Below are 72,089 nucleotides of genomic sequence, written 5' to 3'. Positions count from 1 at the left end.
GGCGTCGGGTCTCATCTAACTTCTCAAGTTGTACCAATCTGGCCTCTACATGTTCATCTTCTGTCATCCTCTGTTCCTGTGCCAATCTCAAGGCCGGAATCTCTATCTCTAGTGGTAAAACTGCCTCAATACCATACACCAACTCAAAAGGGGTGTGACCTGTAGATGTTTTATGAGTGATGTTGTAAGCCCACACGGCTTCTCAGTGACCTTTTGATCCCATTGGCTCCTGTTCCCTGCGGCCATTTTTCCTATGGTTTTATAGAGGAGGCCATTGGTCCGCTCTGTTTGACCCATGGATGCTGGATAATAGATGCTAGAAGTGTGATGATCAATGCCCATGCGATCCATGAGTAATTCTACTGCTTCATTTAAGAATGGACTCCCATGGTCAGAGACTATTTCCATGGGTGTCCCAAACCTTGTGCAGATACGCTCAAATATGAAACTTGAAACTGCCTTGCCATTTGCAGCAGAGAGAGCGATAGCTTCAGCCCACTTAGTGACATACTGAGTGGCTACCAAAAGATACTTCTTTTTGTGGGCAGTCATGGGCAAGGGCCCGACAAAATCTATTCCCCACTTCTGAAACGGATGGATGGACATCACTGGGTGATGTTGCCCGGGACGCAAATCCTTCCTACCGAAGAACTGACATGGTTCACAAGTTTTGCAATACAAAGTGACATCCTTGAACAAGGTCGGCCAATAGTATCCAGCATGTAAAATCTTCTAGTCACTGGCATAATGGCCTCCACAAAATCCATCATGATAATGCTTCAATACCTTAGGCACTTCATCTGCATCAATGGCCCGTCTGAGTACCCCATCCATGCCTTGACGGTACAACACCCCATCTAGGAGGGTATAGCGCCTACTATCTCTGCGGATCTTCTTTCTCTCATAGCTAGTACTTTCTGAAGGAAAGGAGAAAGCGGTCAAAAACTTGTAGATACCACCATACCACGGATCCCCAACTTCTATGGCTGCTACAAGGGTTACATCAAGGCACTCCTCTAAATCAATCAAAGCATTCTTCAAGTTGGAACAACCCCCTTTTACAATTTTGAAAGAAAAATCATATTCTTGTAGAACTGCCAACCATTTGGCCAACCGGCCCATGGGATTTGGTGATTGAAGAACCTGCTTTGCAAGACCAGTGCTAGTAAGTATAAAGAAGGACTTTCCAGCCACATAATGCTTAAATTTCTCAATGCAAAACACCAAAGACAAGGCATGCTTGTCAGCCTCTGAATAGCGTCGCTCAGTGTCGAGCAATTGTCGAGAAGCAAATCGAACGGGATACATGAACCGATCCTCCCCTTGCTGGAGAAGAATACCTGCCAGAGTGTGCTCACCAAACCCAGGATTGATATAGAAGGTCTTTGACCAGTCTGGATTGCGTAGAATGGGTTCTGAAGCTAGAGCATTCTTGATTTGTGCAAAACCAAGATCACAATCCTCATCCCAAGAAAAATCAACCCCATCTTTTAATAGCATAGTCATGGGCCGTGTCAAAGCAGCATACTGATCAATGAAGCGGCGATAGTATCCTGCTAGATTGACAAATGAGCGTACCTGACGTTTGGTTGTAGGTGGGGAGAGTTTGAGGATGGCTTCTACCTTCTCGGGGTCAGGCTTGATGCCCTCGGATGAGACAACATGTCCCAATAACCTCCCTTGAGTGGCTCCAATGGTGCATTTTTCAGGGTTGAGACTGCCATTTGCATCATTGACCCTTTGGAAGGCCAATCTAACCTTCATGATGTGCTCTTTACGTGAGGAGAATATACAGAAATCATCTAAAAACACCTCCAAGAAATCCCCCAAATAAGGAGCAAACACCATCTGCATGAATCTCTGAAAGGTGGCAGGAGCATTGGTGAGGCCAAATGGCATTACTTTGAATGCAAATGTCCCCCAGGGTGTGGCAAATGTGGTTTTAAGCACATCTTCCTCGGCAATTCTGATTTGATAAAACCCTGAGTAACCATCACAGAAAGTATACATCTCATGACCACTTACCTTCTCAAGAATGAGGTCTTGAAAGGGTAGAGGATGATGATCCCTCTTGGTGGCAGCATTGAGTTTCTTATAGTCGATGCAGACCCGCCACTTGTTGTTTTTCTTTGGGATGACTACCACTGGTGAAACCCATTCAGTATTGTGAACCGGAACAATAAACTCAGCCTCTACAAGCTTCTGCAACTCTGAGCGCAAAGCATCAGTCTGCAGGGGCCCTAATCTCCGATACTTCTGAGCCACAGGCTTGGCATCAGGCTTCAGCTCTATCTTGTGCTCTATGGCAGTCACATGGCAAAGGTGGTGGTAGCTAGTTGCAAAGAGGTCAGGGAAATCTTTGAACATTTCAAGAAACTCATCTTTCTCACCTGGAGTGAGGTCTGGAGAAAGCATTGATTCGAGCTGTTGAGGACTAGCTGTTATCTTTTCTGCAGGTGGCAGGGTCGGAGACACCCCCATCATGTAAACTTCCTCCTCTGAGAATTCCTCCCCCCCGTCTGATTCTTCCATGGACTCAGACACTGAGGATGAGAGAGTATCACTGTCATGCTCCTCTTTTTCTTCCGGTTCCATGGCACCAGGTTGCACTGGGATCTTCTCCTTCGAAGCACCAAAAGACATGTGTCCTGTCTTCCAATAGCTGACTGCATCGCTCTTTCTCAACCATGGTCTCCCGAGTATGGCTGGGTAACTTCTGCCTGTATCTTCAATGTCCACTACATAGAAATTGACAGTAGTGGTCAACCCATTGACAGTGATGGGCAAATCCTCAATGACTCCCATGGTGGCGAGTCGTCGACCATCTGCTACCTTGATTCAAGTGGAGGAATGCCTTGTACATTTCAAATTCAATTTCTTCATGATGCGGGGCACCATGATATTACATGCAGCTCCCCCATCAACACACACATTTTTGACACGGCAATTATCGATGATGACATCTACTGTGTGTGGGTGCCGATCAATTTCTTCAGAGATAGAAGATACCTCTCGTACCTTTCCCTTTATCTTGCTCTTCCTTGTTGAGAGACCTTGCTGCAGCTCACGTCTCACCTTAGGGCTTAATGCTATTAGTTGAGGGAGTGTGATGCTCAAAGACCGATGAGCAAGGTCTTGAACGACCGAATAGTCCTCTTGCCCTGAGCCGATGGGAAAATCCGAGGGTGACCACTTACTCGTGCGAGATCTTTTAGTCTTCTCTGTTGGTGGGTCTGCCATCTCAGCATCTGAGGGCTCTGAGAAGGACACCTTCTTTCTGGGGCGGCCCGGTCCACGGTTTGGGGAGGGGTCCGAGGTAGCACGAGTTCTTTTCCCGAGATCAAGGATCTCCACATCAGAATCCTCAGTGCCTGACTCACTTAGAAGATTCACCCTTGGAATATCGGGGCATTCTGTGCGATAATGACCCTTCTGGTGGCACTCGTAGCATACAACATTAGCACGATCTCTTGGAGGGCGGTTGGCTTGATTTCTGATGCCCACCATCTCAAGCCGAAGATCATTTAGGGCCTTGGCTAGGTCATTGACTCCAGGTTCTGATGCAGGGGGGACCTCTTTAGTTGGAGGGGCCACAGGAGTAGAGAGGAGGGGGGCTCGTGGGCGAGGCTGGGGAAATCTTCGAGGCAGAGGATGAGGATATCCACCTTGTTGAGGGTAAGCATCTAAGGGAGGACCATACATCTAAGGTGGAGGCGGTGGATACATCCCTGATGAGGGGTGGGGGTATGCCCCTGAGTTAGACCCCCCAGGTTGTTGTTGCAGGAATGGAGGGGGATGCGGAGGGACAATCATCTTCTTTGAAGCGGGGTCAGACTGAACTTTGTCAAACTTTTGAGCAATCTCATGTGCTAGCACCATAGTTTCTGGATTCTCCCATTTAAGCTTGAGGCGGAATTCATCACTCGCTCCTGCTACAAGGTAGCCCAGCACATGCTGAGTCATTCCAGCTCGAAACCCGGCATTGTCCTCCTGTGTGGCAATCAAACGGTCCAGGAGCACGGCCGCTCGATCCACATATCGACGCGCCGTCTCACCTTCTGACTGCTTCAAATTTGCCACCTGCAGGTACACATTCTCCGGCTCCTCTTCTTTGCCGAAATACTCAATCATTGCTGCTGTCAACCTTGGCCAACTTTGGCGAACATCTTCGGCTTGCTTCTCATACCACACTTGAGCCAAACCTTCTAGAAATGTGGGGAGAACCAATAGCCATCTGTCTTCAGTAAGAAAGTTGAGAGAAACACAACGGCGCTTGAAAGCCACAAGATACTCATTTGGATTTTCTTCTACCCGTCCACAAAACACGGGAATGTCAGCCATGCTTGGAAGATAGAAAAGAGGGGCTTATCTATGGACGAACAATAGTAAGAGGAAGCTTGAACTGAAAATCGGGTGAAGATACATCCAAAAAGCACACATAGGCAGGGTAGGGTGTGACTGGTGTAGTGTGAAATATTACACGAGAAGAATCTTCAGCATATAATAGCACATAGACAATCTTAAAAGGACCAATCCTCATGATATCACATTGATCATTACACCCGAGGATTAGAGGTGCGGCGTTGCATGAGGTTGTTCATCAAGGCAAACAAGAATGCCATGACAAAGGTCAGCAATTGGAGAGCTTGCACATCACCTTCAGCTTCTTCCAGTTCTTGTAGTCGCCATTCTATTTCTTCAAGGGGTGTGCGGTCTGGCATCCTTCTTTTGAGCAATGTCCTTGAGAACCCTCCTGATGATCTTCCGAAGTCGGTGAACTCATATCAAGTATGCCCAACACTTAGTTTCATGATGACCACAACCTTTGCATTCCTTACAAACGATCACCCTCCTTCGTGGCTTGCGGCTTTGTTGGGGTGGCGCTTCCACTCGCGTCATGCGTGATTGAAATACAAGCTTCACGTGCCAAGAAATCAGCAACAAGATTTCGAGCTCGAGGGATATGCTGAATTTTTACCTCTTCAAATTGGTTACAAAGTTCCAAGGCTTGTTGATGTCGTGGAACCAAGCCTTTGCTCCGCACCTTCCACCTTCCACTAACTTGTTCACACACTAGTTGAGAATCTCCTTGCACCTCCAATTGCTTGGCATGATGTTCTTGTGCCTTTTGTAGCCCAAAAATGAGCGCCGAGTACTCAGCTTGATTGCAAGTACTTGCGGGCGAAGACTTGCTGTAACAAAACTCCTCACCACCCGGCGAAGTGAGCTTCACACCCACACCTGCCGCCTTGGTCGAAGGTTTGTAAGCTCCATCAAATTGAAGAATCCAAGATGTCATCACACCAAGACGAGAATTCGGACATCCCAAGTTTCTCGGTAGTCCAAAATAGGTAGGAGGAGAGGGTGGGGAGAATTCAACACTTGAGCCAAACGTTCAGCACCAAATAAACTTGCAATTCTTTGTTGATAGTTTATCTTAAGCCCAAAAAGAATTACAATTTGAAGCTCGAAATGAGGCACAAAATGCTGATTAGGTACAAATGGATTCCTTGGTCGAAACATTACCAACCATAGCCAAGGCCTAGAAACCTTTGTAATGAGATTGTGAATAAACCATTTAGGACGAGCTTTTCCACAGGAATCAACAAGCAGATGCGCCAAATCTCCCCCCAAGCTTGGGGAGCATCCCACCCTTCGAGGAAGGAAACCGTTTTGATTACCTCTGAAGCAGCAAGTAGTTCGATCACCGCACAATGAGTAGAAGTAAAGTCAAAATCCTCCCAGCGTATCAGTAGTTCGTCACCCTGAATCATCCACGGTGTGTCATTCCACCTGTCATCACCATCAATAATGCACTGGACAATCAGCCGTTGAAGGTCGACATGAAGATCAAGGAAGACATCTCGTGCATTGGTAGCCGTAAGGTGCGGAGGAACAGGCACCAATTCCTTAAACGCGTCGAGAAGTGACATAAATGTCCACCCTTCTCGTGAGGCGTGCGTCTATGAAGTGGGCTTGGAGAAGTTCTGAATTGGCGATCTAGCAAGAGAAGTGGATAGAGAACATAAAATGAAATATTTTTGCTTTTTACAACAAGAGCAAACTCCTTATGGTTAGAGAGTTACAGCTCCCGCGATTTCAATATATGAACAAAATCCATTACATTTTTACCACTTCCAACTTGTTGGCCCAATGGTAAGACTTTCTTTTGTGAAGGGGGAGGTCTTGGGTTCCAATCCTACTCTTTAATAAAAAGAGAGGAGAGGAGAGGAGAAGGAGAAGAGAAAGAGAAAGGGAAGGAGAAGAGAAGAGATAGGGGGGGCGCGGGATCTGCTGTTAGGACACAGAGTCCGCGACCAGAGCAGTCCAGAGAACTGTCGCGCAGAAAACTGTATGCAAACCAGAAGTCGCAGCAGTCCAGAGAACTGAAGCGCAGAAAACTGTCCGCAACCAGAAGTCGCAGCAGTCCAGAGAACTGTCGCGCAGGAGACGCACGAACCGAATGCACGCGCAGTAGCTTAGAAAGAGCACAGATGGTATAGTTTTGTTGATGTAACCCGTACGAATAGAAGATTTGCCACCAGCCGTGGAGATTCGTATCCCAGCAACCACACCAAAACTTTTAGCCGGAAAAGTTATCGAGATCAGAGGCTTAGAGACTAAGTATGGCTACGCTCAAAGGCCATAGAGAAAAGGAGATCACGTGGGCGAAGGAATGTCATAGGGGTGAACAAGGAATTAGAAGTGGAGGGAAGGAAAAGGGAGGCTATGACACAAGGGGAAAGGGAGAGGGGGAAGAGAAGCATGTACATGATAGGAAGAGGAATGTTGAGATGTAGACATCAAGGGAAGTGATCCATACTTTATTGGAAAGAAGGGATGAGAGGGAAATATCAAAATACTAGCTAGGTGGCTTTACAAGAATGAGCGTGTCCCATCAAGGAATAGCCCCTTCCTTTTATAGCCAAAAGAGGGGGTCTCTCCACATTAATGTATCCTTCCACATGCATGGTGTGTGTGGAAAAGTCTTCCATGTGGGCTAGGTGGGTACGCTCTCTCAATTGTGTGCGACAACCCTTTGCCTCCATTTTCCACATAAATCAAGCCCCATATCTCAAGTCTATGATACTCCCTTGGTCTCTTTCCAATTTTATAATAGGTTCAAACCTCTAGGAGGACAAGTGGAGGGTTGGCACAAGGAATCTTGCCACCTCATCCTACTTTCCCCATCATTTAACTAGCTCTCTTTGTCCTTCTATACCTCCCCCACATGGGCCTATCCCATATGGAGGGAATAACTCAATATAATAGCCATCTCCACCCATTTTATATTGCTTCTCCCATGGACTTTGAGCCATATCTCAATTATTGCATCCTAGGTGGAGGGGTGGCACATGGAGGAGCCATGCCATCTTGCATTTTATAATATTACTATTATGGATTATGTACAACACACCTTATGGGTCCTCTTACATGGAAGGGTGGCACATGGTCATGCCCTGCCACCTCAACCTTGGGCCCTATGCACACCATATTTTATTATACTATTGCCACATATACAAACACACATACGTATTAATGCCTTTTTCCTTAGACAATTTTATCCATAACAATACACATACACTTTTGTTTTTGTGCAATCCATTTGTCACTATATTATGTAGAATAGTCCCAAGAAAAGGGAAAGCTAGTTACAAATCATTAGAAGATGTCACTATGTGATAATAAGCTATGATAATCTAAATCCCACACATATAGGAAGTCATAAGAAGATTGAATTAAGGATTCTCAAAAGAACTGATATTTAACCGAAAAGGGATCACCAAAGGCTCAATGGTTACGAGACCATAATGCCCAATAGTAAACCCAATAAAAGAGAAGATCATAGCCCTACCTTAAACATCTAGAAATGCTTGTCAAAACAAGTACTGGGAAAATGGGCCTAAAGGCTTTGCATTAGTAAGAACAAGAAATCATAACATTCATGGCAATGCCGGAAGATATGGGGCATAGACTCCCGAGATGACCGACATCATTGATAAGCGGTAGGGGCAAGGGCAATATGACAGCGAGCTCGAAGTTGTCCTAACGGAAGGACACCAAGTAAAAATTGCCACAAGAAGAACTTTTGCTGAAGAGGAAGCTTGGAAGACCAAATATAATACAATCTTTGGTGCCACGACCTAACCAAATGCAATAGAAACCAAAGGGGGAGGTAGCAAGACCTTATATACAAATGCAACCCTAATATCTACCAATGGTAGAGGATGGCAAACTATCGTAAAACCCAGTCTTTAAGGTGGTCCAATACCTCAAGATAGCGTATGGGCAGACAATCATGCAACATCTGTGACTATAGAGATCAAAGAGGCCCATAATGTACTATCTCACCGCAATAGGAAAGGTGATAACCATGCCAACTACATCAATAATGTCATCCACAGAACACAATTTGGTCCATAGAAAATAAGAGTGGCGAGGTTCCTTCAAAGCCAAATGAGGTGAAGACACCTTCGACCAATCAAGGCTCTGGGCATGCAAGGAGTTAGCTGCAAGAGTATCCTTACCATTCCATTCTAAACGCCTAAGAAAGAGAAAAATTCAATGCTTTCCATATTGGAAGCTCGTATGTTTAGATTTACTTGAAGAAACAAACTTCAAGCAGCTATCCATTCAAATCTATTATCACTCCTAGCCTTGCTTTTCCAATCACCTCTTTTGACATTATCTCCAAGGGTGACATCACATCTTATCCTTTTCCTTATGAGCTTTCTTTATGATTCTAATTGGAAGATTAACTCGACAATTCCTTCGTTGTTTGCAATGGCTCCTTGAATTCATACATTCACGTACATCTTTTCCTTTACCTTCTAAGCTTGCATCCACATTTGTTAATGGCACTTGCATGCTAATGTTCAAATTAAGCACTGAACAAATCATTGAATCAAGTATGTCACATATGCAAGCAATGCTTCTAGTGATGTCAAAAACTGTTGACAAAGAGGTAAATGAACTTCATGTGTAGAAACAAATTCCCAAGAGATTGAGAAGGAAAAATAAATTTATATTGCATTATTAGTACAATTCGATTGTGTGTGAAACATTCATGATCATTTTTTACTATATCACACTCACTCATGACTCTACCCTCCCAACTTGCTAGATCTATACCCTCTCAAGTTATTCCAATCCGCAACACTAGGTATCCTTACAATGTCAAGAACCTTTTTGCAAGAGACAAGATGGAGTCCAAACATCATAGCCATGGGAAAGTTTCGAGATGTGGAAAATTTTTCTTGGATATTGCCAAGAAGTTCTAAATAGGATAAACATGGAATGAATAGGTCATGTGACCAAACAATCATTAAGCAGTGCCACCCATGAAGTCATAAAGATCATAGCCATGGAAAACACTCACACTTTGCAAAAACATTCTTTCGCATTGCCCAAGGGTTCTCACAAAAGAAAGATTCGACCAAGTGGCCAAAACAGATTTGAGTATTCCCATGAGTGAATATGGATACAAACTCCAATTCTACACTAAGTCATTCATCACGGTCAAGACCTGACACACTTATTTAAATTTTTAAACTCACAAATAAACTTTGATGTCCATTATACTGCATACAGTTACGTGTAAACACGCCTTTTCATAAAATGTAGAAAATTAAACATAGAAAAGGATACATATAGATTCTTGAATTATAGAAATCAAATAGAATAAGTGTACAATTAATATTAAAGATATTTGAAATGAAACTAATACATTGAATTGACAACATAGCAAGCTAACATTGCGCAATTTCAAGGACATTTTTCCTCTTCTATTTCCCAAAACTTTGAAGCATGTCTTTGCAAATGCTCATGATGCACATCATTAAAGGGTTGAAGCTTTGTTGGTTTTGATATGACCTCATTCACCCAAGGAAAAATCTTTTGGCGAGCTTTTGTTTTTGCGAGATTTTTTTAAAAATCCATACGTGTTTTTTTAATTAAAAAGATGGGAGGTTAGAAAGGGGGGGTAGATAAAGGATACGTCCATTTTCATAGCATGTGGGAGAGGTGGAAGAGTGAATTAATGCAAAAAGGGAGGCGGGCGAGGCCCGAGGGGGCATATGAGTGGGAGCAAGAGAGAAAAAATGTGTGGAAGGTATGTTCATATTCAAAGTAAAAGGGAGGAACTATGGGAGATATGTTCTTTTCAAAGTGCATAATTTGAAAGTTTTGACCTCATATTTGGATTCCATATTGAATTTTGAACATTCTGAGTACCTACATGACCATATTCCCATGAAAGCTGAAAAAATGGTGTTTTTTTCATGAATGCAACTTTAGCCTTTAGCCAAAACTGCATTAAAGGCCAAAACTGCATTCATGAAAAAAACACCACTTTTTCAAACTTCATGTTGGTACTCAAAATGACCAGAATGCGACGAGGATTCCAAATATGAGACCAAAACCTCCAAATTGGCTGCACCACTTGAGCCAAGACTTTGCAAGGCAATTCTATGATCATCTTTAACATGGCAATGTCATCATGTGATTCACTTATCCAACCCCTTATATGCATGTTTTCATCCACGTTAGACTATGAAATTGTGGATTTTTTCGATTAGTAACATCATTCCCTCTGAGGTGGCCTACTGATAAGAGTCTTTGATCTTCTAGAAGCTGTCTAAAAGCCTTTCAGGCACCTACAGTGGAAGTTTCTTGTGATATGGGCATCACCCTCATATGCTGCCATCTAGATGCTCCATGCTAGTAAGAAGATATGCTGCCATCTAGATGCTCCATGCTAGTAAGAAGATTAGAACCAAGATCACAAGTCTTACATGTTCAACCATCATGGCCCTCCATTCCAGTGGAACCTCTTGACCATTATCACTAATATCATCAATTCCTATCATTGCATTTCTTATGCCATCGATCCCTTCATTTTTTTTTTGTGGTCCCATCTTATCATTCTCAATACAAGACAAGTCTTCTACACCAGTGAGCATGTTGAGAATACAAGCAGACAATTGCGGACGAGAGAATATGAATGTACTCTTTTTTGCATTTTGCTCAATGCTAATCGCTCATCAAATCTTCAATGAGATTGAAGTTGGGTTTTTGTTGGTTGGACACTTGTAAACCTATATCTAGTCTCTTATCCAATATGGCCCATGTGGATTTGGAGACATATAAAGCAAGTCTTCTGAATAGTCATAGCACTTGCAAAATGAAAATCTACTTAATAAGCATTCAATAAAAATAGGAACTAAAATGCAAGGCATATATGAACATCCATTCAAAGTCATAGTACGATATATATCCTTGATGTATTTTAGTACATTTTGGTAACTCACTATTGTGTGAGATCATAACCTACTTGTTTTGTCAATTGCATACATCTAGCATGATTCGTCTTCGTTGACAAGAAAAAATGGTATTTAGTATCTAGTGACGTATGCTCCTTTGGATCAATGTTAAGGAAATTGTTGGAAATATTTATTCTCAATTGATTATGATCTAGAGAAACTTGAAAGATTTATATGTATGTATGGATGCATCTATGTATCTCAATGTGTGCACGCGTATTTTCACAACAAAAAAAGCATGTGCTCGTGCATGTATGTTATGCACGTAGATTGTGTACATATTATAATATTATGCCTCTCAATCCCACTATAATTTGTCAAATCTTTCTTTAAATTTCCTCTATCTAGAACAGTCTTATAAATGCATCTCAATGGAATGTCTCATGAGAAAAGCTCATGTTGACTTCAATCTGTAGAAATGTGCAAGGTCTTGAAGAATGGTTCTAAAAAATATTTTTTTGACAATATCAAATTATAAAGATGTGTCTATAAAGCCAAAATCGTTGAACCATTACACATTTCTTAACAAATATTTTATTGAAAGATATCAATGTCTAAATAGTACTTTACCCATGTCTACAAGACTTGGCATTTTGTCTAAAGCAACATATACAACTTTGAGCATGTCTCTCTTATAAGATGTAAAAGCATTGCCATGAATTTCTATAATTTGATGTAATTTTGTGGGTTTCTTTCATTTGATGCTTAAATTGAAAACCCTTTAAAAGTGTTCAAGACACGAATATGTCCTACTAAGTGGCTGTGTTTAAAGAATTTTCACAAGCTACACGAGGTAAAATTTCATATCCTATATAGCTTTTCATCATGTCCTTTCTTAGGGTCCAAATTTTATCATGCCCTTTCTTATGATCCTGATTTTATTAAATGCTCGAAACAACACCCAAAAATAGCAACTTCAAGTTTGGTATTACAAGGTCAAAATACATAATTTTTTATACTCATAAATCATAATCATTTGTATATGGTCAAAACACTCTTATTCGAATAAAAAATTTCAAACTTTAGAGTAGTATCTAGGCTTTGATATATTTTTCCTTATTTTTGTTGTCAAACAGGCAAAAAGTGACTTGCAATCAATGTTTTTTTTCTCAAAATAGGTATTCTTATTTTTAAGTTTCTATATATCAATGGAACACTCTTTGTATATCAAAGATAATGTCACTTTTTTTCAAGTCATTATTATTTTTTTCTGGGTCTATCGTAGTAGTGTAGTGTAAAGGTAACATATTATCTTTTCTTGGGTCTATTTGAATGATTAGTTATGAGAGTAGTGTCGTGCGCCTAGAGAGTAATGTAAAGGTAATATATTTCTCAACTATGGAGGGAACACCAAAATCATCACATCTGGTACTCCCAAAAGGGTTCCTCCTTGACAAGTATAGAGGCTAGAGCGAGGGTGAAAGGATGATGGTCTTCATTAATTCAGGACATCCTAGAAATAGTCATGAGCATCTAGCTCCCTCTCGAGCTCATCGTGAGCTTCATTGTTTTCACAGGCTGTTGTAATGCTTCATAGTTAAGCCACTGGCTACTTTCCTCTTCATGAGGAGAAGGTTTTTTTATCATGATATCAACACAAAGCTACTATATTTCTTTGCTCCAAATAATAATAATATATTCTCAAGAATATGAATGGTTATACATCATAATATGGCACCCTACTCGTATGCCACAACTATGGGAGGTAGTAGGGTGTGGCCAACTATCAAGCTCATCTATATAGAACTTTCTATGTTCCTATGACAAGAGAGCTGTTTTTCTATGCTATCGCAATAAGGCCTGTAGGCATCAGCGACAGTCTTGAGCAGTGAGCTCCATAGAACTTCTAAGTCTTTGAATTTACATGCCTATGTACTATATCTCATGATTTCAATTATTTAGTGATTAACTAAGCAATTGTCACAATGCTTGTATACAATACAGAGCATCATGGGAAGCCCAACAAATGAGATTACATCCACAGAAACTATAGAATTTTCAACTTAAGCTGGCCTTCATTATACAAACAAAGTTTAGGATAGTCTCATGCATGCTAATGCATACCATTAAGTCTGGCTGCAATATATTGAGCAAAATACACTTAAAAACAAATTTTGAGATGAGTATGACGATGTTATGACGATCATCTCATAATCAGGGAACTTAATTTCAGAACACAGGACTGTCCCTCAAAAGCTTCAAAAAAAAATGAACCTTCAGCCTAGACACCCTCAAAATGAATCATGACAGTAAATTAACGAGTGGGAACATCCCTTAGGATTCCCAGGGTTTTAAACTCCCCCTCAGAGATCTCATATGTAGACCCACAGGACATCGACCATTAGAGCTATCAAAAGGCCATCACAAATAGTATATCCAATATTTACGAGGATGTACGAAGAAATGCTACAGTACAAACCTTTGATCCCTCAACACCTCCAAAACGGAACGTCGGGTAGGTTCTAATGTGATCAATGTAGTGAAATACAGGCTGCACATCTGAAGATGAAGACGATGTTGACGATGTCGATACTGAGTCCTCACCTCGGCCATAAAAAGTACCAAAGCTTGGACTTTGCATGTATGAGCACGCTTCATCTACTAGTTCATCTTTGGTACTATTGCATGACGTGATTACCTATGCAATTGTGAAGAATTCATCTGCAATTAGAAAAAAAATGTAGCGAGATAGTCCAATGACCTAGACACTACAATAGGCACAATGGTGTATAAACAGAGACAAAGAGAGCACCAGAACGCCGCCTGGAGCAGTAAGTTTTGATACAGCTTTCCAATACATGACCCTGCCAGAGAACAAATAGCAGCACCACCTTAGAACACCACAAAACTCCATTTTAAAGCAGAAACTGCACATTTCAAGCTCCTGACAATATTACAAAACAAAAATCATCATAACACTCTTGGCCCCAGCCAACGGGGTCCTAGCCTGGTGGTTAAGGCGGGTGGGTGTGTGTGAGTGCGCGTGAGTTCAACCTCTGGCTAGGCCCTGGCGGCACCACAATACAAAAAAACACTCTTGGCCCCAACTTTCCACCTGGGTGGTTGGACCCACGTCTCCTCTAAAAATTAGGAATGCGAAGATTCTTCGAAGTGGCCATATGAAAAAATAAAAAAAGAATTCACTCTGTCCAAGAGTACCCCATACAACGCAAACTCCTTTGTTGGGTGCAAATCTGTCCACCCCAGAACAGTAAATTGCAGCAGCTCTTCTGTCAGCTTGATTATGGTATGCCTTCTTCCATCCAAAACAGTACACTTCGCGGTAAAGTGGTGTGGGATTGCTGCTCACCTTGCAGATCTGCAAATCGCCTTTCTCCAACAGAGAGCATAGAAAGCTTGTGTGGAGAATCGAGACAAGGGCTACATGACATGGGAGCACTCACATGATCTCCAGGAATGCTTGAGAGAACTGAGAGTCAGGCTTGACTCCACCCGTCTAAAATGTCACCTCCACCAAGTCTTTACTAGTGAACAAGCCTGGCTCCAATACCATGAACAAGATTCACCATGCGATTATGCGGACAGCGGAAGCAAGTGATTACAAGACTAGACAATGAACAAAGAGAGGTCGTCCCTGACACATCCCAGCACTCCTGAAACCCCTGATCTGCAAAACAACCACACACAACATCAGATCTGAGCTGGCTGCTCACCACCCAACCATGACATCTACGGGATGTGATCCTGAATCAGAAGATGTCCCCTCCGAGCCACGAGCTGAGCTACTGGCACGAAATGCTCTTTGGAGGTTTTGTAATGTCTCCCATGTTGCATCCTCCTCAACACGATCCTTCCACTTAATCTTGTATTCCGTGATAGTACGATTACGAATCTGTCTTTCACGAAATTCAAGAATACACTCAGGTTCGTGAGGAATAAAAGTCAAATCTGTAACTTCTATAATCTCATGAGGAGAAACAAGTTGATCATCTGCACCCAAGACTTCTTTCAGTCTACTGACATGAAAGACTGGATGTATTTAACAGGCAATTCTGGTCGATATGCAACTGGTCCAATTCTTTTAATGACCTTGAAAGGATCACAGTATCTGGGGGATAATTTTCGAACCAAACCAGTACTTAGGCTCTTGGATTCCTTAGGAATTCTCAAATATACCATCGTTCCTTCAGAGAACTCTCTGGGTGAACGATGTCTATTAGCATAAAATGTGTCCCGATCTTGGGCACTTCTAATAGACTCCTTGGCAAACTGCAACATTTCCTGCATATCTAGCAAGAAATTCTTAGCAGCATCATTTTGAATCCCTTTTAATGCAACCATAACTGGTGACTTAGATTGAAACCCGTACATAAGCATAAAAGGACTATAACCCGTACTAGAATGCTTTGCACTGTTGTAAGCAAATTCAATCATAGGTAGATAATCTTCCCATGAAGACTGTCTCTTAGATACATATGCCCAAAGCATGTCTTCAACCAACTGGTTGACCTTTTCTGTACTGCCATCGGATTGTGCATGATCCGAGGAACTCATACTTAGAGTAGTTTCCAACTTCTCAAATACAAGTGTCTAAAAGGTACTTGTAAACTTTGAGTCCCTGTCACTGACTATGTCAAATGGCAAACCATACAGCTTGAACAAGTGGTCCACAAACTCGTGAGCCAGCTGAACAGCTGAAATAGTTATTCGAGTAGGTAAGAATCTAGCCATTTTTGTCAAACGGTCGACTATAACCCAAATGGAGTCATGACCCTTGCGCGTTCGAGGCAAACCAGTAATGAAATCCATGGAAATACTTTCCCATTTATTACCTGGAATCTGTAATGGCTGTAATAAGCCCGCGCTCCTAAGGCGTTCTGCCTTAGTAACCTGACAAACCCGGCAACCTACTACATAGTTCTCAATGAATGCACGCATCTTAGGCCAATAAAAGGTATGCTTCACAAGAGACAGAGTCCTATGTATACCTGGATGTCCCACACTAGGAGCATCATGACACTCCCAGAGAATCTTGGATTTAAGGTCCAGAACATCAGGCACACAAATCTTTTCATTCCGGAACAGCAAGCCGTTCCTAATCATCCACTGACTATTGGGGTAAAGACACATTGCCACCCCTTTATTAAAGATATGACACCTATAGTCGACTGTCTTAAGACAGTCATAGGGGAAAAAACCTAATCCTAATAAAACCTATGAGTTTGTGGTGTGGCTCATCACTTCACACCCGCATCTTTTGTGTCACCACACTCTCTCTCACTCTCTCCCCCTTGTACTTCTCCCTCATTTTCTTCCCTCTCAACTGGTATCAGAGCTAGCCTCTCTTCCCCCTCTACCCCTGCCTACCCACTCCCTCTACCTCTACCTATCCCCTCGGGCCTCGAGCCCTCAGCAGCTCGGGCAGCAGTGCGAGGCAGATCGGGGCAGCAGATCGGGGCAGCGCACCGGCAGCCCACGCGGGTGAGCAGGGCTACAGCAGGGCAGCGCCGAGCAGCGCCAGCAGCTGCACAGCAACAGCTAGCTGCTACACCCTCCGGGCTTCGTACAGGGCGGCGCGCAGGCGTGCGCGTGTACGGCCGTACGATCGTCCGTACCGCCGTACGGACTCCGTACAGGCGTCCGTACTGTACAGACGCCGCTGTACAAACAGGGAGCTGCGTCGGGAAACTGCGACAGGGATCTGCAACAGAAAAGTACATTTTTCGAAACTTTTTTTTATCTGTACCCTACAGAGGTACATCAAGTACACAGGTACTCTGCACAAGTACACCAGTACAGAAAGTACAGCAGGTACAGCAGTTTTTTTGTTTTTGGGAGAAGAAAGAAAAGGATAGAGAGCACTCTGCTCTTCATTCAGGATCATTTTCAGTTCTCAAAACTGTGTTTTGAAAGTACAGCAAGTACCTTCGTGTCCCTCGTGCTTGAGGTGACTAGTACCACAGTGTGTGGTTGATTGCACAGTTATCTTGTTTCGGGAAGGTAATGCCTTGATTTTGCAGAGGACTTTTATGCTTTTGCTGAGTGCAAATCTCAGCTTTTGGGTGACATTTTCAAAGGGCTTTTGCCTGGAAGTCTATGCAGTGTATGCCTTGAGGCAGTGTGGAGCCAGGGAGCCCACATTGGTCTTGTTTCCGCAGTGTATTCAGTGACATTTCTTGCAGGTCACATTTTGTATACGACACCTTGGAAAATCTCAGTTGAGCCACGCTTGGCCAAGTCGCATCGAGTTTACTCGGTCCCTAACTGTCCATCGTTGACAGTGCTCAAAAGATTCTCTTCAGTGTCTGTACGTTGGGATCTGTGTTGTTATTATGTACACAGGGCTGTTTATGCATTGCATTGTCAGGTGAAAGTGCCAGGAGAGCGCTACTTTTTTGTATGCTACCTCAGTTTTGAGGTGTTTTTCACTTGGTACAGGTGTCAAATCAAGGGGCTTTTGCCCAGATTTTGCTTGAGAGCACCTTCAGATGCCTTTTATCCCTTTGGCAGAAGGGTGATTGCTTGGGATTTGTCCCATTTTCTGTTGCAGGTTTGTGACACGCTGAAGTGTCTGGAGCCTCTTTTACAGTGAACAAAACAGTGTATGACAAGTGGTTTATGGATATAAAATCAGTGCAATACCTCATCTGAGGTGGGAGAAGTGATCAGGACAGCAGTGTTTTATGCTTCATCAGATGATGATGCACTGTTAAAGCACCTGTGGAACAGCTGCAGCATTCTGAAATTACTGTTTTATGCCTATTTGAGCACGGTACAGTGTGTCAGAAGGTACAGTAACTGGAGGGAAATTTACTGTTTTGCTGCAGATTCTTTTGACAGTTAAAAACGGCACTTTTGTGAGTGCTTCTGGCTCTTGATAGAGCAGGTTTTTTTTTCCTGAGAAATCAGAACTTTATTCAGTCATTTTTGACTTACAGGGAGTCAGGAACTTTCCTTATCTGATATGGCATCAGGGGGAAGTGAATCTTCAATTCTGAACATAAAGAAATTGGAAGGAGCACACAATTATGCATTATGGGCAGAACAGTGTTTGAATGTACTTCTGCTAAAGAAGATTTCTAAGCCCATAAGGGTGAAGGGTGTCAAGCCATCTGACATGGCAGATGATGAATGGGAAGAGCTTGATTTGTCCGCAAGGGCAGCTATCATGCTTACTATTTCTGATACTCTTGTGTTCAATGTTCAGGCTGAAAAGACCTCTTATGGCCTATGGCAGAGGCTAGCAGAGTTGTATGCCCAAAAGAGTTCAGCCAGTAAGGTTTATTGGTTGAAGAAGCTGGTTGATCTTCGCATGAAGGAAGGTACAACTATGACCTCACACTTGAGTGAGTTCAATGCCATCTTTACACAGCTGATTGCACAGGGGTTGAACCTTGATGAGGAGTTCAAGGCTACTTTCTTGTTGTGTACCCTCCCTGAGAGTTGGGACACTTTCAAGACCACCCTGTCAAATTCAAATGTCATTCTTATGTATGCTGATGTGGAGAGCTCTCTCCTTATGGAGGAGATGAGCAGGAAAAATAATATGGGCAGCAAGTCTTCAAATGCTTTGCAGGTACAGGATAGAGGCAGGACTCAGCAGAAGGGGAGATCTGCTAGTAAGTCCAAATCCCACAGTCAGTCCCGTGGCAAAAAGGATATTGAATGCTTTTATTGTGGCAAGAAGGGACATGTTGTCATGTGCACGGATTGGTATCTGACGTGTACTAGGTACACAGAACTAGCTCAGGTTAGCCTGGGGAGGCTTAGAGCTAGGCACGCTTGATTCTCGGGTTGAGTGGCAAGGGTACGAACTATTTATAGGTCTTCGCTATTTTTGGCGCCGGGGCCCGAGTCTATAAAAGAGGCCCAGGGGGTTCAGTTCTCAGTGTGCAGTTGGGAGCAAGTCTCGTTCCCAGGTGCAAGGTCTGATCTTGGATTGTGTCGCGGACGCGCGCCTGCATCTTAGCGTAGCCCAAGGCCCAGTGGCAGATCCAGGGCTTCACAGCGCCACCTGGTGGTATGGGACACCAGGCTGGTTTGGATCTGATTGGGAGTTCATGCCAGTAGCTCAGCTCGTGGCTCGGAGGGGACATCTTCTGATTCGGGATCACATCCCGTAGATGTCACGGTTGGGTGGTGAGCAGCCTGCTCAGTTCTGATGTTGTGTGTGGTTGTTTTGCAGATCAGGGGTTTCAGGAGTGCTGGGACGTGTCAGTTGGTATCAGAGCCAACTCCTGAGGTAGGAACTTCTGATGCGAGAAATTTGACGAATTTCTCTTCCAGGTATGCCCTAAAATTCGAGATTTCCTGCTGCGTTTTTGCTGGCTACCTGGGGTAGAAGGGGTGAAGAAATATCTGGAAAAGGAAGAAGAAGAGGAGTGAAATAGAATCGAAATTTCTGAAGGCTATGGAGAGAAGTTTAGAGGGAGGAGAAGGAGAGCAGAAAAGAAGGAGAGAAGTGCAGGAAATAGACAGCAAGGGCGCAGTAGATGAGGCTGTAGTGGCGGGACAGCCTGTGCAATAGGCTGTCCACAGCCAGCGCAGTAGGCTGTCCACAGCCTACGCAACAGGCTGCGAACAGCCTGCGCCTAGGGCTGCGTGCAGCCTGCGCTGAAACAAGGTGCTTTTTTCGAAAAAAAAGCACCCCTCCAAAGTTGGAGGGGCTCAGGTGCTTTTTTCGAAAAAGCACCCGCTTTGGAGGGGCTTAGCCTTTTTTGGAAGCCTAGCTTCCAAATCAGGCAGCCCTGCACCCTATATAGGTGGGGGCTGGGTGCTAGGCTACCCACAAGCAGCCCCAAGATTCGAGAAGTTATCTCGAGTTTCGTGCCAGCCAGCCTCACCCTTCAGCCTGCGCCCTGTTTCGATCAGCTCCCCTGCATCTGCCCTTGCCTGCGTCAGCCCTGCACAGCTCCCGCAGCTTCTGTACCAGTCGGTACAGCTCCAGCGACAGTCGTACAGCCTGTACGGACTGATCCGCCTGCTCCTGTACCTGCTGCTGCACCGAACTGCGACTGCGACAGTACCTGCAGCCACCGTACGGCCTGCGTCAGCAGCCGTACAGGCCACGTCAGCAGATCGTACAGCTTCTACTGCAGCCTGCGCATCCGGTTTGCGGGTTCGGGGAGGCTCCGTGACTCTGGGTCTTCTGTTTCGCCAGATTTCAGCATCTACTTCCGTCAGCTTCATACGGGACGGTTTTCTTCTACTCCATCTTCCTCTGTGCTTCGTTTCAGTCAGTTATTTCTCTCCGTTTGTAATCAAATCAGATTTCAGCCATGTCTGATGCTCCAAATCCCGAGTTCACTATGGGAGAGCAGGACTTAGATTACACTCCAGTGGGAGAGGATGATCACGGTCAGTGAGTTTACAACCTGATAACTAAGAAAGCCTTCAGTGAGTTTACGACTGCTCTTGATGGTAAATTTGAGCAGGTTAATGCTAATCAATCGGGGTTGACACAGCAACTCCAAGGGATACAAGCAACTTTGACTCTTCTGGCTAGCACGGTTCAGGCACTCACGCATGTGGATGCCATGGCTTCTGTGCTAGGCCCGAATATCACTCCGGATCCCTTTCCAGGTGACCAAAAATCAAGAACAAAGGAGGTGGTTGACACTTGGTTACACAAGTGGCAAGTACACTTCCAATTTCACCCCTATCCAGACGAGAAAAAAATTCAGCTTGCAGCAGGGTTTATGTCAGGTAAAGCCTTGCTTTGGTGGAAAGAACTCCAGCCTAAGCCTGATACTTGGACAGAATTTGAGGGTATCTTCAGGAAGGAGTTCCTGAAGAAGGAAGATGACTACGATATCGTCGGCAAACTCAAGGCCCTCGATATGTCAAAATTGAATTTAACTTTTGAAGTTTATCTTCAAAGATTTAGGGATCTGCAAACCAGGGCCACTAAAATGGATCCTGTAACCTTGTTAGGTTTTTTCGTGGATGGTTTGCCAGACTCCTATAAGTTACAGATTAAGAATAACAAGTGCACAACATTGCAGGAGGCCATGACATATGCGCGCATATATGATGATACCATGGCCGGTACCAAGGCAACCACAGTTACCGAGACGAGCGGAAAGAACAAACGTAAGTTCTTTCAGCATGCAACTGGTATTAGGGAGACGAAGTCTACGGACAACGCCTCCAGGAAAAGCTTAACTCCTGCGAAGAATGGTAAGGCCCGTTTCCTTCGCACTCTCAGGCTCAAGAAAGAAGGCCGGTGTTTTTATTGCGAGGAGCGGGGCCACACAAAGAATGAGTGTCCTAAGCGAAAGAACCAAAAGTTGGTGCTAGGACCGAAGCTCCAGGCGGGTCCACGTACCGCAGCCAAGGGAGCCAACCAAGTCACGATGACAGGTATTTCAGTAAATGTCATTACCTACCCCCTTTCTTGTAATTGTACCTTTAATACTTCGTTGTTTGGTTCCCATGATCTTTTCCGAGTTTATGGAGAAGTTAGGGATCAACAGGTTCACATTCTCTTTGATCCGGGCAGCTCTCACAATTTTGTTAATTACAAATTTGTGCAGAAGATGGGGCTGTCCACAGTACCTAGCGACCACACCTACGAGGTGCAGCTTCCAGCTGGGAAGCAGTTTTGGGATCGCAAGGTTGAAGCGCTTCCCATCCGGGTTGAAGCGCTTCCCATCCGGATTCAAGCCTACACAGGAGCTCTCACATGTTCTGTTATGCATCTAGAGCATGTAGACTTGGTGATCGGGATAGAGTGGTTTAAAACCCACAATATTCAGATCGGATGGACGGAGCATACGCTTTCTTTTGTAGACAAGGACACCCAATTTTGTATTCAGTGTGATAAGATTCCCCCTTCTCAGGGGCCTATTGTATCTGCGATGCAGCTTCGGAATATATTGAACTCAATGTGTTTTGATTCCACTTTCTTCATTTGTTGTTTCGGTAATTAACAAGAATGAATTAAGTGTGTTTGAACACCGAGAATTGAGAATGTTGTTAGATAATTTTAAAGACGTATTCCCAGCTCAACTGCCGGAAGGTTTACCTCCAGAACGGGCAGTAGATCATCGCATAGACTTAGTCCCAGGGGCTCAACCTATCAGTGTACCACCTTATAGGATGAGCCAGGTAGAGGAGGATGAGTTAGCTATCCAGCTTCAGGATTACCTGAATATGGGCTATATCCCCCAAGTAAATCACCTTGGGGTGCACCTGTCCTCTTAAGAAAGAAGAAAGATTCTTCCTGGAGAATGTGTATTGATTATAAACGATTAAATAAAGTTACAATTAAGAACCGCTATCCTTTACCTCGTTCTGATGATTTGATAGACCGTTTGGCCGGAGCGAAGTATTTCACTAAGATTGATTTGCGTACGGGTTATCACCAAATCCGTATCTATGCTAAACACATAGATAGGACCGCATTCCGGACTAGGTATGGTCATTACGAGTTCCTCGTATTACCTTTTGGTTTGACCAATGCTCCTGCTACTTTTCAGCAGATGATGAACGATTTGTTCAGGGATTTTCTGGGCAAATTTGTTGTAGTGTTCTTAGATGATATCTTGGTATATAGTAAAACGCTTGAGGATCATATAGGACACCTTCGGGTTGTCTTACTTGTTCTAAGACAGCATAAGCTTTATGCCAAGATGAGTAAATGTGACTTCTTTATGAAGGAGATCATTTACTTAGGACACAAGATTTCTTCTGAAGGTATTAGCATTGATCTGGATCGTATCCAGAAGGTTTTAGAATGGCCTATCCCTCAGACTGTGAAACAACTCCGTTCTTTCCTAGGATTTACGGTATTTCTTCGGAAGTCAGTGCGTGATTATTCACATATCACGGCACCCTTGACCAACATATTGAAAGGTCGTGGACGCAGGTCTACCCAGCCGATCTCTTGGAATGATGCAATGAACAAGGCTTTTGAAACCTTGAAGTTATCTATCAAGGAAGCACTCGTTCTTGCATTACCCGATCCTACCCGGCCTTATGTTTAGAGGCCGATGCGAGTGATTATGCGATTGGGGCAGCTCTATTCCAAGAGGGCAGACCTGTAGCTTTTGAGAGTAAGAAGCTAGACGACACTCAGTATCGTTGGCCCACACTTGAGAAGGAACTTTATGCAGTAGTGTATGCTCTCAAGGTTTGGAGACACTACTTGTATGGTTCAAAGTTCCTTGTATTGACTGATCACCAGTCAATTAAGTATGTGTGTGATGGCTCAGAATTGAGAGGAAGGAAAGCTAGATGGGCAGAGCTAATGCAGGATTTTGATTTCGAAATACGTTATCGTAAGGGTTCGTTGAATAGTGTGGCGGATGCCTTAAGTCGAGTTAAGTTTGTAAATGCTTTGTCATTTACGGAAATATCCTCAGACCTATTTCAATCCTTGAGAGGGCTATACGCAACTGATAGTCATTTCAGTTCTTATTGGCAGAGAGTCCAGGATGGGAGCTCCATGGTTGACTAAGACTCAGGGATTGTGCCACCTAGGATACAAGCGGCGGGAGGTCAGTGGATGATTAGGAACAGCTTGCTGTTCCGGAATGAAAAGATTTGTGTGCCTAATGTTCTGGACCTTAAATCCAAGATTCTCTGGGAGTGTCATGATGCTCCTAGTGCGGGACATCCAGGTATACATAGGACTCTGTCTCTTGTGAAGCATACCTTTTATTGGCCTAAGATGCGTGCATTTATAAAGAACTATGTAGTAGGTTGCCGGGTTTGTCAGGTTACTAAGGCTGAACGCCTTAGAAGCGCGGGCTTATTACAGCCTTTACAGATTCCAGGTAATAAATGGGAGAGTATTTCCATGGATTTTATTACTGGTTTGCCTCGAACGCGCAAGGGTCATGACTCTATTTGGGTCATAGTGGACCGTTTGACAAAAATGGCTAGATTCTTACCTACAAGAACAACTATTTCAGCTGTTCACTTGGCTCATGAGTTTGTGGACCACTTGTTCAAGCTGTATGGTTTGCCATTTGACATAGTCAGTGACAGGGACTCAAAGTTTACAAGTAACTTCTGGACACTTGTATTTGAGAAGTTGGAAACTACTCTAAGTATGAGTTCCTCGGATCATGCACAATCCGATGGCAGTACAGAAAAGGTCAACCAGTTGGTTGAAGACATGCTTCGGGCATATGTATTTAAGAGACAGTCTTCATGGGAAGATTATCTACCCATGATTGAATTTGCTTACAACAGTGCAAAGCATTCTAGTACAGGTTATAGTCCTTTTATGCTTATGTACGGGTTTCAACCTAAGTCACCAGTTATGGTAGGATTAAAAGGGATTCAAAATGATGCTGCTAAGAACTTCTTGCAAGACATGCAGGAAATGTTGCAGTTTGCCAAGGAGTCTATTAGAAGTGCCCAAGATCGGGACAGATTTTATGCTAATAGACATCGTTCACCCAGAGAGTTCTCTGAAGGAACGATGGTATATTTGAGAATTCCTAAGGAATCCAAGAGCCTAAGTACTGGTTTGGTTCCGAAATTATCCCCCAGATACTGTGGCCCATTCAAGGTCATTAAAAGAATTGGACCAGTTGCATATCGACTAGAATTGCCTCCTGATGTTAAAGTACATCCAGTCTTTCATGTCAGTAGACTGAAAGAAGTATTGGGTGCAGATGATCAACTTGTTTCTCCTCATGAGATTATAGAAGTTACAGATTCGACTTTTATTCCTCACGAACCTGAATCTATTCTTGAATTTCGTGAAAGACAAATTCGAAATCGTACTATCACGGAATACAAGATTAAGTGGAAGGATCGTGTTGAGGAGGATGCAACATGGGAGACATTACAAAACCTCCAAAGAACATTTCCAGATTTCTTAGCGAACTCAGGAGTGAGTTCTTAGAGGAGGGGGAGTATGTCATGTGCACGGATTGGTATCTGACGTGTACTAGGTACACAGAACTAGCTCAGGTTAGCCTGGGGAGGCTTAGAGCTAGGCAGGCTTGATTCTCGGGTTGAGTGGCAAGGGTACGAACTATTTATAGGTCTTCGCTATTTTTGGCGCCGGGGCCCGAGTCTATAAAAGAGGCCCAGGGGGTTCAATTCTCAGTGTGCAGTTGGGAGCAAGTCTCGTTCCCAGGTGCAAGGTCTGATCTTGGATTGTGTCGCGGACGCGCGCCTGCATCTTAGCGTAGCCCAAGGCCCAGTGGCAGATCCAGGGCTTCACAGCGCCACCTGGTGGTATGGGACACCAGGCTGGTTTGGATCTGATTGGGAGTTCATGCCAGTAGCTCAGCTCGTGGCTCGGAGGGGACATCTTCTGATTCGGGATCACATCCCGTAGATATCACGGTTGGGTGGTGAGCAGCCTGCTCAGTTCTGATGTTGTGTGTGGTTGTTTTGCAGATCAGGGGTTTCAGGAGTGCTGGGACGTGTCACATGTGAAGTCTAAGTGCTTCAAGTTCATACGGGATCAGAAAGCCAAGAAGGCTGAAACAAAGGATGCATGCAGTGGAAGCAAAGGCAAAGGCAAAGGCAAGGCCAAGGCAGATGACTTGGATGCAGTGAATGTTGCAGCAGAGGATAGTGACAGTGACAGACGTGATGTTTTATGCTCTTCTGCTGTAATTGCACATACTTTGGTTATGACTACTTTGAGAGCAGTGTTAGCTCTTGTTGCTCATGAGGACATGGATTTATGTCAGATGGATGTGAAGACTGCTTTTCTTCACGGAGATCTCCATGATGAGATCTATATGAGTCAGCCAGAGGGATATGCTGTTAAAGGGAAAGAGCAGCTTGTGTGTAAGCTCAAGAGGAGCTTGTATGGACTCAAGCAGGCGCCAAGAGAATGGTACAAGAAGTTTGATGCCTTCATGCAGTCGCAAGGGTATCATAGGTGTGAGACCGATCATTGCTTGTACACCACACGGGCAAAGGATGGCAGTTTGATGCTACTCATTCTATATGTGGATGACATGCTGATTGCCAGTAAATCTCAGCAGGAGATTAGTGCTTTGAAGAAACAACTGCATAAGTCTTTTGATATGAAAGACTTGGGTGATGCAAACCATATTCTTGGTATGCGTATTATTCGTGACAGGTCCAAGGGACTTTTGTTTCTGTCACAGGAGTAGTACATTGGCAAGGTACTGCAGAGGTTTAAAATGGAGGGGGGGAAGTCTATTAGTACCCCGTTGCCTCCACATTTAAAACTCAGCAGTAAGGACAGCCCCAGATCAGATGATGATAAGGCTGAAATGGCCAAAGTTCCGTATGCATCTGCAGTTGGTTCTTTGATGTATGCCATGGTTGCCACTCGTCCGGATATTGCTTTTGCGGTGGGAGTCATCAGCAGGTATATGACAAATCCAGGGAAGCGGCACTGGGAAGCAGTGAAAGGTGTCTTGAGGTATCTCAAGGGTACCAAAGACTTGTGCATTTGCTATGGTAGGCAGGATGCATTGGTGCATGGTTTTACAGATTCAGACTATGCAGGGAATGCAGATAACCGGAAATCTACTACCGGTTATATTTTCACATTTGCAGGAGGTGCTATATCATGGGTGTCTCGGTTGCAGAAATGCGTTGCACTGTCAACTACTGAAGCTGAATATGTTGCAGCCACTGAGGCTTGCAAGGAAGCAATATGGCTTACTCGGCTGGTGGGAGATTTGGGCATTACAGGAGATATGCCAGTCTTGCATTGTGATAGTCAGAGTGCTATCATGTTAGCAAAGAATCCGGTCTTTCATCAAAAGACCAAGCACATAGATGTGAAATATCATTTCATCAGGGAGGTACTGGAAGACAAGCGACTTGAGCTTGTGAAAGTGCATACTGATGATAATCCTGCAGATTTGCTCACTAAGAGCTTGCCTACAGAGCGGTTTGCACATTGCCGCCACATCATGGGATTAGGATGAGACCACTCTTATTTTATGGTCTTGTATACAGTAACTGTATATTGCTGTAATTTTTATTCTTTTCTCCCCTTTAGGCATATTGGCCTTTAGGTGGGAGGTTGTTGGGGTAAAGGCACATTGCCACCCCTTTATTAAAGATATGACACCTATGACTGTCTTAAGATAGTCATAGGGGAAAAAACCTAATCCTAATAAAACCTATGAGTTTGTGGTGTGGCTCATCACTTCACACCCGCATCTTTTGTGTCACCACACTCTCTCTCACTCTCTCCCCCTTGTACTTCTCCCTCATTTTCTTCCCTCTCACTGACCTCCCGCCGCCTGTATCCTAGGTGGCACAATCCCTGAGTCCTGGTCAACCATGGAGCTCCCATCCTAGACTCTCTGCCAATAAGAACTGAAATGACTATCAGTTGCGTATAGCCCTCTCAAGGATTGAAATAGGTCTGAGGATATTTTCGTAAATGACAATGCATTTACAAACTTAACTCGACTTAAGGCATCCGCCACACTAGTCAACGAACCCTTACGATAACGTATTTCGAAATCAAAATCCTGCATTAGTTCTGCCCATCTAGCTTTCCTTCCCCTCAATTGTGATCCATCACACACATACTTTATTGACTGATGATCAGTCAATACAAGGAACTTCGAACCATACAAGTAGTGTCTCCAAACCTTAAGAGCATACACTACAGCATAAAGTTCCTTCTCGAGTGTGGGCCAACGATATTGAGTGTCGTCTAGCTTCTTACTCTCGAAAGCTACAGGTCTGCCCTCTTGGAATAGAGCTGTCCCAATCGCATAATCACTCGCATCGGCCTCTAAAACATAAGGCCGGGTAGGATCGGGTAATGCAAGAACGGGTGCTTCCTTGATAGAAAACTTCAAGGTTTCAAAAGCCTTGTTCATTGCATCATTCCAAGAGATCGGCTGGGTAGACCTGCGTCCACGACCTTTCAATATGTTGGTCAAGGGTGCCATGATACGTGAATAATCACGCACTAACTTCCGAAGAAATACCGTAAATCCTAGAAAAGAACGAAGTTGTTTCACAGTCTGAGGGATAGGCCATTCTAAAACCTTCTGGATACGATCCAGATCAATGCTAATACCTTCAGAAGAAATCTTGTGTCCTAAGTAAATGATCTCCTTCATAAAGAAGTCACATTTACTCATCTTGGCATAAAGCTTATGCTGTCTTAGAACAACTAAGACAACCCGGAGGTGTCCTATGTGATCCTCAAGCGTTTTACTATATACCAAGATGTCATCTAAGAACACTACAACAAATTTGCCCAGAAAATCCCTGAACAAATCGTTCATCATCTGCTGAAAAGTAGCCGGAGCATTGGTCAAACCAAAAGGTAATACGAGGAACTCGTAATGACCATACCTAGTCCGGAATGCGGTCCTATCTATGTGTTTAGCATAGATACGGATTTGGTGATAACCCGTACGCAAATCAATCTTAGTGAAATACTTCGCTCCGGCCAAACGGTCTATCAAATCATCGGAACGAGGTAAAGGATAGCAGTTCTTAATTGTGACTTTATTTAATCGTTTATAATCTATACACATTCTCCAGGAAGAATCTTTCTTCTTTCTTAAGAGGACAGGTGCACCCCAAGGTGATTTACTTGGGCGTATATAGCCCATATTCACGTAATCCTGAAGCTGGATAGCTAACTCATCCTTCTACCTGGCTCATCCTATAAGGTAGTACACTGATAGGTTGAGCCCCTGGGACTAAGTCTATGCGATGTTCTACTGCCCGTTCTGGAGGTAACCTTCCGGCAGTTGAGCTGGGAATACGTCCTTAAAATTATCTAACAAAATTCTCAACTCACGGTGTTCAAACACACTTAATTCATTTTTGTTAATTACAGAAACAACAATAAAGAAAGTGGAATCAAAACACACTGATAGACATCATAATGAGAATTGTTTAATTTATTCCGAACCTGCATCGCAGATACAATAGGCCCCTGAGAAGAGGGAATTTTATCACACTGAATACAAAATTGGGTGTCCTTATCTACAAAAGAAAGCGTATGCTCCGTCCATCCGATCTGAATATTGTGGGTTTTAAACCACTCTATCCCGATCAACAAGTCTCCATGCTCCAGATGCATAACACAACATGTAAGAGCTCCCGTGTAGGCCTGAATCCGGATAGGAAGCGCTTCAACCTTGCGATCCCAAAACTGCTTCCCAACTGGAAGCTGCACCTCATAGGTGTGGTCGCTAGGTACTGTGGACAGCCCCATCTTCTGCACAAATTTGTAATTAACAAAATTGTGAGAGCTGCCCGGATCAAAGAGAATGTGAACCTGTTGGTCCATAACTTCTTCATAAACTCGGAAAAGATCATGGGAACCAAACAACGAAGTATTGAAAGTACAATTACAAGAGAGTGGGCAGGTAATGACATTTACTGAAATACCTGTCATCGTGACTTGGTTCGCTCCCTTGGCCGCGGTACGTGGACCCTTTGGTCCTAGCACCAACTTTTGGTTCTTCCGCTTAGGACACTCATTCTTTGTGTGGCCCCGCTCCTCGCAATAGAAGCATCGCCCCTCTTTCTTGAGCCTCAGAGTGCGAAGGAAACGGGCTTTACCATTTTTTGCTGGAGTTAAGCTTTTCTTGGAGGCGTTGTCCGTAGACTTCGTCTCCGCAATACCAGTCGTATGCTGAAAGAACTTGCGTTTGTTCTTTCCACTCGTGTCGGTAACTGTGGTTGCTTTGGTACCGGCCATGGTATCATCATATATGCGCACACGAGTCATGGCCTCCTGCAACGTTGTGCATTTGTTGTTCTTTATCTGCAATTTGTAGGAGTCTGGCAAACCATCCACAAAGAAACCTAACAAGGTCACTGGATCCATCTTAGTGGCCCTGGTTTGCAGATTCCTAAATCTTTGAAGATAAACTTCAAAGGTCAAGTTTAATTTTGACATATCGAGGGCTTTGAGCTTGCCAACGATATCGTAATCATCCTCCTTCTTCAGGAACTCCTTCCTGAAGATCCCCTCAAAATCTGTCCATGTATCAGGCTTAGGCTGGAGTTCCTTCCACCATAGCAAGGCTTTACCTGACATAAACCCTGCTGCAAGCTGGATCTTTTTCTCATCTGGATAGGGGTGGAATTGGAAGTGTACCTGCCACTTGTGTAACCAAGTGTCAACTACCTCCTTTGTTCTCGACTTTTGGTCGCCCGGAAAAGGGTCTGGAGTTATATTCGGGCCTAGCACTGAAGCCATGGCATCCACATGCGTGAGTGCCTGCACAGTGCTAGCCAGAAGGGTGAGAGTTGCTTGTATCCCCTGGAGTTGCTGTGTCAACCCCGATTGATTAGCATGCTCGAATTTGCCATCAAGAGCAGTCGTAAATTCACTGAAGGCCTTTTGGGTTATCAGGTCATCATAGAGACCCTGATCCTCCTCTCCCAGAGGAGTGTAATCCAAGTCCTGCTCTCCCATGGTGAACTCGGGAGTTGGAGCATCAGACATGACTGAAATCTGATTTGAATACGAACTGAGAGAAATAACTGACTGAAACGAAGCACAGAGGAGAATGGAGCAGAGGAAAACCGTCCCGAAAGATGCCGACGGAAGGAGATGCTGGAACCTGGCGAATCAGAAGCCCACGAATCTCGAGACCTCTCCGAACCCGCAACCGGATGCACGTGCTGCTGAAGTGGGCCGTACGGTCTGCTGACGCAGGCCGTACAGTCTGCTGACGTGGCTGTACGGCCGCTGACGCAGGCCGTACAGATGCTGACGTGGACTGTACAGCGTCCGTACAGTCTGCGGGTACCATCTCGGAGCAGGGGTGCTGACGCAGGGCTCGCTGCAGCGGGTTCCGTACAGATGGCGCTGGCTGTGGCGTAGGCTGGCGCAGGGTGTTCCGTACAGATCCGTATGGTGCTGATGCAGAGCCGTACGATGGCTGACGCAGGCTGGCGCTGACAGTGTACGGCCGCTGCAGGCTGTACGGTGCAGAGGTAGAGCTGACGCAGGCCAGTACGGCTGATGCAGGCTGGCGCACAGTTCGAGGCACTGCTTCGAAACACTAGGCTGGGCTTGTGGGTAGGCTGTTACCCTGCCCCCATCTATAAAGGGAGCAGGGCAGCCTTATTTGGAAGCTCTGCTTCCAAAAAAGGCCAAGCTCCCCTAGCTTTCGAAGGGTGCTTTTTCGAAAAAAGCACCCTCTGCGCAGGCTGTACACAGCCTGTTCGCCGCCCCACGAGCCTCTCTTTGCCCCCCGCCTGTACCGCACTGTCCTAGGCGTCACTTCTACACCTCCCTTGCAGCTTTTTTCTGCCTTTCTCTCCAACCTTTCTGCTCTCTCTCCACTTCCTACAGCCTTCTCTCACAGGCCCTTCAGGGATCTCGATTTCTCTCCCTCCTTTTCTTCTTCCTTTTCCTAGATATCTCTCCACCCCTTCTATCCCAGGTAGCCAGCAAAAACGCAGCAACAGATTTCGAAATTTAGGGCATACCTGGAGGAAAGACTCGTCAAAAGTTCTCGCATCAGAAGTTCCTACCTCAGGAGTTGGCTCTGATACCAACTGACACATCCCAGCACTCCTGAAACCCCTGATCTGCAAAACAACCACACACAACATCAGATCTGAGCAAGCTGCTCACCACCCAACCATGACATCTACGGGATGTGATCCCGAATCAAAAGATGTCCCCTCCGAGCCACGAGCTGAGCTACTAGCACGAACTCCCAATCAGATCCAAACCAGCCTGGTGTCCCATACCACCAGGTGGCGTTGTGAAGCCCTGGATCTGTCACTGGGCCTTGGGCTACGCTAAGATGAAGGCGCGCGTCCGCGACTCAATCCAAGATCAGACCTGGCACTTGGGAACGAGACTTGCTCCCAACTGCACACTGAGAACTGAACCCCCTGGGCCTCTTTTACAGACTTGGGCCCCGGCGCCAAAAATAGCGAAGACCTATAAATAGTTCGTACCCTTGCCACTCAACCCGAGAATCAAGCCTGCCTAGCTCTAAGCCTCCCCAGGCTAACAAGAGCTAGTTCTGTGTACCTAGTACACGTCAGATACCAATCCGTGCACATGACAGTCCCTCTTTTAGCGAGATGAATTAGTGTAGATGTGTCCCTCAAAGCCACGCTCTTTGAGCTAGAGGTCAGTAGTAAAGACAAAAATCATCAAGGAGAGCGGATCCACCCTCCTTGATATAGCAGGGAGTGAAGCCCCACCCTGGCCAACAGCCAAAAGCTAACATGGTTACTGTTGGAGGTCAACATCTCCTGATGTCACCAAGAGAGAGAGGGCCTTGCTTGTGGGTGTGCCCGCCCAGTGTGAGGTTAGGGTAGATGTGAGGGCCTGTGTTGTGGGTGTGCCCGCCCCCTGTGAGGGTAGTGTAGGTTAGGCCACTGTGGCAATTCCTCTTGAGGTGCCTTGGTCAGGCTTGCGTAGGGCGCTTGTATGCATAGTCACAACAAAACGCGTTTCTTTGGGGAAGAAACGTTTCGAAAAGTTTCAAAACGTTTCTATCCCAAAGAAACGTGGCCAAGGGTAGTATTACTGGAAATTATACATGTTAGGCATCATTTGAACATGCCATGCATATGTGGGACATATTTTAGACATTTTTGGCTCTAAAAAGTACAATCAGGCGTTTCAAAACTTCTAAGTTTTTTTTTTAACGTTTTGAAACGTTTCACGTTTCTACATTTCGAAACGTTTCTGGTGACTATGCTTGTATGGCCACCCTTTGGTGCTGCTACTCCACCCTTGGCATGCTCTCTTGGAGGCCCATGTTAGGGCAGCAGGTGTCGGCCCTAGGAGAGGGGCAGACTGGCTATGTGGCAGGGCCTACAGCCCTCATATGGGGCTGTGCAGCAGCCTTTATAGAGGGCAGAGGGGATCGGCCCCCTAGCTGTTGGGTCAGCTCCCTAGGCTGTGAGGGGCGCCCCTATATAGGGCTGTGTGCAGCCCCTTTGTGTGCTGGAGGGGGTCGGCCAGATGGCCTGGTAGGTCAGCCACTATGCAGGCTCGTCGGCCAGCCTCCTGTACCCGACTAGGGAGGCATTGGGGGGCTATATATCTGCCCCCCCTCAGCCCTCATTTCATCATCAGCTGGAGCAGTACTTCTAGCCCGTAGTAGGTTGTGGAGCAGTTCTTCCACACCAGTGTGCAGCTCCTTGTGAAGGTTGGGGGGTAGCTGTGAGAATTGCAGCAGAAATGAACAGAAAAGAGAGACACACAGAGAGAGAGAGAGAGAGAGAGAGAGAGAGAGAGAGAGAGAGAGAGAGCATGCCTCCCGCACACACCACACTGAGAAGGAGAGAAGGAAACAAGAGAGCTGCAAGTGATCTCTGGAAAAAGCCCCGCTACACCTGGGGGAAAACCTCTGCACAACAGGCTGCTCCAGAGCTGAACACAACCGCTTATCGAGTTTTGATTTGACCTTGTGCGAAATCAAATTATCAAGCTTGGAAATAACATACGAAGGAGGTTCATCATGGGGCCATATAGGCTCACTGTGTAATTGATAGAGGAACTCCATCATGGTGCTATGCAGTTCATTTGATTTTATGCCACCTGACCGATCTTCCACATTGGTGCCAGCCTTGTTGCCCCAACCAAGCACATTATGAGCTGACCTAGGCCGATTATCTCAGGACCAAGAGCCAGCCAAAACTCCAGCCCTAAACATCTGACACTGGGCAGCTTTGCAGAGTGGACTTGTGTCCAATGTCCTGACTTGGTCATTGGCTTTTCCTTATATGGGGGCCTTACATGGCTTATGCGTATATGGGGGCCTTACATGATCAATAAAAGACCAACCTGCAGGTGGGACATTGATATCCAACAGTTCTTTGGCTGACTTGAAATCAAGCAATATATGACCCTAAACTCTTGCAGAAAATCTCTTTCTGGTCTTCTTAATACAGAGGACAAAATCTCCTCTACAGAAAACAAAGACTCATTTATAGAGGGTTGTTTCTATTTCAGCCAGTAAAACATCAGCAGAAATGGCTAAACAGACCATATTCATATTTGTCACAATCTCAAACATAAGATAAAAATCATACCTAGGCTAGCTTCTATAGCCTCATGGAAGCCCCTTATTCCCGTTTCTTTGTTTCACATCTACAATAAGACAAAGCACCTAAGTTTAGTCAGACCTACCTTCGTTGAGAGCCTTCTGGATGGAGACCAATTGCATCAAGAGTGCCTTTATCAGTCACAAGCTTGAACTGTGTCTGCAGCTTTGTCTGTAATACATCATCTACCTGCCACAGAAGGGACATACTCACACATACTTTCAAAAAAAAAAAACACCAAAGAATTTTTCGATGAATAGATAATTACATGTAGACATTTTTAACAAGAGATGCTAATATAAGAGCACAATTTCACACACTCAAAGAAAAATAGTACCAAAAAAGTAATATCAGTATGACCATTGCGACCTGCAACTGCTCTTGCCAACTGTACTGCACCCTCACTGTAGTCCGTTCCAGTCAGGTCAACAAAACTGCATGGCATTGTGAAAATTAACTTCCCCAACTTGAAGCTTTTGCACATAATCCAAATAAGTGACATGCACAGGCACGAAACTCATATGGAATAAAGATTAAGCCCAATAACTCACCGTATTGTTATAGGCATCAACCAAAAAATGCACCAACACATGGGCTTGTCTAAAACAAATTAATCTAAAGTTACCTGCAAAGTCTCTCAAACTATACTAGTCAGAGATTTAGTCTATTTTAAGAAATCAAGCATATAGTTATTAAGATTATTAAAAGCAAGAAAATTAGTTTTTTCATCACATAATTCAAAAGCAAAGGTGTGCAGTTAATTTTCCAAGACCTAAATTTTGAAATGTATGCTATCACATCACCACTCACATTTATAAGTTTATACAAAAAGGTTGTAACAACACTCAGTACATGCAGGCTGGAATATTTTATTGAATTAGATATAGCCCATTTGCAATGATAATACACATTTGTGCCAGGGAAGGTTACTTTGGCCTCTAAGAAGCTCACCCAAACAGAGGCTCCAAAAAACCTCAAGATGATGCCTCAGCAGCTTAAAATTGTCATATAACTGAGAGGCAATCACTTGCTTGGGTCAATGTATTATGTGACAAAAAATTATAATGTTAAAAATAGCATATTCACATTGTTGCCATTAATCATGGGTACTGCTGTTCATATACAAAGTAGATACTAAATGCTAAGGAGCAAGAGATTGCAAATTCTACCTGTCATGCAATTACGTTCAAAAACACAGTAGTGTCACAGATGCAAAAGTGAATTGGCAAGATATTGTGAACAAGAACATAAATGAGACATGAGAAAAAGAAAGAAGTCTTCAAAAGACCAACGGGTCTATGAGACTGAAAACACAAATACTAAATGTCTGGACCCATGGGGAGAAGGAAAACCTGCAGTGTGGTATCATTGCAGCAGTCCTTAATATGATGTCAGAGGAATCAAGTCCACCAAAAGGCTGAGAATGGATAAGAGGGCCTCGACAACAAGACACTCCAATGGTGATCAGTGCTAAGGTGTCATGAAACCCGTGATAGAGCGCTAACATTGGTAAACCTTTGTGGTCCGCTGTGGTCTCCCGGCAATGGCTCTCCATCGGATGAATGGCACTCACACACCCGTCGGCTATGCCTTAGTTCTAGCAAACATGGAGGGAAGGCCCCAAGCCTCGTCTGTGCATCGACACACTAGCAGGTCAATCGTATCTCACTTTGGGCCCCAGCTACACCGTCTCCCTAGAGATTGCTGGTCCGTGCTATTCAACTAGAAAAAACGGTGATCACACTCTGGATGGAGTCTAGCTGAGCTGCTTGATCTCATTTATATGTCTTGACCAGCCTCATGAATAAAGATTGCTATACATCTTTGATCCGATAGTTTGGAGAGGGGCCAAAATCCATCTCTCAAAAGAAAGTGGTAATGACGCCAAATCTCATAGTGCACGATGCATCTAAAGGCAAATTGCTCCTCTCACTCAATCTCCTTAGATCACATAGGGTACGAATGCAACTCTCTCTAGGTATGCCCTTAGCCCTTCTAGTCTTGACTATGTAATCAATGTGAGAAAACACCAAACTGCCTAATCGAAGTCCTCAAAGTGGAACAGAGTGTAGCCTGGCGGGTCACCCAAGCCCTCCTCTCATACCCATGGGCAGTGATCTTTGTAGAAGCTGAGCTTCACAGGAAACTTGCTAGAGGCTGACCAGGTCTTGTACTTGTTGTAGCTGTATGAGATTTTTTCGGATGACCTAGTTAGCCTCATGATAGGTAAGTGGAATAGAGGGAGCCTCAAGGCTATGTGAAAGGGAGGTTCGCAAACCATTTGCATGTACAGGCATTCCAATAAAGCCAACCATGGTAACCTGCGTCGGCCTGAGATCAAGGAACCAAAATCCCTCACTCAGTGGAGGTATGTGATCACCTAGAATGATGTGTCAAGTTGGAGTGCAAAATGATATTCTGTGGAACTGACGACTTACTGAGGATCATCCGTGCCAATAAGGGAGTCGTCAAGCTGGAGTGGGGACTCAACCAAAATTATCTAGTGTGGAACTGACGGCTTATTGCACATCATCAGAGCCAATACGAGAACTTGGAGCCTCTCCACTCGAGCAGACGGCGGTCTCAAAGAACTCCCAAATATGTGTGAGAGGTATCTCATCAAGATTATGTATAATGTCCTGCAAAAGTTTTGAGTGCATCTAGGCGTCATGGAGCTCCTCACCTGAAGTAGAGAGTATGCCCTCCCTATTATTGAAGAAGAGAGAAGAGTAAGACACATCGTTTGCATAAAAAACAATCCAAATCAAGGAGTTGACACGAGATGACCTTGCCCCTCCCAGTGTCCCGATGGTCTAAACTCATCAATATAGATCCCAAACAAAGGTGATCGAAAGTGCTCATGATCTCCTCTGTTGACCATGTAGCTATCCAAACTGTCACTTGAATATACCCCAGATCCTACAAGCATCTAATCAGGCAACCTCTCAGCATTGTATCAAAAGCCTTGCGAAAATCTAAGTCATCTTTCTCCGTGCTCTAGCCTCCTTAATTCCACCTCGGAGTGTGAGGATGTGACCTCGAGTAGCATCATCAACGACGAGAAAGCTTGCATGTCCATCGGCTCTAAGTCCCTGGAGCTCTACAAACTGGCTAACCTGCGTATAGAGCAATGAGGCATAGATCTAGGACTTCACATGCACAATCATAATGGTCCTGAAGTTTTCTAGTCTCATAAGCTTGTGGATAGGAGTAATGGTATTACGGGTCCAAGTAGTGTGAAAAAGTGCATTGTTAAAAAGCTTTGCCAAGATGGGAGCCATAGTACTTAATCCATATGCAACATGTAGTTCCTCATGATCTTTCGCTCGATCGTCCTATATTTTTTACCAGTGGCGGATAGTGCACGTGAGGTGGGAAAAGGTAGCTTGAGAAGTCAGGTGGCAAGCAACTGATGAAGAATGCCCTATACTGTGCGTGCATGAGTGCTGAAGTTTGGTGTCAGTGCGAGGAGAGGGCTCATCACTAGAGAAACTTTAGTCAAAAGTCCCTAGAGTTGTCACTAAACAAGATATTTAGTAACTTCTCATTCTGAGAAATTAATGCATGCTTCTTCTGACTGACCAGACCTATGCATCGTCCTTCAGAGGGAAGAGCAGAAAGGGTCTACAGATTCTTGGATTCAGAAGCGCCTTGATGTAGCAAAGGCTCTTCAACGGACATTGCCAAATCAGAGAGCAAAGTATACCTTTCATGCACGAGAGTCTTTTTGGACTCAGATGGGTGGTAGAGTGAATAGGCATTTCTTCTCTGCTCATAGCCTACACGCACACTATAGTGTGCGTGCATGTGTCCCTTTGTCTAGGAATTTTGAATAGCAGCCAAAAATTAGACATTCATAGTCTTGGATTTTGAAAAATCTTATGACAAGGTAGATTGGGATTTCCTAGATGTCCTTCATCATTTTGGATTCTCAGATGCATGGATTAGAGGGGTCTTCTCTTTGTACAGATCATCCCACAACCACATGCTTATCAAAGGAATCAGGGGAGAGAGATTTCAGATTTCTAGATTAGTCCGTCAAGGATGCCCCCTTGCCCCTTTTCTTTTTGTGGCTGAAGCTAGGAGCATTTTTCTCAGATCATAAGCTGATATTTTTGGGCTGAAGCTTCCCCTGAGACATAATGAGGACACTGCTGTTTTTTGTGAGTTGGCGGATGACACTGCTGTTTTTTAGAATGCCACTCCTCAGACACTCATTTCTTTCAGCGCAGCCTTGGATTTGTTCTGTACTGCAGCTAGTGCACACATAAATTTTGCACACATAAATTGGAACAAATCCAATGGCTTTTGGATCAGTGATGAGGAAGGACACTCCAGATTGGGGGGCTGATTGGACTTTCATGGAATCAGAGGGGTATTCCCATCAGATATTTAGGATGAGAGATTGGTATGGGTATCTCTTCTTCACACCAGTTTGCTCTTGTGTTGGAGAGCATCGCGAGAAAATTCTGTTTTGGAGTTCAGCCAGATTGGACCTAGCTCCAAGAGACCTATAAGGAACTTTTTGTGGAATGGGCTAGATGGCACCGCAGATACTGTGGCTAGGGTGGCTTTGGAGACGTCGATCCTTCCCACAAAATAAGGAGGTCGCAATATCATAGATCCAGACTTACAGTGCAAGGCATTGCTTTGCAAGGTTGTGGTAAGGAGACTTTTGCCTGGGCAAGGGCCTTGCAAGGATTTCTTTATTCGGTGCATACAGGCATGTACCCCTTCTTCAAAAGGACACCCAGTAGGCAGATTTTACTTCAACATCCTTCAGGTCTCCTTCCTCTCTCTTATGGCTGCTATTCTAAAAGTTTGGATCATCTTCAGAAATACTCTACCAAATGCTTGGATCATGTGGAATGATAGCATACTCGACGAGCATGGCAAACCACTAGGCCATTCACATTACATGCAGTGGTCTCAATGGGAGAGAGGCCCCACCTTCTCTGTAGGATCCTGGAAAGCCTTCAAAAATCTTCCGAAGGACCACAAAATGCTAGTAGTTAAGTCATCTCAAAGGAAGCGCAAGGAGGATTCAATAGATTGATGCAAGTGGATTGGATTGAGACGGATGATATGCCTATTTCATGTTCCACTTGGATGGGAGCTTTCACGGGCTCAAGCGTTCCATCTCAGGTTATTGCTTTGCCACGATCACATGAGGATGCCTTGGTTCTTGATGTCCAGGTGGAATTGGAAGAGACTCTGAAAATCCCACAAAAATGGAAAAATCACTCCATTTTTTTGGCTTTTTGGGAGGACCTTCCCAAAGCTTGCGAAATCCATGATATCTAGATGTAGGGCTGCGTAGGGTGAAGTCTCAGGTCATCTTTTGTGAGGTTGCACCCCTCAAAGATTTCTTGATGCCGCCTTCTTTCATTCTCGCATATCAAGCATCTATTCATGCTTGCTTTAACTTATTTTCTTTTCCTTTGTTTTCCTTAATTTACCTTTTTCTTCGAGCAATAGTCTTTTGCCACTTCGCCCTTTGATTTTCACCCTTTTACCTTCATCCTTTCTCTTGGCTCTTTCCTACTGCCTTCGTAGGAAGAGCTGGGTTTTCTCAGTATGCAGGGTTCTGAGGCTTTTTGTCACCTACAGATATATTAGAGTTGTCGATTGTAGTATACGTGCAGCTTAGGACCTCGAGTCCTGTTCTGGTGAGAGACGTAAGCTTAAGTGTGGTAAGCAAACAAAGTGCATGCATGTGTAAAAGGAATGTCTGCAAATTTTATAAATGTTTCTCAAAAGTTTACACTGACGATAGTTGACACAAATGCACATGTTGAAAACTGTTTGGAAGGCTGTCAAAGCTCCAAGGCTGCAACAGCTGTTAAAAACCAAAACAGCTGAAACAGCTTCAAATGAGGTCGCACAGGGGGGCAGCAGCAGTGAGCAGCTTCAGAAGGCTACAGATGTAGTGCAAATTTTACAAATGTTTCTCAAAAGTGCACACTGACAATAGTCGCCACAAATGTGCATGTTGAAAACTGTTTGGAAGGCTGTCAAAGCTCCAAGACTGCAACAGCTGTTACTGTGCAGCAGTGCACAGAAAAACAGATGTAGTCACACTAGGAAGCTCCAAATCAGGTCGCACTAACAGAAGGCAGCTCCAGGAGGCTCCAAACTGCACAAAATGAAATCGCAGCTCAGCAAAACTGCTGCTGCAGGTGGCGGCTGCTCACTGACAGTTTGCCTGAAGCTGTAGAACTCTTTTTCTCATAACGGAAGTCTACCCTCTACCAATTTGTATTTACTTCACTCTATACTGTATTAACTTCACCCTATATTTTATGCTGCCGTCACTTTCTTGTGACATTTTGTCAGGTCTTTTTTGTGTGTTGCCTCAACCTGAGCACCAGGCCTGGGCAGATACATTTTTGCAACTTATCTCATGCTGTCTGTTCAATCAACAGAAAGCGCATAAGCCTTATAGCTAGATTTATCACCACCCTGTTCAATCAGCAAATATTATGGGCATCTGAATGACTGGAATCATCAGTCAGCTTATCAAGCCCCACTGAGTGTGTTCTCCATTGTATGTGAACAAATTCATATAAAAATCGTTACTTTGAGAACAGCTGATTTTCTGTATTAGCAAATCAGCTGAAGCTCCTACCAGCTTCCAAATTAGACAAACACAAAAGTTTTACATGAATTGATTCAACTAGAACTGCAACATGACTACAATTACCCATGCTTTGTTAAAGCTTGCAGGAAAACTCCATTGCCTGTGCCAATATCCAATACATTCCAAGTAGCCAACTCTGCACCCATCCGAGCTTCCGAGAAGGTATCCGATTCTTCTCCAATTGAAAGTGAGCATAAACCTTCCACAGGATCTATAGAGAGACTAGCAGCCACACTAGTACATATTTTTGCTGCCCATGCAGCCATTCTTTCCATAACTCCCTCCCCAAACCTGAGAAAAGAACAAGTAGACCCCATTCTGTCAAAGATCTGAAATTAGCATGCTATTCCTTTAGATTGGGACAGAATACTCGCCGTGATTATAGAACTTGAAATGAACTATTATACTTCCCACATCCAAGAGCTCAGAAAATATATTTGAAAATACTAGCAGCATCGGCAAATTTCTCACCAAATCTCCCCAGCGTCTCCATGCTCATAAAAAATTGAAAGCTCTTCTGCATATGCAGCATCCCAATGACTTTGTAATCCCAACATTGAGTGTTCCGAGTCATTCTCTTGGTCCTCCTTCTCATAACTGCAAAAATTGAAACCAACACAATATTTTAAAGTGAAAATTAAAGATCAGATATTTTGGCGTAAAATAAAAATCTACTTGTGTAGGAATTTGGGTGGTTTCACCAAATTCCGACCTTACCTTTGATGTGATGACTTCTGAGAGGCAATGAAGCAACCTGATGTACTTACAATACAAGAAACCTAAGCCTACACCTTCTCACTCGAAAAAATGGCCAGAATACATGGTGCCCACAGACACTAATTCCTTCAAATGAATAAGGACATAAAGTGATCCATCCTAAGAGATCGAGATGTTGCATATTAGCAAAGTCACGATGATATCCAAGCCATAGCACTTGTTTTTTTGACCCCCTAAGAGCTGCCTCATTGACATGAGTCTAGGTTGATGTCTGTATGAATCAACAGAGAAAGGAACTTGCTTCCTTTAACCTTATACACAGTGGAAAATTTTTGACCCGCAGATCACACTGTTTAAGATCGTACTCTCCATGAGCAGAAGGGCATGTATTATAAAACACAGTTCTCAAGGTTAGACAGCCAGATAGGTGACCATATCATTCCAAACCTTTTCATCCAAGCTTACAACAACCACCACGTGGACAGCTGAATAGTGCTCCACTGGTGACTGAAGAAGGCCTCCAGTTGTGCCCTATCTACTGCATCTGTGAGCCTCTTGAGGAGTGCTTCACTAGCTTCGGTAGGAGCTCAAAACCATGCCCAGCTCTTCTCCTTCCCCTGTGTTACACAGCGGAAGGTGCTTTACAAAATCAGGAGCTGCTGGAATTGTCAAAGTACACAGCGGGAGTTAGTGTGGAAAGAAAGAAAGAAAGAATGTTTATTAAAGCCTTCAGAAGACCGATGGGTCTAAGAGACTGTGAAAAACTTGCTACAGCTGTGAGGGTGGAGCTACTAAACAAGCATCCACACCAATGCAGAATGCAGAATGCAGAAATGCAAAATGGTAGTACTAAGTACAACATAGCCATGTCAGTGGTCGCCTACATATCAATCTCATCATCATCATCGTCCTCGTCAGTAGGACATCAAGGTGGATGAGGCAATGGAGGCATGAAATCGGCGATAGAATGTTGTCGGCTGCTCACGGGTGCGGCTCTGTGACGTGTCCTGGTCATAGCTCTACACCTAACAAGGGCCACAGTAACCCCAGTAACCCCTGTCGGCCGGGCTCCGACTCTGAACAGAGAGGGGATGTCCCCAAGTGTAATCTACGCGTCAACCCTCTATCTGAGCTGTCGGGTCACTGGCTCTGGGTCACGATCATGTCGAGGCCTCGTCTCATGGGGGTCCATGTGATCTGGCAGGAAGAACTCCATGATAGAGCTCTGAGAAGGATCTGCCAAGGAAGAAGTCTGCTCCTACCTACCTCATGGATGAAGCCCACCAAACATCTCTGGTCTGGGTAGGAGAGGAAACAGGACTAAACCCCATAGCTATCTCTAAAGAGGCAGTAGAAACGCCCTCGGATCTCATATTAAACAAGGCGCCTGAAGATGAAGTGCTCCTCCGTCTAAACTTCTTGCATGTCACATAATGTACAGATGCACCTCTCCTTGGGTAGGCCCTCTGCTCTGCCGCTCTCGAAACAAAGTCTAGACGCGAAACTACCCAATAGATATCCTCAGTGAGTGGCGTAGGTGGATCTGCGTGTATCCTCGTGGGTCAATGAAACCCTCCTCTGTGATGTGCAAGCAGTGATCTCTGTAGAAGCTGAGCTTCACTAGAAGTTCGCTCAGTCCCAACCACGTCTGGAATGTATGTAGCTGTAAGAGATTCTCACGGATTACCTGGTTGACCTCGTGTGACAGGACAGGAGAAAACGAAGCATCCATACTGTACTTGAAGGGAGGGAGTCTATCTATGTTGAGCCCTAGTCGCCCAAACAATCTCTCAGTGCGTGCATACCAGCATCTCTCGTCGCCCCCTGCCGAAAGTGCCATAGAGGAGGACAATGCTAGCCAAGGTAGTCTGCTGCCCCCAAAAGTGTAATCCATGTACTCCCTGACTCGGTACAGATACGTGATGACTTGAAATCCAACATCTAGCTGTAATGGGGATGTCCCAAACTCAGCCTGAATGATCTGGTGAGGAAGGGACAGCTTGCCGTGAATCATCCACGATAGCATGAGAACTTGTAGCCGCTCCACACGAGCCCACTATGTATCGAACAAGTCCGGCCCCCAGCAAGGGCTGCCATACATCCCCGTTGAGCGGACCAAGGAGTCAAAAAGCAACCCCTTGGTCCATGGATCATAGTGAAGATGGGTCCGGAGAAGACAACTCCCAAATACATGTATAATGAAACTATCTCAACAAGTGACCCATCAAATGTGAACTACTCCTGGTGCTCAACGGCTCGAGATGTATTGAAGATCATAACCTTCGTTTAACCAAGGTTGACCTTCAAATCATGAGACTCACAAAAACACTGTAGTGTGTCAAGGTGTCTCTGGAGTCTCTTTGCTAAGGAAGACAAAAATGCCACGTCATCTGCATACAACAATTTCTGGATCAGAGTGCTAGCACGAGAGCATCCATCCCTCCCATGTCTACATCACTACCTCAAGCTCGTCAATGTAGAGGCCAAACGGGATAGGTAATAAAGAACACCCTTGTTTAACCCCAATAGTGCTCATGATCTCGTCTGTCCACCCAGACCCTGCCCAGACTCTACCTGAGACTCTCGTAAAGTGCCATGACAACCCAAATGATCTCCTAGTCATAACCCAAATCTTATATGTGCCAGAGGAAGCGGGCTCTCAAAACCATATCAAATGCTTTGCGGAAATCTACAAAGCAAAAGTAAGCCCTCTCCTTCCGTGCCCTCGTCTCCTCGATAATACACCTAAGTGTGAGAATGTGATCCATGGTTGCATGATCCCGCCAGAATCCAACCTATCCTGCTGCTCTAAGTCCTCGACACTCTGCAAATTGACTAACCTCAAAATCAAGCACTAATGCATAAATCTTGGACATGACATGTCCAATTATAATGGTCATGTGATTCTCCGGGCTCATGGGATCCCCTGCCTTGTAGATGGGTGAAATACTCTCAATGATCCAGGTGCGTGGAAACCCCAAACAAACAGCTTCAATAAAGAGCTTTGCTAAGATTAGGGCTAGGAGGTTAATCCCGTATGCAATGAACACAGTGCATAGCCCTCATGATCCTTCGCTCGGCCATTATGAAGTTTCATTATGGCATCCTTCACCCCCCCTTAGTGAAGAGGGTAAGGATGTGAGGCGTGGCATATGTGAGAGGTCAGAGACTGGCTGATTTGGGATGTCATATAGTGTGCGTGCATAGATATTCAAGACCTGAGTGTCAATGAGTGGTGAGGGGGACCATCCCTCTAGAAATTTCCACCAAGAGTTGTTACTAAACAAAATGTTCAATAGTTCATCCCATACAAGTCTTTCAAGATTGTCCAACTTTTTGCTGCCATATCCAACAGAATGTGCAATATGATTGCATCCCATGTTGTCCTGATAATCATGGGCAATACCTCAGCTCCCATTCTCGGACCAATCAGACATCTTGGGGCTTCATCTCCACTCCGATGGCCACCTTCCATCGCTTGGTTGCCACCATGTGGCTCCCAATCTGCACCTTTCCGATCGGGCAATTGGTCCTACCCAGTTTGCCAATTATCCCCAAAATTGGTCAAAGCATGTGTGAAGCCATTTGATCAGAAAAAACTGAACTACAACCCTTACTTCATAATAGCAACCCTATCTAAAACCACATGGTCTTCTTTCTCACAAAGGCAGCCTCCATGCTCCTCTGGCTAGATCTAAAGTCACCTTCTTCTCCAATCAAAAAGAAGGCCTCGTCTTCAAGCAAGAAGGGCTTTGATGCCATGGCTCTCAATAGCCTAGCTCTGATACCGCCAATAAAGCATATTCCCTGCCTAGGTGGGCCTGCATTGCGGGTCTCATAGTGAAGATGGGTCCGGAGAAGACAACCCCCAAATACATGTATAATGAAACTATCTCAACAGGTGACCCATCAAACGTGAACTGCTCCTGGTGCTCAACGGCTCGAGATGTATTGAAGATCATGACCTTGGTTTAACCAAGGTAGACCTTCAAATCATGAGACTCACAAAAATACTGTAATGCGTCAAGGTGTCTCTGGAGTCTCTCTGCTTAGGAAGACAAAAATGCCACGTCATCTGCATACAGCAATATCTGGATCAGAGTGCCATAGCATCCATCCCCCGCATGTCTGCATCACTGTCTCGAGCTCGTCAATGTAGAGGCCAAACAGAGTAGGTGATAAAGGGCACCCTTGTTTGACCCCAATAGTGCTCATGATCTCGTTTGTCCACCCAGATCCTGCCCGGACTCTACCTGAGACTCTCGTAAAGCTCCATGACAGCCCAAATGATCCCCTGGTCATAACCCAAATCTTGTAGGCACCGGAGGAGATGGGCTCTCAGGACCATATCAAATGCTTTGCGGAAATCCACAAAGAAATAGTAAACCCTCTGCTTCCGTGCCCTCGCTCCCTCGATAATAACACATGAGCGTAAGAATGTGATCCATGGTTCCATGATCCCGCCGAAATCCAGCCTATTCTGCTACTCTAAGTCCTCGACACACTGCAAATCGACTAACCTCGGAATCAAGCACTGATGCATAAATCTTGGACATGACATGTCCAATAATAATGGTCTCCGGGTTCATGGGATCCCCTACCTCGTGGATGGGTAAAATAGTGTTAATGGTCCAGGCGAGTGGAAACCCCAAACAAACAGCTTTATTAAATAGCTTTGCTAAGATCAGGGCTAGGAGGTTAATCCCATATGCAATGAACTCAGTGCATAGCCCCTCATGATCCTTCGCTCGACCATTATGAGGTTTCATTATGGCATCCTTCCCTCCCCCCTTAGTAAAGAGGGTGCAGAACGTGGGGCGTGGCATATGTGAGAGTTTAGGGACTGGCTGATTTGGGATTTCATATAGCGTGCATGCATAGATATGCCAGACTTGAGTGTCAGTGAGTGGTGAGGAGGACCATCTCTCTAGAAATCTCCGCCAAAAGTCCTTTAGAGTTTTTACTAAACAAAATGTTCAGTAGTTTCTCCTCATTACGGCGAACGAAATCTAGTTTCTTTCTACGTACCGGTTGACGATACTCGCGTAGTGTCTCTGGTTCACTCGAAAGATTGTTTTTGGCTTCGAATCTGAGCTAACGGCGTAAAGCCTTGCACTCATCATCGTACCAGCTATTACAAGGTACAATCCCAGGTGGTGGTAGACAGGTGGAGCAAGTGGTGTGAGGAAAATCGTGAAGGGCAGCCTCGTGTAGTGAGCGGGTGATCAGGGCAGCGCGGTCCTCTAATAGGAGTATGAAGTCAATATAAGCGAGAAGTATGTACAGACGACCCGAGTAAATAGATGAGTGATCGCGGTCGAAGCGTATGTCATGATAGGTGGAGTAAGAAATCGGTAGGGTAGAAGGTGCTGTGCGACGGAAAGTGGAAATACTAAAGAATAAGTAGGTATGGTCAGCTCCTGAGGGAAGAGGTTCCACTAATAAAATCAGTGATGTGAGATGTGAAGGCAAGGATCCCATGATGTAATCAACAACGCTAGAACCTCCCCCATGTGGAAAGCATGTGAGACCACCGGGCCATCTATCAAGACCATTATAAATAATAAGGTCATGCATCCTGCCGAGATCCCATAGGGCCTGCCCATAAGATGTGACTGGACCTCGACTGTCAGCCGAAACCCGTAGCATACCTGCTCCCTCAAGGTCAATGTCTGGCAGTAGAATGGAATCATCCCTGAAGTTGAGGAGTGGTACCTAATAAAAACCTATCCTCGCATTAAAGTCCCCAACTAGGAGGACTTCTCCGTGGCTCGAGAAGTCAACAATGAATTGATAGAGAGCTACAAATGGAGATGTCTCAGTCTCATCTCGAATATCTCTAGCAAAGTGGGAGGTCTCAGGAGGGAAGTAGCATACTGCAACAAACAGATCCCGGCTGTCCATGTGCGGGATCCGGATCCAAAGAAACCTGGACTGTGAAATGGTCCCCAAAAGGGTGGATCTGTAAAGAACTGCTACTCCTCCTGACCCTCGTACTCCCCCTGTGTCCCTAGTCTCAACTCTATAGGTTGACTCCCAAGTGTACCTCTTGACTACTGGTAGTGGGTGCTCTGAACTCCGATGTGTCTCTGTGTAGAAGACTATGTCGCGACCTGTATGGGATTCCGAGAAGTTCCATGGTTCCAAGAGAGAGATGCAGAAAAATGTCTAGAGAGAGGAAATATCATTTAGAGAGAGAGTTCTGCACAGCAAACTGAAATGGACTGCAAGGAACAAATGCTCGAAAAACTCTGCTCTTTACTGCTGAGAAAAAAAACAACTTTGAACATCACATCCAAGGCAGGGACTGCACCCTGGAAGACTTGGGTGCCGCGGGTTTTGGTGGAACGGGGGGGGGTGAGAGCGGGGCACGCTGAACTGCTGACCGCGACCATGGCTTGGTTGGCTGGCCTGAGTGGCCCCAACCTGGCTGGTAATAGCCAGCCCTAAACTGCCCTTAACCAGGCCATGAGCTAGGCCACCTTCCAACACGATACTCAGCCTAACTACCTTGGTACTGCCCCCAAGTGACTACATATTTTGCAGGGGGACGGAGAATCTACCACTATCCCTGGGCCCGAATCAGCCATTGCCCCCTTTAGTACAGACAGGAGATGCCCAAAAATGTAACAGGAAGAACTACAAGAATCCCCCCCCCAAATTTATTTAAAAAAACAGGAGGGCATTTATATAGGGAAGGGCTGATCCCTCCCCTTTTCAAGAGATGGCCAACTGCGCCCTCTTCCTCTGGCCAACCTGCCAGCCCCTTTTGGGGGCCTATAAAAGCCCCATTCTCCAGCCTATATATGATGGGCTGCTGTCACCTCTGTCAGGCCCTTCTCTGAGGGCCTTTTATACCAGCCTATATGCACCCATGCAGGACCCATTAGCAGCCCCAAAGCTGGGCATACCTCATGGTAGTCCAATGTGGGCTGTAAAAAGCCCTGCTCATGGGCTGCAACCTAATCCAAGAAGGATCTTTTATCAACTGCCCATGTGGAAGCCTCATTTGCTGCCCACATGGCATGCTGTGGATGCGCCTGCATGGCAGCCATGATGCTGCCCATATGGCTTGTCCTTGTGCACCCAGTTGAGAGCTCACAAGTGAGGAGTTGACCCATCTATCTGAACAAACCCTCTCAACAACCTGCCATGGATACCACACCCACTGATGTGGCACCCACTGATCAAAGAGACGCTCCATCAACTCCCATGTACAAGCTCTTTGGAACATATTCAAAGGCGTCTTCATGCATCCACATATAGCTCCATAAAGTCTTTGAACTCTTCAAGCAATTCCGGATCAAACCACAGTGTGCACACCAGATGTGGCATGGCCTGACAAAAACACGTCCTTGTTGAAATGTTGTATCTCCCCGCTAAGCTTCAAGACATAATCCCTCACATGATCTCCTTCCTCTGTCTTCATTGTATACAACTAATTCTCGAGCAAATAAATACTCACCAACTTATTCATCCCATACAAGTCTTTCAAGATTGTCCAAGTTTTTGCTGCCATATCCAACACAATGTGCCATAGGACTGCATCCCACGTTGTCCCGATAATCATAGGCAATACCTCAGCTCCCATTCTTGGACCAATCTGACATCTTGGGGCTTCACCTCCACTCCAATGGCCACCTTCCATCACTTCGTTGCCACCATGTGGCTCCCAATCTGCACCTTCCCGATCGGGCAATTGGTCCTGCCCAGTTTGCCAATTATCCCCAAAATTGGTCAAAGCATGTGAGAAGCCATTTGATCTGAAAAAACCGAACTGCAACCCTTACTTCATAATAGCACACGTATCTAAAACCACATCACCTTCTTTCTCACAAAGGCAGCCTCCATGCTCCTCTGGCTAGATCTAAAGTCCTGCCCAGTTTGCCAATTATCCCCAAAATTGGTGAAAGCATGTGTGAAGCCATTTGATCTGAAAAAACTGAACTGCAATCCTTACTTCATAATAGCACACGTATCTAAAACCACATCGCCTTCTTTCTCACAAAGGCAGCCTCCATGCTCCTCTGGCTAGATCTAAAGTCACCTTCTTCTCCAATCAAAAAGGCCTTCGTCTTCGAGCAAGAAGGGCTTTGATGCCTGGCTCTCAATAGCCTGGCTCTGATACCACACACAAATTTGTAAACGTAAACAGCCCGAGAGGCAACCAAATCATGTAGGAAAAAAAAATTCCATAACTTTATTACAAAAGTGTCCTTATTCTGCTCCACTAGTGACTGAAGGAGGCCTCTGGGTGTGCCCAATCAATTGCTCACTCCTGCTGCATGCCTCTTGATAGAGGCCTTTGGTGGCTTAGAAGGAGTTCAAAAGGCTCTCCTCCTCCTCCTGTATTATACACTCCGGGAGGTGCTCTACACAATCTAGGAGCTGCTGGAATGAGTGCTCAATCCCCCCCAGCACTAACCCGGGGGGACCTTTATCGGGAAGGGCTAAGCCATCCCACTTCAAGAGGTGGCCGACTTGCCCCTCTTCCTCTCACCCACCAGAACTTGGCCGACTAGGGTCTATAGGCCGCCAACCAGACCTACTGCCCTCCCTCTTAGTTTCTTAGGGAGACATCCATAATTCTAGATTCCAGAAGGTTGACATAGCTTTTTCCAGGATCAATTATCACTGCAGCAGAGGAGGCATGTGTATTCTAGCTTCCTCTCACAACGACCATGCAGATAGTAGTACCTCAGGTGCCATGAGTGCATAACTACTCACTTCAGCAGAGGAGACATGTGTATTTCAGCTTTCTCTCACAACAATCATGCAGTCAGCAGTACATCAGTTTCCAGGAGTGCACTTGAGTTTTCTGGAGTATCCCGGCATTCAGTTGGCTGCCTGCCTGAGTAATTCATGAAGTACACCAGCAGTTCTATGTGGGTGGTTCTTCCGCAATGGGGAGGATGCATGCCAGCAATTGGAAGCCAGGGTCCATTCCCCGTCCCCAAAGTCATAGGCCATGGCGGAGCAATTCCGGTTGTTAGGCAAAGCACTGCAAGGCATCCACCTAGCAAACAAGCTTAGTAGAGGGGAATGTCATGTGCACTACACCTGGCTGCACTGTCATCATTTCGCAGAATCAGTTAGCAGAAGATTCACATGGTTTTGGGCAATTCTCCAAGGCCAAGCAGGTCACTGCAAAGCATCCACCTAGCAAACAAGCTTAGTAGAGGGGAATGTCATGTGCACTACACCTGGCTGCACTGTCATCATTTCGCAGCATCAGTTAGCAGAAGATTCACATGGTTTTGGGCAATTCTCCAAGGCCAAGCAGGTCAGTCAACCACCAAGCAGGTCGGTCAACTGGCTGGTCTGGTTGGTCAAGCCGCCTGGGAAGTCGGCTGTTTTCCAGCCCTGTTTAATAACGGGTTGGTTTACCCCTCAGTCGCCCATTCAGTTTTGGCATTTGTCACCTGCAGTTCCAGCCTGCAGTCACACAGGTCCAACCCTCCAGCCTGCCATGATCAGTTCCATACACCTTGCAACTAGGTCTCCTCCTACAAGGGTTTCCCTACTCATTGGATGTGCGACATGATCCCATGTCTAATTTGGGGGGATTGGACAAACGGTATTGTATCTTGTCTTGGACGGAAATATATAAGAGTTGCTTCTATATTGTCCTTGAACACCACATGAATGGTTGTGAAGTACACACATGGTTATGAAGCTTGATTCCATAGTGAAACACATCCGCGTGTAATACTTATCAGTCTTCCATTGTGGAATACCCTCTGGTGGGATTTCATTTTCTAACACGGGATCCAATGAAGAGGAGACTGCTAACCTCATGGAATGAAGGGCACAATAATGGTAAGGCGTCGTCAAACTCTTTACTGAATTATACTACAACTGCTGGCTCCCTAAAGAACTGACGAAGGAGAGCTGTGGAGGACATTGTCCGACTATCTTCACTAACTGCTCAGGAGTGATCATCATCTATGTTATTGCCTGCTAGACACTCTGTGAAAGTACTCCCTCCTATTAGGCCTGAAACTGAGATGGTAGACTCCTACAAGGCCCCCTCTTCTGGAGCTTCAAGCCCAGTGGCACTGGAAACTGATACCTCTAGTCTTGAAAACTCCTAATGAGAAGATGAAATGTGAGTCATGCCGACTGAAACTGATCGGCCAAATGAGCTCCATGGGTGGAAGACCATAGAAACTCGACATAGCTGATGGAGAGGCTTGATAGGTGGAAGACCCATCACAATTGTCTGATGAAACTAGGGTTTCCCCTTGGGTGGAATCCCCAAGAGAGCTAACTGGGGGAATTGGACAACCCCCTCCAGGAGGCTCATCTATTGCAACCCTAAGATGTCTCCAAGGATGGAAGATCCATCGAAAATGACTATGAAAATTGTATGAATTCCTAAGGAAACTAATGAAGCTGACTAAGTTCCCTGGGCAGCAAGACCCATAGGATTAACTAGAACTACCTGAAAAGATTGGATAATCTCCTGGGGTGGAAGCCCCAAGAGAATGAGCAGCTAAAACTGGGTGATCCCCATGGATGGTAGACCCAAGAGACTCAGCACCTATGATTGCTGAATGAACTGAGATGTTCCCAAGGATGGAAGACCCCTGAGAGCTAATTGGAGAAACTGCAAGACCCCCTTGGCTGGGAGACCCAAGAGACTCCGATGAATGCAGTATGCCAAGGTAGTCCACTAAACTATACCCTAAGATGGAAGATGCCTGAGCAGATGAAGGGCTACTTGGGGATGAAGAACTGACTATGACGGCGATTGCCAAAGGATAATCCACGGAACTATGCTAACAGGTAGACAACCTCTGAGTGGATGATGATTTGGCAACGCTCAATCTAGATTTGGAGCTGCTCGAAAAGTCGATCATGCTCCTTGAACGCTCGCATGAGAGCTGCAATGCTGGATGGGTCCATGATGGAACACTGCTAGGCCCATCATGCCTTAGTGTCGTTCTCTACTTCAGGTAGGCTTTGACCGCATCTACATCTTTGTGAAAATGGTTAGAAGCCCTTATAACCCCATCTATATCATTTTTGCTATTTGTAATTCAACCTCTTTGCAAGATCTTACTTTAGTGAGCTTTAAGCCAACTATAGCCTATGTTCGCACATTTCTAGAACATAGATAAGTGCATGGCGATCATGTGCTTCCTAGTAGTTCTAGAAGTTTCATTCTGTTTTAGCTAGAAGAAATTGACGTCTTCTCTTTCGTTGAGGAATATATTCTAAATCATTCCATGTCCTTTCATATGCTAGCCATAAAAGAAGAAACGGGTGATGATACGAAATGAAGAAACAGTTCTTAGCTTGGATAATGCGGACAAATTCTCACCAAAGGGAGGAGTGATGTTAGCCAGAATACACAACAGCTTGGTTGGCATCATGTGATCCCTTATGTCTTCGATTGATCTCGAAGGCATGGTAGTGTTTTAGGAGGATGAAGTGAATATATTGCGAGAACAAGATTTTGCCAATGTTTCGTACTCATATAAATCTCAGAGAGCTCATCAGGGGGCTAATACTAGATGAGTTCTGTCACTGAATTTATGGGACTTTTGTTTTGCGACTCCTGTAATTTGCGCGTGATTACCTTGAGCCTCTAGGGTGCGAGGGTTCAGCCATGGGGCGGGACTTGGGGAATTAAAATTCTCTAGTGGGCCCTTGGAGATAGTGAATGTGCACCCAGTTACTAGGCAATTAATTCCTAGGACCAAAGTGATTAAAACTTGGATCAATCATATACCAATATACTGCAGCTTCACTCACCAGTAGTCTGAGGTGCGGAAACTTGAAGCAGCCAGGCATTCCGCATCGGCCTGCCTTTGGTCTTCAATATCCAATACACTGCCGTATTCACTTTTCACTGACCAAGAGTCAGCAGCTACAGAGCGTTCATCATCCGAATTATGTGCCGCAAAGTCCGCATCCACCATCCTGCCCATCTCTCTAGGCGGAGGCTGCTGTCCTTCTTCAGCGGGCCAACGGAGACCAGCCATGGGGAAGACAGAGCAATGGAAAGGCGTGGGGTGCCCTGGTAGATCGCGGCAGCTCTCAAATCCTGAAATCGAGAACTTGTGAAGTAAAAATCTGCAAGGAAAACAGATTGTGAGAAGGGAAAACTGAGCGGAAGGAAACGATAAGCAAGAAAAAGCATGTAAAGAGGGAGAAAACCTAGGGTTGAGAGAGATCCTTGGCGAATACCATTCTGCTTAGCTGTCGCAATCGGCCCTGCTTTTATAATTCGCCAAGTCCACGTGGACCACAAGTGCCAGCGTGGACTCGCCAGCCTGGATTGGCCAAGCCCACCAGTGCCAACGTGGACAGCCTTTTTCCCCCACCCCCCAAAAAAAGAGGATGCTTTACACTCTTGAATGAAAAGATTACTCGCTTCCCCAACATGTACCCATTGGAGAAATGCTCGCTTGGGAGCATCTTCTTTCCATAAGAAAAAAGTCAGCCACCACCATGAGCCATTTTCTTATGATGAAAAGAAAATGCGATTGTGGGCACTTCCCGTGCGTCACGCGATTGCAAATGATTGTTGACATCGACCCACAATCGAATCTTTTGTTGCCATCTCAGCAAAGGTACATTCCCAACCATTTCTAGGCAACTACTTGAACAATCTTGATTGATGCTAACAATCCATGCCAACAGAAACATTGATGTTTCGACAACTACCCCTAGGCCTTGAGGTTTGTCGTCGCTTATTAGTGTGACTTCCTCCCTTGTCTGCCACTATTTATTGATACATTGCTCCACATTCAATGTAGGCCACTTCTATCCACTACGAGGCCCTTCTTGTAGATCCAACCACATCAATCCCTCAAGTGCACATTCATGAACTCCCCAAGGAAGCCCTTTCCCCCCAAGTCCCCACTTGTTGCTTTCTTGGTAATTCTAGTATTTCATGCACAACAATGCTGTGTTGCTGATTATTTACACTTTCTTGGTAGAAGCTAGGTACAAGAAGAGGATTTGTAGTTGGACAAGGTCGGAAAGGTTCATAGAGTCTTGATTAACCAATTTTGCAAGCTACATGACATAGGCAAATTGCGAGTCACCATCAAGCAATCCCACTACAATTGTAAACAATAGCAATATCATCACAATGGTAGTGGGAACCCACTCTTAGGACTCATTGGTGAGTGATGCCCCAAAATTCAAGCTTGAACATGATCGACCGACCCCAATGCCGATGCTTTGGAAACCATGATAGATCCATGTCATTTCACATGGATTCTTCTCACATTTTGAAGAGAAACTATCACATCCACAAATTCTTAAGGCATTCCAAAGCACATGGACTACTAAACCAACATTTGGTTATTTTTCCCTTTAAGGGAGCACAATCATCCATCACACTACAGAGTGGTCCCACATGGCCACATTAATTTTATTGGCCTTCACTAAAGGAGTATTCTTGTACAAAAATTTTTCAAGGCCATGTGCTAGTGTGGATACCTTTAGAGTTCTCCAAGGGAGCTTTAGACCTTCGACCCTAAAATTCCTTTCTTTTAGCATTTGATGATGTAGTGTTCTCATTCCCCCTAAATGGATTTCTCCTGATTCCCTTGTTAGTTTGTTTGTCTATACATCCCAGATCTACCAATTCTAAAGGCCCTGAATATCAACAAACTATTCCATACATATAACTTAGGCTAAAGTGAAAGATAATAGAAAAGACATTTGTTTTTCTATTGAGAAATTCAATTGATTTGTTAGGTAAAAAGCCCCGAATTAAGCTTAAGGTCAAATAGAGATTGCTTCACATTTTCATGTAAAGGGGGGAGTTGAAGTCAAATCTACAATAGTCACTCACAAGGTCTTACCACTAGGCTACATGAGGATATCAGGAAAAGAAATAGAGCATAACGATTATAAAGTCTCACCCTCGTAGATAAGACTAGAAGGGGGCCCTCTCCTCATAAATAGAGGGATGTCCCGTTACCCTCCCCTTGCCTGTCCACCCCTCCCCTCCTAGCTTTTCCACTAGTTAATACATTTGATTAACTTTTCTTTGCATTTATCTAAGCACACATAATGCAATGATCTTCAAAATCATGTCATCATTGTGGCATTTTTTTTCCTATCTTCTAAGTTCAATGAGAATTCATATTTTCAATGTTCTAAACCTTAGGTTTGTGAAGACCCTCAATTGTTGACACATGAAATGGAACAATATGGTAGGGCCATGTGGGTTGCATATAATTGTTTCTAGCTTTGTAAAAGGAGCATTCTCCGTAGTACTTTGGTTGGTTATGAAAGATGCAATGTCACAAACTTAAATGTGTGGCCTTTGAGTCATTACCATTGGGCCTATTGAGAGAACTTTTATTAATTGTGGGTAATACATTTCTTTCCATAATCATAAATCTTTAATGATGCATTGCTTTCCAAATCACAAATCTTCAGTGCGGACTCTCTTCTTCAATGTTCTTGTAAAAGGTTTGATTTGCTTCGACTCATTTTCATCATGAATCTTTCGGGTAGAATACGAGTCATTCAATATTAGGGTCAACACTTGGTCAATTCAAGGCAATTCCATGGGATATGAATGCCTCAAAATAAAAAGCAATAATGAGATTCTAGGATGTCCAAACTTATGCATGGAGCAAAACTATTGAACTATGTATCATCATTCAATTCTAGGATATTCACATAGCTTGGCCACAACTTTTCAGCTATATTATAAATAAAATGTCACAATAAAAGCAACATCCTTCATCTTCCAATGACCCATAATCACTTATTATGAAGACTCGTGAAAATAAGTTAGCATAAGCTAGCATAGTGTAAACATGAGATTCATAATAATAAAATTTCATGCTTTTATATTTGATATTAATTACCATATATCGGATCACATTATATAAAAAGCATTGTTACTGGATTAAACACTTGGACATGGTGGAGGTGAATCCAGAACATACACATACTGTTGAGAGAAACAAATAAAGTCTACATTCACAATTTGTGGATTACTTTGTTTGTTGTGAGGATGTGACTCTCCCAAGCCACTCATATTAACAATGTGCATGCTTCAACCCTCAAAGGCATCCTAAAATTAAGATTGGATATTGCTTCACAACAAAATTAAACATTATGCTTGCTATAAAAGCCCCCTCTCATTTTTCCCAATGAAATAAACAAAATTAAAAATTATGTTTGCTATAGAAGCCACTCTCATTTTTCCTTATGAAATACTTTGATCGTGTTAAACCCCTCTTTGATCGAGTTAACCCCCCTCTTTGTGCTCATCGATACATGGCAAAAGGTTCACTCTTGGCAATCATGATAAATTGGGTTATGCTAAAGTCCAAACTTTAAAAATGGACCATGGATACAAAAAAGAGGCATGCAAAGAAAATGGACCATGGATACAAAAAAGAGGCATGCAAAAATGGACCATGGATACCAAAAAGAGGCATGCAAAGAAAAGAGTCATCCTACTTTGATAACATCTAAAAATACTTAGTTCCATTCCACATACTAAGGGAAACCTATTTAAACTTAAAACTTTTGAAACCTATTTAAATTTTAAAATTCTACATAATATCATGGAATCACATTATATTTGATTTACATAATCCTCCACAATGTATCATAAATGATGCCTTCTAAATATATTGAAAGAATCATTTATATATTTTGTCAAAATTAATAATCTTAAAAAAAAAGAAATAGCCAGCTCTTATTAGAAGAAAATAGAAATGGGGGCGGTCAGGACCCCAAACAAAAGCTGGCCGACATTAGGTAACAAACCCAAGGCCTACACAAATATGAAAGGTCTAAACATAAAGGAGTATAGATCTCAGATCTTTCAGATGAAAAGACACCAAACCATCCGACTCCCTAAGCAAACCCACAAAGTCCTGCAAATAGACCACCACCCCAACTAACACTTCTCACTACATAGTGATCCCACCCACGATGCCCAAGCTGTGGAACACTCTCTGGTTCCTAAGGTTCCAGATCGAAAATGCCATCGCAACTCGGTATAGGGCTAGCACACAGCCAATGTCGATGGGAGACCCAATAAAATAATTTACATTTACTTATTGACAATACCATGGTAGCTTTTTCACAATATCATGGAATTAAGTTTACAATTAATGCAAGAATGAGGCCACAATTCACATTTACTTATTCTTAGATTCCAATATTACAAAAGCGATCAACCATCATTTAAGTAATAAAAATGCCCCACAAAATAAATTTATGCATTAGATACTATAAAATACATTCTCATTTACAAACAAATCATCTTTGAGCTAAATTACAATGAATGTATGCCACATGTGTGGGTGGTACTCTCGGTCTTCTCCACAATATGTCAAATTTGTCACACTATGCTTTTCCACAAAACAATCCTTGAATGTATGCTTACAACTTGTAGCTTCATTTTTCAAAATCCACTCTCATTCAAGATAATTTTTTCTACGAATCCTTTTGAATATAGTGATGCCTTTGCCATGCTTTTTAGGTGTTGTAGGTTCATACTAGTAGCCTATAAAGGCATCTGAAATGCTGGCATCATTTGTTATGAAGGCCAATAGCTTACTTATTCAAATGCAAGTGTCTTATTGTTCATCATCAGTAGTAGTGCAGCAACAAAATGAACAAGCTCCATACCTTTTTCAAGTAGAAAACCTAGTACTCTTAGTGATCCCTTTGACCATGAATTTTGCAAGGCAATGACATCTCATTCCATTACCTAACTACAAGTGGCATGTCAGTCGTATTCTTGACAAGCAAAAACTAATATTTTTATTGGTTTCACATTCTTGTGATTCTAGATAAGTTTGAGGGTGAGGGATTTCACACATGGTAGACCAAACTCAAGCTTGTTCTCATGAAAAAGGGGATTTGGAATATTGCTAATGGGAAAGAGAAGAAACCTACTACTAGGGAAGGAGAAGCATTATGGTTACTTAGAGATGAAAAGGCATTAGCTATAATTGAACTTAGGTTAAGTGATTCCTTTATTCATCACATTGATGGTTGTGAAACTGCACATGCTGCATGGAGGCACCCTGAGACTGTCTTTGGAGCACAGGGAAAATGTTCTAAGTATAGCTTGCTTATTAAGTTCTTTGATCTAAAGCTACATAAAGTCGATGACATTGTGATTGCTATCTTGCTTAAGAGTCTACCTAAAAAGTATGGTACCATTATAACTAGTCTCACTAATCTACCAGAGACCAGTTTGGTAGATATAGAGGCATCCCTCTTGGAAGAAGAAAAAAGATCAAACAAAGGAATGACTACAGGCATATATGGTCAAAAGCAACTTCAAAGGATCTACAAGCAAGAGCAAGATGAAGTGTAATTTTTGTGGAAAGCTTGGTCACTTTGAGAAGGAATGCTATGCAAAGAAGAGACTTGCGGCAAATCTTGTGGAAGAATCAGAGAAAGAAGAAGAAGAACTAGAGGAGATTAAGGCTCTCGCTGCTTTCACCACCCAAGTCTTGAATGAGGGTGATGACCCATTTATTTTCTAAGTTGTTTTGTGTGTGGTCAATAAGGGTTCTCTTCCTTGGGAAATGATTGTTAGCCTTATGTGTGAGATATTTCCTTGTCAGCCAAATGGGAATTTCCCATAGTCATTGTCCATTCTCCCAGTTGTAAACCAAGAGCCATAACTAGAGTGAATCACAAGTTGGGGTCATGAGTGTTGTTAGTAGGTGTGAACAAGCCATGAAGCTTTCCATGTACTACTGTTGGCATGGGGGAGGTATGTTGGGACAAACTGATGTAATGGGGTTGTACCAATGGACGTTAGTGTGAGTTCGTGTGTCACCACATGGTGGTTAGTATGACCAGGTTAGGTGGTAGACGGTTCTATTAGGTGAGATTGAAAGATTCATGGACCTGATTAAGAGATCATTGGAGAAATTAGTGGATCTGGACATGCTCTCCCATGGGCACATGCATTGCCTACAAAAGGGCACTTCTATTCATGAATAAACACGTCTTTTTCCTCCATTGTTGGTACTCTCCATGCTTCCATTGCTGCTCTATCAATCACCACCCATACATCAATCCTTTGACCACATAACATGTTCAATATCTTGCATGTAGAACATGAAATAGTGAGGATATGTTTTAGCATTGGGCCCCAAACCAAAATGATTCCTCAATTTACAATCTCATCTAGCCATGGACCTTGGCGACCTCTATGCCAAGAAATAGTTCATCCATATTGTCTTATGCTTTTATATTGTGCAAAATCACATTAAAGACATGATCTCAACCTTGATAACGTCTATGTTAGGCAATTCTTCATCCACAGGGAAAACATATTATGCTTTGACATTGTGCAAAATCACATTGAAGACCTAGTAACCTCTACGCTAGGCAATACTTCATCCATAGTGAAAACATATCATGCTTTGATCTTGTGCAAAATCACATTGAAGACCTAATCAATATCTTTGTGCATGTGACCAACCAAAAATATTTTATGTGCAAATAGCGTTAACATAATTCAAATATGAACTAGTTCTTATTTTCCCTCCAATAAAATTTTTAATAAATCCATAAGATTGGTGGAAGATATTTGTGGCCTACAATTTTAGATTGCCACTTGGTTGATAACATGTAGGTGAATATGTAGATGAAGAACATTTGCCCAAGGTCAAAAATATCATAAATCCATGGATAAGGACCGTACACAAGTAGGTGTTCAATATTGTATCTTTATTATGGTCTTGCAAGTAAATGGAGAAAGTAATGAGGGTCCTTGATCGATTATGCATGATCAAACACTTTGAATTCTTTGTTCAATAATGTGCTTGTTCCTTCCATACAAATAAAGTCTTCAATAGCATTTTCTATGACAGTCATGCAAGTAAATGGAGAAATGGAAGAGCATTCCTTGCACTTATACCTTTACATGTCTGATCAACACATTAACTTCTTTGTTCAACAATTTGCTTGTTTCTTCCATATAAATATCTATCCCATGCATAGTCTACATGTTTGCTTCCTAAATACTCCTCCTTGTGCTATGCACATGTGAATTTATGGTCATGAAGGGCTTGTGCATTTCTACACACATGTCAAGATATTTGTGTGAATGGACTTAATAGGTCCACCAATTGAAAAGGATTCAAAAATGTATTAATTAGTGGAAAAGCTAGAGGGAGGGGTAGAGAGGATAGGAGAGGGTAATGAGGAACTCCCTCTATTTATGAGAAGAGGGCACCCTCCCCTCTTATCTATGAGGGTGAGACTTTAAAACCTTATACTCTACTTCTTGTAAAATGTCTTCATGTAGCCTTGTGGTAAGACCTTGAAAGAAAATTATGGAGTTCTTGAGTTCAAGTCCCCCCTTCGCACTTTGAAGCTATCTCTAGCTTAATTGGAGTAGCGTACTCCACCTTTTTCACCTAAGAAATTGATTAAATTTCTCTATTGAAAAATAAAGACCTTTTGCCCTTAGATTAAGCTATATGTATGGAATGATTTAATGATATTAAGGGCCTTTAGACTAGGTATATGGGAAGTATAGATGAGCAAAAAATGGAGGAATTAGGTGAGAGCACCCACCATCTCCTCCTTGATTATTGGCTATGTTGATTCCATAATTCTCTAGCACATGAATATTAATCAATTAACACTCTCAATACTTCACACATCAGTCTATTTGTGACAACAACGGTCAAAAGCACAGTCAAGAGGGAGATCATTGTATGTGTGGAGTAGTGGCACAACTCCACTCCTAATAACTTGATTTTAAAGGTATATTTGATGGATCTAATAGAATAGTAATAGCCAAAACACTCTCTAGAAAAGATCAGGACATATATGTAAGGTCATGGTCTCGAGAGAGAAATAGTAGAATGAGTGAGAAAAAGATTAAGATACTATACTTTGTGTAGTGACATAGACTTTGTTTAGAGACCCTTGACATACACTGAGTGAAGAGATCCTTGACCTACGCTTGTGTAGTGTTATGGATAGATTTGACCAAAGAAAAAAGGCATAAATATGTGTGTGTGCTTGTATGTGTGGCAATAGTATAATAAAATATGGTGTGCATAAGGCCTAGGGTTGAGGTGGCAGGGCATGACCATGTGCCACCCTTCCATGTAAGACGACCCATAAGGTGTGTTGTACATAATCCATGGTAGTAATAATATAAAATGATAAGGTGGCATGGGTCCTCCATGCACCACCCCTCCACCTAGGTGGTCCCATGCTTGCATTTAGCGAGATATCGCCCAAGGACCATGGGAAAGTAATATAAAATAGGTGGAGATGGATATTATATTGGATTATTCCCTCCATGTAGGATAGGCCCATGTGGGGGGGGTGTAGAAAGTCCAAGAATGCAAGTTAAATAATGGAAAAGTAGGATGAGGTGGCAAGATTCCTTGTGTCAACCCTCCACTTGTCCTCCTAGATGTTTGAACGTATTATAAAATTGGGAAGAGACCAAGGGATTATCTTAGACTTGGGATATGGGGGTTGATGTATGTGGAAAAATGAGGCTTTGGGGTTGTCACACACAATTGAGAGTGCATAACCGCCTAGCCCACATGGGACACTCTTCCACACACACCATGCATGTGGGAGGATGCATTTATTGGGAGAGACCCCCTCTCTTGGCTATAAAAGGAGGGGGTTATTCCTTGATAGAACTTGCTCATTCTTGTAAAGTCACCTAGCTAGTACTTTGATTTCCCCCCCCATCTTTCCAATAAAGCATGACTCTCTTCCCTTGATGTCTCCATCTCTACATTCCACCTCCCATCATGTACATGCTCCTCTTCCCCCTCTTCCTTCCCCCTTGTGCCATAGTCCCTCTCTTCATTCCCACCCCTCTTAATCTTTTTTCCCCACCTATGTTAACGCTTCTTCCCTCACGTTCCCTTTTCCTCCATGGCCCTCGAGCATCGCCATGCCTAGCGTCTAGCCTCATGCATTGAATTCTTTTCTAGTTAATAGAATCGGTGTGGCTACTGGGATCGAAATCTCCACAACTAGTGGTGTAAAATTCATTACTCCTACGACTGGGTGTAGTTCTGCAGCACCTTCCATGTGCGGTTCTTTGCTTCTGCGCCTCCAATCTGCATATCTTCTGCTCGTACTTCTCCATCTCTGCGACTGCAGAACTTCTCAATTTCTGCGCCTTTAGCCTGCGGTTCCTGCGCATCTTCTAGGTTCCTGCACGGCGCTACGTATCTTCTAGTTGACCACGCCTGCAAAACCGCTGCTCATGCGCATCTACAACACCCACATGCCCCCCGGTTGCAACTAGTACATCTGCGCGTCGCGGATAGATCGCAACTGTTTTCCTAGGTTCCTACGTCTTCTGGCGCACCTGTGCGTCACGGACAGACTTTTCGGGCTCTTGCAAAAGATCTCGTGCCCCTATCCTCTTCCTCTTCTCCTTCTCTTCTCCTCTCCTCTCCTCTCTTTTTATTAAGGAGTGGGAATTGAACCCAAGACCTCCCCATTCACAAAAGGAAGACTTACCAATGGGCCAGCAAATAGGAAGTGATGAAAGTGTAAAGATATTGCTTATATGGTGAAATCTCATGAACTGTAACTCTCTAACCGTAGGGAGTTTCCTCTTGTTGTAAAAATCAAAAGTACTTCTTTTCATGTGCTCTATTCATATCTGATACTAGATCGTAGATTCTAAACTTTTTCAAGTTCACTCCTTGGACGCACGCCACACAAGGAGGGTGGATATTAATGTTACTTCTCGATGAGTTCAAGGATTTGGTGGTCGGTCCTCCGCTCATTATAGATACCAATTGGTGAGATCTCTTTCTTGATCTTCATGTCGATCTTCAACAACTGATTGTATAATGCATTGTTCAAGGAGACGATGGGTGGGATGATACACCGTGGATGATTCAAGGTGATACATTGGGAGGACTTTGATTTCAATTCTACTCATTGTGCGGTGATCAAGCTACTTGCTGCATCGGACGTAATTAAAAGGGTGACATTATTTGAAGGGTGGGATGCTCCCCAAGCTTGGGGGGAGATTTAGCGCATCTGCTTATTAATTCCTGTGGATAAGCTCGTCTTGAATGATTTCTTCTCGATCTCATTACAAAGGTTTCTAGGGCTCGATTGGTAATGTTTTGACCAAGGAATCCCTTTGTACCTAATCAACCTTTTGTGCCTCATTTTGAGCTTCAAGTTGTAATTCTTTTTTGTCTAAAGATAAACTATCAACAAAGGATTGCAAGTTTATTTGGTGCTGAACGTCTTGCTCAAGTATTGAATTCTCCCCACCCTCTCCTTCTACCTATCTTGGACTACCGAGAAACTTGGGATGTCCGGATTTTAGTCTTGGTGTGATGACATCTTGGCTCCTCCAATTTGATGGCGCATACAAACGTTCAACCAAGGCTACTGGTGTGGGTGTGAAGCTCAGGGTGAGGTGTATTGTTATAGCAAATCTGCACCAGCAAGTACTTGCAACCAAGCTGAGTACTTGGCACTCATTTTTGGGCTACAACAGGCGCAAGAACATTGCATCAAGCAACTTGAGGTGCAAGGAGATTCTCAACTCGTGTGTGAACAAGTTAGTGGAAGGTGGAAGGTGTGGAGCGAAGGCTTGGTTCCATGACATCAACAAGCATTGGAACTTTACCAACAATTTGAAGAGGTAAAAATTCAGCATATCCCTCGAGCTCAAAATATAGTTGCTGATTTCTTGGCACATGAAGCTTGTACTTCAATCACGCATGAAGCGAGTGGGAGCACCGCCCCAACAAAGCCACAAGCCACAAAGGAGGGTGATCATTTGTAAGGAATGCAAAGGTTGTGGTCATCATGAAACTAAGTGTTGGGCATATTTGATACGAGTTTACCGACTTCGGAAGATCATCAGAAAGGTCCTCAAGGACATTGCTCAAAAGAAGGATGCCAGACAGCACACCCCTTGAAGAAATAGCATGGCGATTACAAGTACTGTAAGAAGTTGAAGGTGATGTGCAAGCTCTCCAACTGTTAACATTTGTCATGGCATTCTTGTTTGCCTTATGAACAACCTTATGCAGTGTCGTGTCTCTAACCCTCGCTTGTAAAGATGGATGTGATACCATGAGGGTTGGTTCTTTTAAGATTCTATTCTATGATGAAGATTCTTCCCGTGTAGTATTTCACAATACACCAGTCACACCCTACCTTTCCTATGTGTGCTTTGTGGATGTATCTTCACCTGATTTTCAATTCAAGCTACCTCTTTCCATTGTTTTCCCATAGATAAACCTCATTTCGTCTCTCTCTTTTCCTATTTACCAAGCATGGCTGACATTCTCGTGTTCTGTGGATGGGTTGAAGAAAATCCAAATGAGTATCTTGTGGCCTTCAAGCGCCGTTGTGTTTCTCTCAACTTTCTTACTGAAGATAGATGGCTGTTGGTTCTTCCCACATTTCTAGAGGGTTTGGCTCAAGTGTGGTATGAGAAGCAGGCCGACGACGTTCGCCAAAGCTGTCCAAGGTTAACAGCAGTGATGATTGAGTATTTCGGCAAAGAAGAGGAGCCAGAGAATCTATACAAGTGGCAAACTTGAAGCAGTCAGAAGGTGAGACGGTGCATCGATATGTGGATCGAGTGGTCGTGCTCCTCGACTAATTGCCACGCAGGAGGACAATGTTGAATTTCGAGCTAGAATGACTCAGCATGTGCTGGGCTACATTGTAGCAGAGCAAGTGATGAATTCTGCCTCAAGCTTAAATGGGAGAATCCAGGAACTATGGTGCTAGCACATGAGATTGCTCAAAAGTTTGATAAAGTTCAATCTGACCCTCCTTCAAAGAAGACGATTATCCCTATGCAAACCCCTCAATTCTTGCAACAACAACCTGGGGGGTCTAACTCAGGGGCATACCGCCACACCTCATCAGGGATGTATCCACCGCCTCCACCTCAAATGTATGGTCCTCTCTTAGATGCTTACCCTCAACAAGGAGTATATCCTCAAACTCCGCTGAGAAGATTTCCCCAGCCTTGCCCACGTGGCCCCCTCCTTCCTACTCCCCCGGCCCATCCTGCTAAGGAACCCAGAGTCAATGACCTAGCCAAGGCCCTGAATGATCTTCGGCTTGAGATGGTGGGCATCAGAAATCAAGCCAATCGCCTTCCAAGAGAACTGCCAATGTTGTGTGCTACGAGTGCCACCAGAAGGGTCATTATTACACGGAATGTCCCAATATTCCAAGGGTGAATCTTCTAAGTGAATCGGGCACCGAGGATTCTGAAGTATAGATCCTTGACCTCGGGAAAAGAAGTCGTACCACCTCGGACCCCTCTCCAAACCATGGACCAAGCCGCCCCAGGAAGAAGGTGTCCTTCTTAGAGCCCTCAGATGCTGAGATGGCAGACCCATCAACAGAGAAGACTAAAAGATCTCGCAGGAGTAAGTGGTCACCCTCAGATTTTCCCATCGGCTCGGGGCAAGAGGACTATTCGGTCGTTCAAGACCTTGCTCATCGGTCTTTGAGCATCACGCTCCCTCAACTAATAGCATTAAGCCCTAAGGTGAGACGTGAGCTGCAACAAGGGCTCTCAACAAGGAGGAGCAAGAAAAAGGGAAAGGTACGAGAGGTCTCTTCTATCTCTGAAGAAATTGATCGACACCCACATATAGTAGATGTCATTATAGATAATTGCCGTGTCAAAAGTGTGTGTGTTGATGGGGGAGCTGCATGTAATATCATGGTGCCCCGAATCATGAAGAAATTGAATTTGAAATGCACAAGGCGTTCCTCCACTCGAATCAAGGTAGCAGATGGTCGACGACCTGCCACCCTGGGAGTCATTGAGGATTTGCCCATCACTCTCAATGGGTTGACCACCACCGTCAATTTCTATGTAGTGGACATCGAAGATACAGGCAAGAGTTACCCAGCCATACTCGGGAGACCATGGTTGAGAAAGAGTGATGCAGTCAGCTATGAGAACATAGGACACGTGTCTTTCGGTGCTTCTAAGGAGAAGATCCTAGTGCAACCAGGTGCCACGGAACCAGAAGAAGAAGAGTAAGACAGTGATACTCTCTCATCCTCGGTGTCTGAATCAATGGAAGAATCAGATGGGGGGAAGGAGTTCTCAAAGGAGGAAGTTTACATGATGGGGGTGTCTCCGACCCGCCACCTGCAGAAAAGGTAATAGCTAGTCTTCAACAGCTTGAATCTATGCTTTCCTGAGACCTCATTTGCCTCAGTTTTCCACATAAATCAAGCCCCATATCTCAAGTCTATGATCTCAAGTCTATGATACTCCCTTGGTCTCTTCCTAATTTTATAATACGTTCAAACCTCTAGGAGGACAAGTGGAGGGTTGGCACAAGGAATCTTGCCACCTCATCCTATTTTCCCCATTATTTAACTTGCATCCTTGGACTATCTATACCCCCCCCACATGGGCCTATCCTACATGGAGGGAATAATCCAATATAATATCCATCTCGAGCTATTTTATATTACTTCTCTCATGGACTTTAGGCCATATCTCACTAAATGCAAGCATGGGACCGCCTAGGTGGAGAGGTGGCACATGGAGGAACCATGCCACCTTACATTTTATAATATTACTACCATGGATTATGTACAACACACCTTATGGGTCCTCTTACATGGAAGGGTGGCACATGGTCATGCCCTTCCACCTCAACCCTGGGCCCTATGCACACCATATTTTATTATACTATTGCCACACATACAAACACACACACACACATATTTATGCCTTTTTCCTTAGACAAATTTTTCCATAACAGTTCCCCCCCCCAGGCAGGGAATGCAGATCATTTCCATGCCTAGGTCCATCACGCACAAAGAAGGGCTTGAGGTAACGCTTGTTGATCACCTTCTTGCCATATGGCTCATGCAACTCCCGAACTTGTACACACCCATTGCTACATTCCTTGATGACTTTGTATGGACCGGTCCACAATGGAAGGAACTTCTTATCCATTTGGTGGTCCAATCTGTTATCAAAGCATAGCACAACATTCCCCTCAGCAAAGTGTCTTTCCCGAATCTTAGCATCCAAGCGGGCCTTTTGTCGATTCTTTTGAATCTCTATTTGATGTAGGGCAAGGCGTCGGGTTTCATCTAGCTTGAACTCAAGTTGCACCAACTGGGCCTCTACATGTTCATCTTCTATCATCCTCTGTTCTTGTGCCAATCTCAAAGCCGAAATCTCTATCTCTAGTGGCAAAACGGCCTCAGTACCGTACAACTCAAAAGGAGTGTGACCTGTAGACATTTTATGAGTGATGTTGTAAGCCCATACAGCTTCTGTGACCTTCTGATCCCACTAGCTCTTGTTACCTATAGCCATTTTTCCCATGGTTTTAGAAAGGAGGCCATTGGTCTGCTCCGTTTGACCCATGGATGCTGGATAATAGATGCTAGAAGTGCGATGATCAATACCCATGCAATCCATGAGTAACTCCACTGCTTCATTTAAGAATGGACTGCCATTGTCAGATACTATTTCCATGGGTGTCCCAAACCTTGTGCAGATACGTTCAAATATGAAATTTGAAACTGCCTTACCATTTTCTGTGGGGAGGGCGATAGCTTCAGCCCACTTAGTGACATACTGAGTGGCTACCAAAAGATACTTCTTTTTGCGGGCAGTCATGGGCAAGGGCCCAACAAAATCTATTCCCCAATTCTGAAACGGATGGATGGACATCACTGGGTGATGTTGCCCAGGACACAAATCCTTCCTACCAAAGAATTGGCATGGTTCACAAGTTTTGCAATGCATAGTGACATCCTTGAACAAGGTCGGCCAATAGTACCCCCAGCATGTAAAATCTTCTTAGCTGTATAGTCATTGGCATAGTGGCCTCCACAAAATCCATCGTGATAATGCTTCAATACCTTAGGTACTTCATCTACATCAATGGCCCATCTTAGTACCCCATCCATGCCTTGACGATACAACACCCCATCAAAGAGGGTGTAGCGCCTACTATCTTTGCGGATCTTCTTTCTCTCATAGATAGTACTTTCTGAAGGAAAGGAGAAAGCAGTCAGAAACCTGTAGATACCGCCATATCATGGATCCCCAACTTCTATGGCTGCTACAAGGGTTACATCAAGGCACTCCTCTAAATCAATCAAAGCATTCTTCAAGTTAGAACAACCCCCTTTTACAATTTTGAAAGAAAAATCATATTCTTGTAAAACTGCCAACCATTTGGCCAATCGGCCCATGGGATTTGGTGATTGAAGAACCTGCTTTGCAAGACCAGTGCTAGTGAGTATAATTAAGGACTTTCTAGCCACATAATGCTTAAATTTCTCAATGCAGACACCAAAGACCAAGGCATGCTTGTCAGCCTCTGAGTAGCATCGTTCGGTGTCGAGCAATTGTCGAGAAGCAAATTGAACGGGATACATGAACCGATCCTCCCCTTGCTGGAGAAGAATACCTGCCAAAGTGTGCTCACCAAACCCAGGATTGATATAGAAAGTCTTTGACCAATCTGGATTGTGTAGAATGGGTTCTGAAGTGAGAGCATTCTTGATTTGTGCAAACCCATGATCACAATCCTCATTCCAAGAGAAATCAACCCCATCTTTCAATAGCATAGTCATGGGTCATGTCAAAGCAGCGTATTGATCAATGAAGCAGCGATAGTATCCTGCTAGATTGACAAATGAGTGTATCTGATGTGTGGTTGTTGGTGGAGAGAGCTTGAGGATAGCTTCTACCTTCTCGAGGTTAGGCTTGACACCCTCGGATGAGACAATATGTCCCAGTAACCTCCCTTGAGTGGCTTCAATGGTGCATTTATCAGGGTTGAGACTGCCATTTGCATCATTGACCCTTTGGAAGGCCAACCTAACCTTCATGACATGCTCCTTATGTGACGAGAATATATAGAAATCATCTAAAAACACCTCCAAGAAATCCCCCAAATAAGGAGCAAACACCATCTGCATAAATCTTTGAAAGGTAGCAGGAGCATTGGTGAGGCCAAATGGCATTAGTTTGAATGCAAATGTCCCCCAGGGTGTGGCAAATGAGCACATCTTCTTTGGCAATTCTGATTTGATAAAACCCGGAGTAACCATCACAAAAAGTATACATCTCATGACCACTTACCTTCTCAAGAATGAGGTCTTGAAAGGGAAGAGGATGATGGTCCCTCTTGGTGGCTGCATTGAGTTTCTTATAGTCGATGCAGACCCACCACTTGTTTTTCTTTGGGGTGACTACCACTGGTGAAACCCATTCAGTATTGTGAACCGGAACAATAAACCCAGCTTCTATAAGTTTCTGCAACTCTGAGCGCAAAGCATCGGTCTGTAGGGGCCCTAATCTCTGATACTTCTGAGCCACTGGCTTTGCATCAGGCTTCAGCTCTATCTTGTGCTCAATTGCAGTCACATGGCGAAGGTGGCGGTAGCTAGTTGCGAAGAGGTCAGGGAAATCTTTGAACATTTCTAGGAACTCATCTTTCTCACTTGGAGTGAGGTTTAGGGAAAGCATAGATTCAAGCTGTTGAGGACTAGCTATTACCTTTTCTGTAGGTGGCAGGGTCGGAGACACCCCCATCATGTAAACTTCCTCCTCTGAGAACTCCTTCCCCCCGTCTCATCCTTCCATTGATTCAGACATCGAGGATGAGAGAGTATCACTGTCTTGCTCCTCTTCTTCTTCTGGTTCCGTGGCACCTGGTTGCACTGGGATCTTCTCCTTAGAAGCACCAAAAGACATGTGTCCTATCTTCCAATAGTTGACTGCATCACTCTTTCTCAACCATGGTCTCCCGAGTATGGCTGGGTAACTCCTGCCTGTATCTTCGATGTCCACTACAAAGAAATTAACGGTGGTCCATTGACAGTGATGGGCAAATCCTCAATGACTCCCAGGGTGGCGAGTCGTCGACCATCTACTACCTTGATTCGAGTGGAGGAACGCCTTGTGCATTTTAAATTCAATTTCTTCATGATTCGGGGCACCATGATATTACATGCAGCTCCCCCATCAACACACACACTTTTGACACGGCAATTATCTATGATGACATCCACTATATGTGGGTGCCGATCAATTTCTTTAGAGATAGAAGAGACCTCTCATACCCCCTTTTTCTTGCTCCTCCTTGTTGAGAGCCCTTGCTGCAGCTCGCGTCTCACCTTAGGGCTCAATGCTATTAGTTGAGGCAGCGTGATGCTCAAAGACCGATGAGCAAGGTCCTGAATGACCGAATAGTCCACTTGCCCCGAGCCGATGGGAAAATCCGAGGGTGACCACTTACTCCTGCGAGATCTTTGAGTCTTCTCTGCTGGTGGTTCTACTATCTCACCATCTGAGGGCTCTAAGAAGGACACCTTCTTCCTGGGGCGGCCTGGTCCACATTGGAGAGAGGTCTGAGGTGGTACGACTTCTCTTCCCGAGGTTAAGGACCTCTATGTCAAAATCCTCGGAGCCTAATTCACTTAGAAAATTCACCCTTGGAATATTGGGACATTCGGTGCGATAATGACCCTTCTGGTGGCACTCATAGCATAAACATTAGCACGGTCTCTTGGAGGGCGGTTGGCTTGATTTTTGATGCCCACCATCTCAAGCCAAAGATCATTTAGGGCCTTGGCTAGGTCATTGACCCCGGGTTCTTTAGTAGAAGGGGTCGGGGGAGTAGGAAGGAGGAGGGCTCATGGGCGAGGCTGGGAAAATCTTCCAGGTGGAGCTTGAGGATATACTCCTTGTTGAGGGTAAGCATCTAAGGGAGGACCATACATTTGAGGTGGAGGCGGTGGATACACCCTTGATGAGGGGTGGGGGTATGCCCCTGAGTTAGACCCCCTAGGTTGTTGTTGCAAGAATTGAGGGGGTTGCGGAGGGACAATCGTCTTCTTTGAAGTGGGGTCAGACTGAACTTTATCAAACTTTTGAGCAATCTCATGTGCTAGCACCATAGTTTCTGGATTCTCCCATTTAAGCTTGAGGCGGAATTCATCACTTGCTCCTGCTACAAGGTAGCCCAGCACATGCTGAGTCATTCCAGCTCGAAATTCGGCATTGTCCTCCTGCGTGGCAATTAAATGGTCCAGGAGCACAGTCGCTCGATCCACATATCGACACGCCATGTCACCTTCTGACTGCTTCAAGTTTGCCACCTGCAGGTACACATTCTCCGGCTCCTCTTCTTTGTCGAAATACTCAATCATCGCTGCTGTTAACCTTGGCCACCTTTGGCGAACGTCGTCGGCTTGCTTCTCATACCACACTTGAGCCAAACCCTCTAGAAATGTGGGAAGAACCAACAGCTATCTATCTTCAGTAAGAAAGTTGAGAGAAACACAACGGCGCTTGAAGGCCACAAGATACTCATTTGGATTTTCTTCAACCCATCCACAGAACACGAGAATGTCAGCCATGCTTGGTAAATAGGAAAAGAGAGAGACGAAATGAGGTTTATCTATGGGAAAACAATGGAAAGAGGTAGCTTGAACTGAAAATCAGGTAAAGATACATC

General features: G+C 44.3%; 1 protein-coding gene across 2 annotated transcripts; it reads right to left on the bottom strand.

Moving 5' to 3' along the window:
- Positions 1–13,335: 13,335 nt before the first annotated feature.
- Positions 13,336–53,898, bottom strand: AR401 (S-adenosyl-L-methionine-dependent methyltransferases superfamily protein). Of its 2 annotated transcripts, none has more exons than XM_087369707.1 (8): positions 53,809–53,898; positions 53,374–53,665; positions 41,368–41,493; positions 40,960–41,187; positions 34,594–34,690; positions 34,342–34,445; positions 14,074–14,125; positions 13,336–13,959 (listed from the first exon to the last, which is right to left on the bottom strand). In XM_087369707.1, exons 2-8 carry the CDS (start codon positions 53,601–53,603, stop codon positions 13,705–13,707), a joined length of 1,092 nt encoding a protein of 363 aa, XP_087225833.1. In that variant the 5' UTR covers positions 53,604–53,665; positions 53,809–53,898; the 3' UTR covers positions 13,336–13,704. The 2 variants fall into 2 exon arrangements, with proteins under 2 accessions (XP_087225833.1, XP_087225832.1); XM_087369706.1 differs by lacking the exon at positions 53,809–53,898 and adding an exon at positions 53,779–53,802.
- Positions 53,899–72,089: the final 18,191 nt, after the last annotated feature.

This window comes from Dipteris shenzhenensis, chromosome 31 (assembly GCF_047967505.1).
Source record: "Dipteris shenzhenensis isolate YYH24624 ecotype China chromosome 31, Dip_SZ_1.0, whole genome shotgun sequence".
In the NCBI taxonomy this organism is placed as follows: domain Eukaryota; kingdom Viridiplantae; phylum Streptophyta; class Polypodiopsida; order Gleicheniales; family Dipteridaceae; genus Dipteris; species Dipteris shenzhenensis.
This window is presented reverse-complemented; position numbering and strand designations above follow the sequence as displayed.

Bases quoted from the DNA above. Each gene is read 5' to 3' on its own strand.
- AR401 (XM_087369707.1), bottom strand. From the start codon at position 53,603: ATGGCTGGTCTCCGTTGGCCCGCTGAAGAAGGACAGCAGCCTCCGCCT. The intron at 41,494-53,373 runs GTGAGTGAAGCT...CAATTTTTGCAG, and splicing joins TTCCGCACCTCAGACTACTG to TTATGAGAAGGAGGACCAAG. The intron at 13,960-14,073 runs GTGCTCTCTTTG...ACAATTGCATAG, and splicing joins CTGCTCCAGGCGGCGTTCTG to GTAATCACGTCATGCAATAG.